General features: G+C 37.6%; 2 long non-coding RNA genes across 2 annotated transcripts; both read left to right on the top strand.

Moving 5' to 3' along the window:
* Positions 1-38,330: 38,330 nt before the first annotated feature.
* Positions 38,331-40,579, top strand: LOC149493207 (uncharacterized). The gene is made up of 3 exons (XR_016318551.1): positions 38,331-38,555; positions 38,626-38,692; positions 40,333-40,579. It is a non-coding gene; the product is annotated as an uncharacterized LOC149493207 (long non-coding RNA).
* Positions 40,580-41,796: 1,217 nt separating this feature from the next.
* LOC149493206 (uncharacterized) lies at positions 41,797-43,859 on the top strand. The gene is made up of 3 exons (XR_016318585.1): positions 41,797-41,997; positions 42,068-42,134; positions 43,777-43,859. It is a non-coding gene; the product is annotated as an uncharacterized LOC149493206 (long non-coding RNA).
* Positions 43,860-72,089: the final 28,230 nt, after the last annotated feature.

The following is a 72,089-nucleotide window of genomic DNA, read 5'->3' as shown; positions in this document are numbered from 1 at the left end:
TGGCGACTCCACTGGGGATTGAACCTAGAATCTTTGATTTTCGGTTTTGGGTTCGAATAAGTGAGTTGACTCCAAAGTTGTCCAATTATTCACAATCTTTAATAATGCCATTAACTTTAAATTGAGTTTACTTTTTGTACTTATAAATGTCATTCATGCATTTATCTCTTCTTAATCTCCTTTCTACCCTAAACCCTAAAGGTGGTATGGGGGTTGTGGTCCTTTCACTCTACTCGATTGTTTGGATCCGCCACTAATATACACAACCTATAAGTTAAGTACCATTTGGTATATCAAAAGAATTGGCACAATCTGTGAATACTCAAATTTTGAGGCTCGAAAAGCATGTTTTTCCAGACTGCAAACTGTCCGGCCGGACCGAAGGCCATTTTGGAAGTTCACCGAAAGTATGCCAATATGGTACTTAAAACGTCCGGAATGTCGCGAGGATCGCGAAACAGGTCCCGGAATATTTTTCTAAGGTCCGGAACTCCCGAAAATGCCTCCGGAGTGAAAGACCCGAGGGTCGCCGCCGTCCACGGCGGCACCGGCCGCCGGCCAGGGCGGCACCTGCCGCCGGCCTCCTGCGGTACCTGCCGTCAGTGAGGGCGGCACCTGCCGCCCGGCCTCCGGCGGCACCTGCCGCCGGCCTCCTGCGGCACTTGCCGCCGGCAGGGCGGCACCTGCCGCCAGGCCAGGGCGGCACCTGCCACCCGGCCTCCGGCGGCACCTGCCGCCCTAGGCCCGTTTTGGCCTATAAATTGGCCTCTCCCCCTTCATTTTGGGGACACCCGGTCTGTGTTGACGGACGATCTTTCTCCCCCCGCGCTCTTTGCGATTCTTTTACTGTTTTTCGCATTTTAATTTAATTTTTATTATATTTTGTTGTGATATTTGGACACTAAAATCAAATAAATTAAAATTAATTAATATTCCCCAAGCGAGAAGCTTAAATCTGGAATTAAGAAGTGGCCGCCGATTAAATCAGGTATGTAAACAAAACTCTGCCTATTTAATTTCAGCACTTCATGTGTAACATCCTCTTGAGTTGAGTCGGGTTGAACCAAACCTGGTTGGGGTAGAATGGATGATAAGTGGACTTATTTGCATGGAAAGTTTAGGACTTGTTTGCCTCCAAACATATAGCTTGGGTAGTAAGTTGTGTCTTTATACACTTGAGGTACCAAGTAGATATGTTACACAGCCAAGTCATTGCTTCTAGAGACTACCCGTTCTTATCAGCTCACTTTCCCATTTTCATATTCCCTTCTTACTTTCCCTCCCGTTTCCTTGCAAGTTTCATGCACGTTAAGCACTAAGTCACCTCCAAGTAAGTAGAATTCCTTGAAGTGTGATGTTATTTTCTATTTAATTGAGTTATATTGGAGATGAGTTATGAGAATTCTTGTGTATAGGAGAAGAAAGTTCAAAGGTAGCAGAAAAAAGAAGTTAAAACAGAGCCCCAGCTTTGTGGCAAGACAGGTTTGATATCTCTTGTTATTTCCCATGTTCTTTGCATGAAAAATTGTGTGGAGTGTTGCTCATGAGATGATATGTTGCTTGTTGTTGGGTGGAAGTACTGGAAATGATGTGAAAACAGGGGATGAATATATGAAACGGAAACAGAGTTTGCTGGAAATGTTACCAGCAACTTCATCTTGATTTTGAACCCATATAATGATGGAATTAGGAATTGTCATAGAAGAGTTATTTGTTCCTTTCTGTGTTAGCTTTACATGGGCTTTTGAATCATTCAATTTGAAGTTGTATATTGAGAGTTATGGCCAAAAGAACACAGACTGCACAGAATCACGTCGCGCGCTCGCGCATACTGGGAAGCAAGTCGCGCTCGCGATTTCCTATTGCGCGCTCGCGACTTGAGTCAGGTAGCTCTCTGACTCTCAATGGCACAACTCGCGCTCGCGACTTTCACATGCGCGGTCGCGACTTTGGCCAGAAGCTCTCTGACTCTCAGAGTGCGCATCTCGCGCTCGCGAATCACACAAGCGCGCTCGCGACTTCATCTCGCGCTCGCGACTTGTGCTGCGCGGTCGCGACTTCAGCCAGAAACACACTGACTCTCAGGATGCACAAGTCGCGCTCGCAACTTTCACATACGCGGTCGCGACTTGTGCTGTGACCCTCTTTTGCCTTTCATTTGCTATGTAATCACATTCCTTTGCTCAACATGCATGCATCCAATCATTTTACAACAAAAATATCACATAAGAACATGGATTAAAACAACATACAAGCATTCATATGATGTGAAATCAAATCAATATGATGAACGATGACGTTGTGAAACCATTTATGTGTTATGGTGTTATATTGTTGACATGCTAATCTTAAGCTCCATTGAGGTTAGGTAGAAACCATGTAGATAAGGCTATGTCGCGACATAGAATAGCAGATCTGCGCCCCATACAGTTTGGAACTCCGGCTACAGGCCGTTGAGTGGATATGATTAAACCGTGCGGTGCGAATCCGGTTAGGGGCACCAAAACGGACATTATTGGCATAGGCGAATCCGGTTCGGGGCCTATAGCATACAATTTCACCCAGTTTCATACAATTTATCTTATCACTTCGGTTTCACTATAACCTTATGGAGCCATTCAGATATCTTGACATAACATTTCATGAATTATACAGGATTATAAACAGTACAAAAGATAATCAAGATATCATGAAAGTATGATAATGTGTGAGCTTATATGTGCCATATATGTTTCCATGGTTCTTTCTATATATGTATGTGTTTAAATTGTTTCTTTATTGTTGAGATATCCACTGAGCATTATTTGCTCAGCGAGTTACCTGTTTAACTCGCAGGTTTGAGACTGGTCTATAGAGAGTCCGCATACAACTGCTGCAGTTCATCTGGAGAAGACTCGGTCTTCAGGGTAGAAACTCATTTTGTTTTTCTTTTTATGGCATGTACAGGGCACACAGTTGGGCCCATTTCATTTTGTAAACTTGTATCATGTTTTGTAAATTACATTATTTTTTTGGAAATAGTACCAGCATGTTATTATATTCAATATACAGTATGTTTTCAGCATGTCAGACCATACAGTCATCCAGTTTGTAGCATCTCGACTCGGTTCATTCGGGTTAACGGGTGGACCGGGAAGGGATGTTACATCATGCATATTTCTCTTCTACTCCTAACAATTCTATAAATTGCATAAATGCATTCATGTTATTATTTTAGCAAATAAACTGCTTTGAGAAAAAAAAACATGATTGAGCTTACCGCCCGATTAATTAATAATCGTGGCAGTTAAGCTTAACTCTGACAATATTGGCCAAAGAGCCTAGTTAATTAATAACTACGGTTCAATTGCCTTATTTCGAATAAATATGGTTTAAAGTCCAATTGATCAATAATTGTGGCTAAAAGCCTAAATCAACACTTTTCGGCCAAAGACCTTAAAATCAACCATTTTGGCGATAATCGCCTAAATCTCACTTTTTGGCAAACAAATTGCCTAAATCGATATATTTTGGCCAAAGGCCTTAAAATCAATCTTTTAAGCGACAAATCGCTTAAATCACACATTTTAGCAAACAAATCGCTTAAATGAACCATTTTGGCACAAATGCCTCAAAATCAACAATTTTGGCGACAAATCGCTTAAATGATCAATTTTGGCATAAATGCCTTAAAATCAACAATTTTGAGCGACAAATCGCTTAAATGAACCATTTTGGCACAAATGCCTCAAAATCGACAATTTTGGCGACAAATCGCTTAAATGAATCATTTTGGTACAAATGCCTTAAAACCAACACATTTGGCGACGAACGCCTAATCGAATCAATCGATTCTTTGGCAAAATGCCTAAACAAAAATGCACAAAGCATACACACACTCATGCATTAAGCATCCCATTCAAAGCCCTTTTAAAAAGGCCTATCGAACTACGTTGACTTTGATCTTCCATTCAAACGGAAGTACGTAGGCACGTTCGGGATTTCACCTCGGGCGGCAAGTCAAAATCATCAAAATCACATAAACATTTCATTTGGTCCAATTACATCATTCACCTTGCAAAGCATTCATTCATGGTTAGTTCATCAGCATGACATAGTCTCGGGATCCATCTCGGGTTTGCACACCATGCCTTAAACATTGGGTTAATTAATCTAGTAATTAGGTTAATTAAAATCGGAGTCACTTAGGGTTTTTTCCTAGTTTACCCTAAAATAATTAAACAAGGTGGCGACTCACACACACTCACATGCATTTCTGTCCTTAATCATATGCATTCACATGCCTATGATATTTTGGGGTAAAGGGATTCACAGTTTGGCGACTTCACTGGGGAAATATGTAATCATTTTGCATAAAAGTGGACTACAATTGTTGTGAAAACTAACCGGCCTTTCTTTAAGGTATTATTTTATTATGCTTTGTTTTGCAGGGTACTCTAATATGAATCAAGTGTTCTTTCCTTAAGAATACTTGATATGGAAATCCGGACTCAATTAATGTGATTAAGACATTAAAACTTATTGATTTATTTGCACTATTGAGAATCCTTTTCTCCATTGCATAAAAGAAATGAACTTCAAATGAATTTCTTCTCTTTCTGTTCAAACTTCTGAGTCTGGATAGCAAGTAGCGCTGATCGGCAGGTCTCTTTGATTATGTCGACGGACAGCCAAAGCGTCCTCCCTGTTACCGCAAACCATCCCTAATCCTTTTGGGGGTGGCACATGGGTATGCGTACCGTTGGACCCACGCGAAACTCCTTGTTTCACATGTGGTTAGGTATATCCATACTCAAGGTTCAAGGGTCCCTTAATAAGCCGATTCTCTATTTGTGTCATAGCCTATAGAACCTATCCTTTAGGACTGTATGCACCCCGTGATATGAAGCATCTCATTAAAACAGATTATGATGTGTTGTTATGCGCATTCACGACATATCATAAACATTGGGTAAACACATGGAGAACACAAAAAAATATATTTCCTTTGGTCATGCACAGTTGGACAAAGAGTCATTCTCTCTCATATCAGCTACCCTGATACTACTATACCCTTAATCCAGTTACCCTCATACTTACAGGTACCCCCTGTTCAAGTGTCAGCTACACCTACTGTGCTATCACCGACCTCATCAACTTCAACTACACCAATGGCATCATTGTCTGACATCCAAAACCTCATAGAACAAATGGAAGCCAGAATGGAAGCTAAAATGAATGAGGCATTGGCTGCCCAAAGAATTGCCCTATTAGCTGAACTAGGCGGTAGTAATGGAAATGGGGCTCCAGTTGGGGGAAATGATAATGCTGCCTCCAATCAAGGACCTGGTGCTGCATCTGCATCCTCAAACCCTATCCCTAACTTGGAGGACATGCCCTCCAAAACTGCTTCTGAGTTGGAAGCTCAGAAAATGAGAGAAAAACTTGAATTGTTGGAAAGGTCTGTTACTGCCCTTAAAACACACAAAGAAGTGGTGGACATGGACTCCTTGTCTCTGTTCCCCGAAGCAAGACTACCAACCAAGTTCAAAATGCCAAACATGGACAAATTTGATGGAACTACTTGTCCTAAAACTCACTTGAAAATGTATGTGGGTGCCCTTAACCCATTTGGATTGAGCAGCGAGCTCCTTGCTCAGTTGTTCCAACAATCTCTCACCGGTGCTGCATTAAGATGGTTTGTCAGTCTAGACCGGTCTAAGATGAAGACTTGGGAGGACATCTGTAATGCATTCAACTCACAGTATCACTACAATATGGAAGTGGATGTAACCCGAAGGGAGCTAGAAACCACTAAACAAAGGAACAATGAACCTTTCTCCTCGTTCCTTACGAGGTGGAGAGCCAAGGCCGCCCAAATGATTAACCGACCTTCTGAGCAAGAACAGGTGGACATAATAATAAAGAACCTACAGCCTGTCTACCAACACCAATTACAAACTCAATACCTACCATCGTTCCAGTCGCTCATTGCCACTGCTACGAAGGTAGAAGATTTACTTCAAATGGGACAATTGAAAGAAGACCCGGGGACCTCGAGATACAAAAAACCTAGCCAGCCCGGAAAAGTCCACGAAGTGGCAAGCATCACCCCCACGAATCCTTTACGTGCGGGAAACATGGGAAACATGCGAAATGGCAATCAGTCAAGAAGAACATATACTGATCTCGGGATGCCAATCCTTTCGGTATTCCGAGAAGCTGTCAAAGCAAACTACATCAAACCTTTGGAGGCAAGACCACCACCCAACCCCTTACCAAGGAATTTCAAAGCCAATGAATACTGTGAGTACCACCAAGCACATGGGCATAAGACTGAAGCATGCTGGACGCTTAAGAACTGCATCCAGGACTTGGTAGACAATGGTTCAATTATTCCGAGAAGTAAACCAAACATTAGCACTAATCCCTTACCAAATCACGGGGTGAATGCTATTATTTCTGACCAGGAATTGATCGATCCTTTCGACCTATTCCTGGGAATGAACGAAATCTGTGTCCTAGACCTGAATGACCTGACTGAGGAACTCGATGCCATAACCAGGAGCGGGAGACAATATGAACCATTAGTCTTGGACAAAATCCCAAATAACCCTTACCAAAGGACGGATGAACCAAAGGAAGACCCGGTACTCTCACAGCTAAAAAAGACGCAAGCTCGAGTATCGATTTGGGAACTTCTAGCATCATCCTTTCCTCATCGCCAAGCTCTTTGCAAGGCTTTGAGTCAACTTCAAACATCGGTGGAAGTCAGCCCTGAAGTGTTGGTATTCACCCTTACCCAATCATCAAAGGTGCAAAACATCAGGTTCTCCGACAATGACTTACCTAAGGAGGGAGATAGTCACAACGATGCCCTTTACATCACTGTTCAGACCAGAGACAAAACTGTGCCCATGGTTCTCATTGATAATGGGTCAGCACTAAACGTTTGCCCACTAAAGGTGGCCAGCTGTCTGGGATTGGAAGAAACAGATTTCATTCCTTCTGACCAGATAGTGAAAGCATATGACAGCACCCGGAGAGAAGTGTTGGGGGTTGTGACACTAAAATTAGTGATCGGGCCAGCCATAATGGAGGTACCGTTCCAAGTCATTGATGTGCCCACCAGTTTCAACCTGCTGTTAGGGCGGCCATGGATACACCACACCAAAGCATTACCTTCCTCTTTGCACCAAAAGGTCAAATTCCCCTACGAGGGTAAGATTATAACGGTTCAAGGAGATGATTACAGTCAACTCAAGAAACCCAAGGGCCAGCCTCTCTTTGAGGTCAACCCCGAAAATGCCAATTTTCCCCTCTCGGGATTTGAATATGACACTGTGCAGTTCATAGAAGGAAAGGCTGCGAACTCCCGAATTCTCTTTGATTTCGGGATGGTGCAAATAAACTGCATAGTTCCTTTGATGCTAAAGATGTCCTACCTGCCGGGAATGAATATGGCAAGGTCCGGGAAGACCTACCCTACGCTACAAGCATGGGAGTGTCCGGTGAATGAAGGGACTTTTGGGCTGGGTTATCAACCTACTGACGAAGACCGTGCTGAGAAGACCAGAAGAGGAAAGAAGAAAAACATCCAGATGCCATCACACTTTTTGACTTTAAACAGTTACTTCTGCAAATCGGGAGAGACAATTCCTTATCGTAGCTTCCAAGAACCGTTTTACTGCCCGGCTGCTAAGAAGATGCTACCTGGGTTAGAAATATTCTCTGATGTCTGGGGTAACGAGCCCAAAATAGTGACTGAAATGGAAGTGGAAGACTTCATGCAGCCTAGTCTCTTTGATGAGATTGCAGTCATTACGGGAAATGATGGGAACCAAGATTTACTGAGCCTGATCAAGCCAAATGAAGGACCTCTCACCAATTGGTACGCCGAGGAGGAGCGCACTGCTGATACACCCCCTCCCGAGTCCAACCTAGAATCAAAATATGTGATCAAGTCCTGTATTGAGTCCGAGTCTGACCCCGAGTATGAAACCGAGTCAGAGTCTAGTTCTAGTCTTGAGTCGTCTGTGTTGGATTTTGAAAATCCAGATTTCAAATTTGATGTAATTTTTGAAGACGATTCTGTCATTATCAATAAAGGCTTGCAAATTATTGACTACCCCGCATGTCTATCTTTCCAAGCATTTCCAAGCAAAAATAATGAAAAAGAAATAAATGAAATGAAAAATGATAAAGAAAAAATAATAATTGGCAAAAAAGAAAACGAACATACATACATTGCATCTGACTGTGTGAACAGGGAACAAGTCAGTGAATGCTTAAAGAAGTTTGCCGATTGCTTCATGTGGAAGGCAAGTGACATCACGGGAATTGACCCAGCAATAGTGGTGCATAAGATTCCAGTATACCCTGAGGCTAAGCCAGTGAAACAGAATCTAAGAAGGCTTAAAACAGAATGGTCCTTGAAAATCAAGGAGGAGGTAGCCAAGCAACTGGAGAATAAGTTCATAGAACCCATTGCTTACCCAACATGGTTAGCAAATATTGTGCTGGTGCCGAAGAAAGATGGCAAAGTCAGAATGTGTGTGGACTATCGGGATTTGAATAAGGCATGTCCGAAGGACGACTTCCCCCTGCCGCATATTGACTTGTTAGTGGACCGAATGGCGGGACACGAGATGGTCTCCTTGACCGATCTTGCTGTCGGATACAATCAAATAATGATGCATGTGCCAGACAAAGAGAAAACGGCATTCATCACGGAATGGGGAACCTACTGCTACAGAGTTATGCCTTTTGGGCTCAAAAATGCCGGGGCAACCTATCAAAGAATGGCGACAGCCATCTTCCATGACATGATTCATGAAGAAGTAGAAGTGTACGTGGACGATATGGTTGTTAAATCAAAAACAGCTAAAGAGCATACAATAGCACTTGAGAAGTTCTTCCTTAGACTTCGAAAGTATAATTTAAAGCTCAACCCGGCAAAGTGTCTGTTTGGAGCTACATCCTGAGTGTTTCTGGGGCATATGGTCAGCCGAAAGGGCATAGAAATTGACCCTTCAAAAGCCAAAGCCATTCTGGAAATGCCAGCACCGAGAACGGAAAAGGAAGTTCGAGGTTTCCTGGGAAGGCTACAGTACATCAGCCGGTTCATCAGTCAATTGGCCGATACTTGTGGTCCGATTTTCAAATTGCTCAGGAAAGGAGTAGCCATCAAATGGAATGAGGATTGTCAGAAAGCTTTTGACCAAGTCAAGCAATATCTGTTATCCCGCTAGTGTTACGGACACCAAGACTAGGAAGGCCTTTGCTACTGTACCTATCAGTGACAGAAGAAGCGATGGTGCAATGCTAGCTCAATAAGCAGAAGATACAAGGGTAGAAAATGCCGTGTATTACCTTAGCAAGAGGATGCTAGACTACGAGCTAAAATACAACAAGATAGAGAAGTTGTGTTTGGCTCTAGTATGGGCGTGTACAAAGCTGCAGCACTATCTCTCGTCCTACACCACCTTTGTTATTTCTGAATCGAACCCCTTGAAATTCCTTATGGAGAGGCCGGTTCTCGATAGCAAAATGGCTAAGTGGGTGTCAGTGCTCGCAGCCTATGATTTAAAATTTGTACAACGAAAGGCGGTGAAAGGCGGAGCCTTGGCTTATCAACTAGCAGAATTACCGGTCGAAGACCAAATGCCGGAGGTAGAATTTCCTGACGAAGACTTGGTGAACTTGGAAAGTGAAGTCTGGGAAATGTACTTTGATGGAGCTTCGAACTACCATGGAAATGGGGTTGGAGTCGTATTCAAAACTCCTTGCGGAGAATACATTCCAATCGCTGTCAAATTAGATTTCGACTGCACCAACAATGAAGTCGAGTATGAAGCTTGCATAAAGGGGTTAGAAGCAGCCCTAGAAAAAGAGATAAAAGTCCTCAAGGTTTTCGGAGATTCTAACTTAATAGTCTCCCAAGCTTTAAGGAAATGGAAAATTAAAGAAGAGCGTTTGGTTCCTTACCTACAACGCTTGGACGAATTGGCTCAGCAATTTGAGGATTTATCCTTCCACTACTTGCCGCGAGCCAAAAATCAGTTCGCAGATGCTCTAGCTACTTTAGCCTCTATGGTCAATGTGGAAGGAGACCGAGTCATTCGACCTTTGACAGTGCGGCTACAGAAACAGCCAGCACATATCATGAATTTGGTTGATGACAAGCCCTGGTACTGGGATATACAGAATTATCTTCAGAATGAAGCTTACCCGGAGGGATCCACCAAGACTGATCAACAGACATTGAGACAGTTAGCATCCGGATATTTCCTTACTGGGGGGGTTCTGTACAAGAGAAGTTGGAGCGGCCTGCACCTAAGATGCGTTGATGAGGAAGAAGCTCAAACCATCATGGATTCCCTACATAATGGGGAGTCTGGTCCACACATGCACGGGATAGCCTTGGCTCGGAAAATCGTGAACCTGGGTTATTACTGGTCAACCATGAATGCAAATTGCGTGAGGCACGCGCAGAAGTGTCACGAATGTCAAATTTTTGCTAAGCTGCAAAGACAGCCTTCGGTCAATTTGAACCCTATTGCTTCACCATGGCCTTTCGCAACTTGGGGCATAGACGTAATCGGAAAAATCCACCCGAAGGCCTCTAACGGCCATCAATTCATCCTGGTTACTGTAGATTATTTCACCAAGTGGATCGAGGCAGCCTCTTATTCAGTTTTAAATGCCAAGAAGGCAGCACAGTTTGTCCGCACTAACATCCTTTGTCGGTACGGAACACCATTCGAGATCATCACGGATAATGGGTCTCACTTTCAGAGTGAATTTTCTAATTTGTTGAAAGAAACAAGAATCCAACATCATAAGTCCTCACCCTATCGTCCACAAACAAACGGGGCTGTAGAAGCTGCAAATAAGGCTATAAAAGTCATTTTGTAGAAGACGGTTAAAAAGCACAAAGCTTGGCACGAACAGTTACCGAATGCCTTATGGGGATATAGGACTTCAATTAGAACGCCCACCAGAGCAACTCCGTATTCTTTGATATATGGCATGGAAGCAGTGTTGCCTATTGAGCTGGAAGTTCAATCGGCAAGAATTATCCAGGAAAGCCAGATCAGTGAAGCAGACTGGGCTAAGAATTATCACTTGCAACTCTTGGGTATGGATGAAAGGCGACTGCAAGCAATCCACCAAACTCAAGTCTACCAGAGAAGAATGGCACGACATTTTAATAAGAAGGTCAAAGACCGGAAACTGGAAGAAGGTTGTTTGGTCCTGAAGGAGATTAGACAGCCAATCATAGACCCACGTGGGAAGTTTCGTCCTCATTGGGCTGGACCCTATGTGTTGAAGAAAATATTGTCTGGCGGAGCCGTCATCTTGACTGATTTGGATGGTTTGGAATTCACAAATCCGTGTAATTTAGATCAGTTAAAGAGATATTTTGTGTAATAAGCATGGCATAATGTAAAATGAACTACACTAGACCTGATTCTCTTTGGAAAAAAGAAATTATGTATCGGAGATATGTAGGCAACCCTCATTGGGTACGGTCTAAACATTAATGAAAATCATTCCATAATTCTTTCTTCCTTGCCAACAATAAAAAAAAAGGATAAAAATAAAATAAAAAAAAAAGAGAAGAGAAAAACCCGCTAAGTCGAAAACCCGAAAAGGGCGGCTTGGGCAAAAATCGGGGCCCGCTAAGTTGAAAACCCGAAAAGGGCGGCTTAGGCAAAAATGGGTAGCTCGCTAAGTTGAAAACCCAAGAGGGCGGCTTAGGCAAAAATCAGAGCTTGAATAAATGAAGTTGGAAAATGCTTTGAAAGCTTAAAAGACAAATGGCGTGCCCAATTAAAAGCAATAAAGTCAAACAATTCAAAGTTAAGCAGAAAGCCAAAGAAACCAAGAAAAATAAATAATGAAGTCCAAGTCCAAAAGGACATACATCCAAAAATCCAAAGCCAAAGTCCCCAACAAAAAGTCAAAAAAGTTAAAACAAAGCCAAAACACCAAAAGTCCAAAAGCCTATCAGAGTCTAGGTACCCCGTCGCCTCCGTGGGGCAACGTCCTCCGAGTCATCCCCAGTTGCTGAACTCCCTCCAGCCTCGTCTGTCCGAGGAGCCAACATGATCTCCTCATCAGTCCTAATCCCATCACCAGCGTCAGCCTGAGTCCAACCCTCGAGTGCACTCAGCAATGCGTTCCTTCTTAGCTTTTCAACTGGCCAGACAACGGTCATGAACCGGACCCGATACTTAGGAGAAGTCTGAACACTAGCAGGATTAGGTAAAGGCCTAACCATCTGATGGTCTCTAACCCAAGCTCTAAGGACAGCACGGGTAACTCCCGGAGTAATGGTTGAATCAGATAATGAGTCATCCACGATCGGTACAGTCTGATCTATTCCCATCTGCCTCATAACGCGCGAAGCACAGTACCAAGTACAATGGGTAAGGCCTAGAAGGTAAACCTGAGTATGGCGAGAGCTAACCTGGATAAAGCGGGTAAGGCCATACCAGGGTACGAACCACAGCACTTCATTTGGACCCAATTCAATTAGCCATGAGGTCAATGCATCAGCGGACGGATGTGTGATCAAGATCCTCCACATGCGATACTGGACAGGGTTATAAGGCAGTAAAGTAGGAACAGCAATCACTTGGAGGTGATCCTTTAACCAAACCTGAGTAATGGATCCTTTCTGTTACAAAGAGATAGACCAAAAGAAGAAAAAATAAGGACAGGAGGAAAGAAAAGGGGAAATACCTGGAGAATAATAGGGGAAACCGTCCAATCCTCGAAGCCTAAAGCGGCTCTGTCGAGGCTCCTGATAGTTTCTACCAGCACAATGCCACCTATGCAACCCATATCCTCCATCTGCCGAACAATGGGACAAAGTCGCAATTCCCCAAAGCCTGGATCCTTGTTAAACAAGAACCCAGCCAATAAGCAAAAAACCAAGGCCCGCATTCTTAGTCTCATCCGGTCTGGGTCATCTGAACAGACCCCCGAGAACTCATCAATCAGGGGTAGCAGAACTGCTTTCTGATCACCAACGATCATAGCTCTAGCTTGAGATCGGCTGAACTGAAACAGACTTTCAAACGATCGAACATACCCGATCTTGACTTCATGTCTGACCAAAGGGGCATTGGGGTCACATCCTATGATAGCACAAAATTCCTCAAAAAGAGGACACATCTCCTCCATCATGGCTCCAAACCGGAAAACATGGGCCTCAGGGTCCCAAAGTTTGATGCAGGCCCATAAAAAGTTCCAGTCGATTACCACCCCCCTGAGGGTAACGATAGGAGAGAGACCGTACCTCCCCAGATTGATCTTTTCAACTTTGGAGAGACTCCTAAACCAGTTGTGCATGCTGTGAGAAAAAAAGGGATTCATTCTTTGAAATTGAGAAGAGGAAGAGAGAAAAGAAAGGATGAATGAAAAACTAAACAAAAAACTGGTTTTTATAGGCAAAAGCGCCAAATGACGGCGGCAGCAGCCGCCGAATTACCACCGAATGAGGGCGGCAGCAGCCGCCAACAGTGGGGGCCACACAAAAAAAATAATAATAATAATAAAAAAAAAAGAAAAGGAGGAGAGGTAGATAAAGGAACAAGCAAACAATAAAGTACAATGAAACCCCATTTTTATTTCAAATATGCATACATATTTTCAGTACTAACTACATTGCAGGTACAAACGACATTCAGTACAGAAGAACAGGCAGAATTCGGCACAGAACTACAAGAGTCTAGTACAGTAATAAAAAAGAGAGAAAATCCAGCAACCATGGCTTCAGTGACGGGGCCTCCTACTCCTCTGATCATCATAGGCCATTTGAGTCCAGGCCGTAGTCAGTTCTTGTTGCATCCCGAGAACCAATTCCATCATCTGATTGACCAATCCGTCAGGAACCTGAAAACCATACAAAAGAAAAATGTAAGTAATATCAAATCTCTTACGAATCCTTTTTGTAAGAGATATGTAAGATTTTACCTCATTGATGTCCTCAGAAGGAAGAGTCGCGCGATCTATACTCTCCAGAGAAACTTCTCGAAAAGAAGGAGGACTATTAGGAACATAGTAAGGAATACTGTAGGGAAGACGTAGATTGGCCAGGTCCGGATGAAGCGGCCTGGTAGTCTCCACAATAGCCCGGGGAGCCCTAGAAGGACCGGTCGATCGGCCAGGGCCAGCCGATCGGCTAGGGCCGGCCTGCGAGGGTCCCTCAACCGGAATAGAAAAAGTCGGATCGGTCATGGGCCTCCTCTTTGGAGTCCTAGTCGAAGGACCCGAAGCCCGAGAAGAGCGGGTGCCAAGTGGCTGAGAAGGTGTCAATCTTTGAAAACTATCAAGCCGGGATCCGATGGGTTGCATCAGGAAAGCTCTACAAAACTCATCATAATCTCCCTCCAGGGTGAACTCCACATGCGGAATGCCCTCAGTATGAACGTCGGTCAGCATCATCTGCTTGCCCACTCGCATGTCTTCGGGAGGGGAATAAGGAATAGAGCGGCAGCCTCTTATTTGAACGTTTACCCTCTCACCTAAGTAATATCGCCTCAGGACGGGGTGCGACAAGACCACCCTCCGCTGGGACAAGGCATCCGACCGCTGGAATTGGGGGTCAATTTGAATCCAGCTCTGTAGGCGGGTCATCATTGCCCTTGTCTCCACCTGTAAGAAAACGCAAATATGTTAATAAATCCTTTTTATTCAACATATTCGAGAATTATTAAACACATACCTGCTCCAGACTACAGGTATCAAAAAAGGCTCTTAGATCCTTTAACGACTTCTTGTGCCAAACAGTATGAAGGTTTGACCGATACCATCTCCAAGCCGAAGGTACCAGCCCCAATCCAAGATCAGCATGAACCTGCTCTGGGCGAGTGAAAGGAAAGTACTCATACGCCCAAGTCTATGAAAGGGAAGAAACAAAAATCAAGGGAAAAAGGAATATAAATAAAAAAATAATAATAAAAATAATAATAAAAAAAAAAAAAAAGAGAAAGGTAGAACGTCCTTACCTCCCAGAAGTAGTAAGTCCCGCTGAGTTTATAGTGGCTTCGACTCAGATCACACATGTCATCATACATACGACTCAGGATAGCACCGGCCCAGTCGTACTCCTTGAGGTGGGCCAGGTTTTCTAAGCTCTTCAAGATGGAAGGATTAAACTTCTCCTTCCTATTGGACCAGAAAGTCGAGGCAAACAGCAGCAACAGAGTGAACCTAGCTGTCTGAGTAGCCGTCAGCTCTCCTCGCCTGTATCTAGCATAAGTGTTAGGAGCCTGGAGATATAGCCAGCGTCTGGAAACGCTCAAAGCCGGGGTAGCAGAGTTTGGCCCGACAACCCGAGGTAGATCAATTCCGATCAGCTCCACCATCCGGTCCGGGGAAATCTCTGTCCTCCAGTCGTCGAATAATTCGATCGGTCGAGTGCCAAACGGGATCCCGGAGATCACTGAAAAATCTACCGGAGTCATTGTCAACTCGCCCCAAGAAAAATGGAAAGTGTTAGTGGTGTCCCTTCCATCTCTCGGCCAAAGCGCACAGTAACTCCTTGTGACTGATCCGGCCCATATCCTGGTGCCTCAGGTAGTCTAAATGGGACGGACTGATAATCGCCCCAATGGGGTGGCTAGGATCAAGTACCTCGAGCGGGATTTCGGACATAGAAGTCTCACCTACATCCACTTTGACAAAAGGGTCCTGAAAAGGGAAAGCAATCTAAAAGTTGTTCTTCGGTTCTTTACTAAGGACAATATCTTAGTTTCATCAAAAAAAAAAAAAAAAAAAAAAAAACCAAACCGGCCACGGAGGCCCACAACCATCACAATTCGGCCACTAAGGCCCGAAAGTTCACAATCCGGCCGCGGAGGCCCAAAAAATCACGATCCATCCTTGGAGGTCCGAAATTTCACTACCTGGCCATGGAGGCCCAAAGGACCATAATTCAGCCACAGAGGCCAAAAAAAAAAAAAAAAAAAAAATCCTAGTGCGGTCTAAGGCCCGAAAAGGTAATGATAATAATACATTTGCAAACAAATAGGAGCGAATGGTAGCTTACCTGGGCAAAGATGCCGGTTACGGAGGCGTGAGTATCGGCGTCCAGCGTAAGATTGACTTCCTCGACAGAAATCTCTATAGATCCCAGAGAATCCTCATCACTGAAATCCGAAGAAGCCATAGAGAGAGTTTTTGAAGCCTTGAAAGTTTAGAGAACTTGAAGGAAGTTCCTTGATCTAAAGAGTTGAGAATGAATGAAAATGAGAATTTCAAGCTATTTATAAGCAAATGGCTGAGGCGCGGGTCTTTAAGACGCGTCCGATTTTCGCCTCCAAAATTTGTGTTTCAGACAACCACCGACTCCCATAAATCATTTTTATGGTCGCCGGCGGGGGGCAATTGTGAATACTCAAATTTTGAGGCTCGAAAAGCATGTTTTTCCGGACTGCAAACTGTCCGGCCGGACCGAAGGCCATTTTGGAAGTTCACCGAAAGTATGCCAATATGGTACTTAAAACGTCCGAAATGTCGCGAGGATCGCGAAACAGGTCCCGGAATATTTTTCTGAGGTCCGAAACTCCCGAAAATGCCTCCGGAGTGAAAGACCCGAGGGTCGCCGCCGTCCACGGCGGCACCTGCCGCCGGCCAGGGCTGCACCTGCCGCCGGCCTCCTGCGGCACCTGCCGTCAGGCCAGGGCGGCACCTGCCGCCCGGCCTCCGGCGGCACCTGCCGCCGGCGAGGGCAGCACCTGCCGCCCTAGGCCCGTTTTGGCCTATAAATTGGCTCCCCCTTCATTTTGGGGACACCCGGTCTGTGTTGACGGACAATCTTTCTCCCCCCGCGCTCTTTGCGATTCTTTTACCGTTTTTCGCATTTTAATTTAATTTTTATTATATTTTGTTGTGATATTTGGACACTAAAGTGAAATAAATTAAAATTAATTAATATTCCCCAAGCAAGGAGCTTAAATCTGGAATTAAGAAGTGGCCGCCGATTAAATCAGGTATGTAAACAAAACTCTGCCTATTTAATTTCAGCACTTCATGCATATTTCTCTTCTACTCCTAACAATTCTATAAATTGCATAAATGCATTCATGTTATTATTTTAGCAAATAAACTGCTTTGAGAAAAAAAAACATGATTGAGCTTACCGCCCGATTAATTAATGATCGTGGCAGTTAAGCTTAACTCCGACAATATTGGCCAAAGAGCCTAGTTAATTAATAACTACGGTTCAATTGCCTTATTTCGAATAAATATGGTTTAAAGTCCAATTGATCAATAATTGTGGCTAAAAGCCTAAATCAACACTTTTCGGCCAAAGACCTTAAAATCAACCATTTTGGCGATAATCGCCTAAATCTCACTTTTTGGCAAACAAATTGCCTAAATCGATATATTTTGGCCAAAGGCCTTAAAATCAATCTTTTAAGCGACAAATTGCTTAAATCACACATTTTAGCAAACAAATCGCTTAAATGAACCATTTTGGCACAAATGCCTCAAAATCAACAATTTTGGCGACAAATCGCTTAAATGATCAATTTTGGCATAAATGCCTTAAAATCAACAATTTTGAGCGACAAATCGCTTAAATGAACCATTTTGGCACAAATGCCTCAAAATCGACAATTTTGGCGACAAATCGCTTAAATGAATCATTTTGGTACAAATGCCTTAAAACCAACACATTTGGCGACGAACGCCTAATCGAATCAATCGATTCTTTGGCAAAATGCCTAAACAAAAATGCACAAAGCATACACACACTCATGCATTAAGCATCCCATTCAAAGCCCTTTTAAAAAGGCCTATCGAACTACGTTGACTTTGATCTTCCATTCAAACGGAAGTACGTAGGCACGTTCGGGATTTCACCCCGGGCGGCAAGTCGAAATCATCAAAATCACATAAACATTTCATTTGGTCCAATTACATCATTCACCTTGCAAAGCATTCATTCATGGTTAGTTCATCAGCATGACATAGTCTCGGGATCCATCTCGGGTTTGCACACTATGCCTTAAACATTGGGTTAATTAATCTAGTAATTAGGTTAATTAAAATCGGAGTCACTTAGGGTTTTTTCCTAGTTTACCCTAAAATAATTAAACAAGGTGGCGACTCACACACACTCACGTGCATTTCTGTCCTTAATCATATGCATTCACATGCCTATGATATTTTGGGGTAAAGGGATTCACACAATCTGTTATCACCTTTTGTTTAGACCCAAAATAGAAGGGAGGAAACAACTAATTCTCGCTTATGGGGAACCCAAGACTTAATAAACCCGACCTAAGCTCATGTAGTTGACCCTATTCCTTCCTCTTAGGAACACCTTAATAATATTTGTTTGTAGCATTCATGTAATAAAATGCGAGATGCGTCGGTCAAAAACCCCATGATGGTTTATAGCCCAACCTATTGTGGGTCCCGCATATGTATGGCACAATCCAAGAGGGGGGGTGAATTGGGTTTTCTAAAAATAAAAATTTAACTTTTAAAGCAAGACTCAGAATTCTATTTGCAGCAGAAAATTAATGAACTTGTGAAAATAAGTTATAGATTAGAACTACCTCACAATGTTCTATTCAGAGAAAATAGAAAGACTTTGCGAACTGCAACTATCAATTTGAACTGCTTCATAGTGTCTTATTTAATATCAAAACTGCTTTATAATGGAAAGCTATTATGATTAGAACTTCCTCATAAAGTTTATAAAATCATAAGAGATTGTGTGAGAGACAGTTATTGAAATCTGAATTGCTTCACAAAATTGTGACCAAGTTTAGAAAAGCTGATTAGAAACCCAAACAGTGAAATATACTGAAAATAGAACAACAGTTTAGAACATGGTATATTCACTGAGCAGAAGTCCAGAGTTCTAATGTTCAGAAAATGTAAAGCTTATTTCAGCTTTAGAACATCAAAACTATCAACAACTTTAGCATTTCTAAAGTATAAACAGAAGTGTGAGTAAAATATTATCAAGCAGAACTTCAGAAAATAAAAAGATCAACATAGTGATTTTTAGTGGTTCTGCACTAACTCGCCTAAATCCACTCCCCAAGACTCATCTTGAGATTCTCAACTATGTTATCTCTTTTCAAGGGTATGAGACAAACCAACAGTACAAGGCAATAGATCAACACCTAGATCTACCCTTTGTCCCATTAGATTTTCCAAAGGTTCTAGTTAACCTCAACCCTTTCTGTTTTTGGCAGAGTACAGAAACTCAATTCAAGACATTAGAATCTCTTTCATAGAGAAGGTTGCTTGATAGCCTATTTCAGAGTAGCTTCTCACCTAAGCTATTACACAAATGTTTATCAAATAAACCTATCTACTAAAGATTACAGAATCTAAATAGACAGATAGAAATGCAAATATAACACAGGAAAAATAGTTTTTCAGATTAAAAAATCGTTTAGAAAACAGAACTCTTTTTCAAAAGAAGTTGTTATAAATTTCTTTTCTCTTTTAAATATAAAAACGTAAAGTATAAAGATAAAAAGAAATAAGGGGGTAGAGAGTAAGTTTTGAGAGATAAAAGACATGATCAATGGATGAATACTCTTAAAACAAAAACTCTTTCTTCCACATTTTTCAAGAACGAAAATGCCTTTTTATAGAGAGGTCTGTGACTCATTTTTAGACAGCGAAAATCTCCTTTTCAAATCAGAATGTTGACTTTCCTTATTTAGAAGATACAGAAATCTTTATTAACAAAAAATTTTAAGTCAACATTCTATCTTTTTGGTAAGTAAATTGATAGCCTCGCAAAGCGGGCAAATTTTTTAAGTTATAATCACATGATTTGCATGATTACATGTTTATTTTTATACATTTTACATTTTCTTTTGTTGTTTTTGGTTGAAAGATTGTTTTAGGAATGAATTTGAACAAAGGATTGGAAAAGGCTTGATTTTAAGAAGAAAAGGATAAAAAATTTGACTAAGTATGGGAAGGAGTTTTTTGCCAAGGAAATTCGCGAGTGCGATGATGTGAATACTCAAATTTTGAGGCTCAAAAAGCCTATTTTTTCGGACTGCAAACAGTCCGGCAGGACCGGAGGCCATTCAGAAAGTTCACTAAAAATATGCCAATATGGTACTTGAAACGTCCGAAAAATTACGAGGATCGCAGAACTGGTCCCAGAATATTTTTTGGAGGTACGAAACTCCCGAAAAAGCCTCCGGAATGAAAATTAGCAAGTGGACCGTCGGCCACGGCGGCAGCAGCCGCCGTCCACAGCGGCATCGGCCGCCGTACACGGTGGCAGCGCCCACCGGCCAAGGCGGCGGCGCCGGCCCTCCAGCCTGGTTGTTTCTATAAATACAGCCCCGAATCGACAATTTTACTCACTCAGTGTGTGTTGACGGACGCTCTCTTCTCTCCTACGCTCCTTGCGGTTCTTTTACTGCTTTTCTGCATTTAGTGTAGGCTTTTATTACTCTGCTGTTGTGATATTTGGTCACTTAATTAAATCAATTTTAATTAATATTCCCGAAACGAGGAGCTTAATCTGGAATTTTCAAGCTGAAGCTAAGAAGCGGCCGCCGATTAACTCAGGTAATAACGAAACTCTGCCCATTTAATTTCAGCATTTTGTGCATATTCTCTTCCACTCTAAACTCTAATTAAACAACTGCATTCACACCAGAATCATTTTGGCAGCAAACTGCCTTTAAGTAAATAAGTTTAGGCTAAAATGCCTGGTTAATCAATAATCGTGATATTAATGTTAAAACTCTGAACATATTGGCTAAAGTGCCTAGTTAATTAATAACTACAGTGTAATTGCCTTTATTTCGAACAGTCCGGCTAAAAGTCCAATTAATCAATAATTGTGGCTAAAAGCCTAATCAATCACGTTTTTGGCAACAAATTGCCTATAATTCAAATAACCACCTTTTTGGCGACAAATCGCCCAAATAATCACCTTTTCTTTGGCAATAAGTTGCCTAAATTACACGAATGCCTTAATCATTTCGACGACAAATCGCCTGACAAAACCATTTTGGCGACAAATCGCCCGACAAAACCATTTTGGCGATAAATAGCCCAAACATCAATTTTGGCAATAAATTGCCCAATCAAACACCTTTTGGCAACAAATGCCTAAAACAACAAATCAATCAATCTTTGGCAAAAATGCGTAAAAAATGCACGAAGCATACACACACTCATGCATGAAGCATACCCCTTCAAAATGCCTTTGAATAGGCTTTATCGAACTATGTTGGCTTTAATCTCTCATTCAAACGAGAGTACGTAGGCCCGTTCGGGATTTAACCCCGAGCGGCAAGTCGAAATCATCAAAACACTTTTTTTGATCCAATTGCATCAAATTACCTTGCAAAGCATTTACACTTAGGTTAGTTAATCAGCATGACATAGTCTCGGGATCCACCTCGGGTTCGTAGATTGTGCCTTAAACTTTGGGATAATTAACCTAGACTTAGGTTAATTAAAATTGGAGTCATTTAGGGTTCTTTCTTAGTTTTCCCTTATAAAAATAAACTAGGTGGCGACTTCATAAAACACACATGTGAGCATACCTCTGTGAACCCCTACCCCGAAAACATAAGCATATGATGCATATGATAAAGGATAGAAATGCACGTGAATGTATGAGTCGCCACCTTGTTTAATTATTTTAGGGTAAACTAGGAAAAAACCCTAAGTGACTCCAATTTTAATTAACCTAAATGCTAGATTAATTAACCCAATGTTTAAGGCATGGTCTACGAACCCGAAGTGGATCCCGAGACTATGTCATGCTGATGAACTAACCTATGAATGAATGCTTTGCAAGGAAGATGATGTAATTGTACCGATGAAAATGTTTATGTGATTTCGACTTGTCGCTCGGGGTTAAATCCCAAACGTGCCTACGTACTTCCGTTTGAATGGAAGATCAAAGTCAACGTAGTTCGATAGGCCTCTTTTAGATGGCTTTGAATGGGGATGCTCTATGCATGAGTGTGTGTATGCTTTGTGCATTTTGTTTAGGCATTTTGCCAAAGATTGATTTTTAGGCATTTGATGCCAAAATTGTTGATTTAAGGCTTTTAGCCAAAAAGAATGATTTAGGCAAATTGTTGCCAAAAGATTTATGTGATTTAGGCGATTGTCGCCAAAATGCTTGATTTTAAGGCTTTTAGCCAAAAGTTTGATTAATTTAAAGGCTTTTAGCCGAAGAAGGTCGGTTTAGGCAATCTGTTTGCCAAAAGATGATTATTTAGGCGATTGTCGCCAAAATGATTGATTTAAGGCTTTTAGCCAAAATAAGTTGATTAATTTAAGGCATTTTGCCAAAAGATTGATTTAAGCGATTTGTCGCTGAAAGTAGTTAATCTATTTTATGGGCAATGTGTTTGCCAAAAATTGACTAACTGGATTGTAATGTAGGCAATTTTATTGCCAATAAAAACGTGTTTGAATTAAAGCTTTTTAGCCACAATTATTGATTAATTGGACTTAAGCCAGATTTGTTCGAAATAAAGGCGATTATACCATAGCTATTAATTAACTAGGTATTTTAAGCCAATATTGTCGGATTTAGGCTTTAATACCACGATTCTTTATTAACCGGGCATTTAGCCTAAACTTATTTATTTGAGGCAGTTTATTTGCCTAAAGATGTCATGAATGCATTTATGCAGTTATAGAATTATTAGGAGTAGAAGAGAAGAATGTATGAAATGCTAAAATTAAATAGGCAGAGTTTTGATTTACATACTTGATTTAATCGACGACCACTTCTTAACTCCAGGTTAAGCTCCTCGTTAAGGGAATTAATTTTAATTTTAATTTTTAATTTTAAGTGACCAAGTATCACAACAATAAAATAAAACTAAAATTAAAAAATGCAAGAAAGCAGTAAAGAATCGCAAAGAGCGTAGGGAGAAGGAGCGTCCGTCAACACAGACTGAGTCCGGAAAACAGAAAGCTCGGGGCCACTATATATAGGCAAAAATGGACCGTTTCGGCGGCCTGGCCGCCTGTCTCAGAGGCCGGGCCGCCGGGGCTCAGCGGCTCGGGCCGCCGTGCCTGGTGGTTTTACTAAATCTCGCTCCGGAGGCTTTTTCGGGAGCTCTGGACCTCCGAAATAAATTTTGAGACCAGTTCCGTGATCCTCACGACGTCCCGGACGTTTCAAGTACCATATTGGCATACTTTCGGTGAACTTCCAAAATGGCCTTTGGTCCGGTCGGACTGTTTGCAGTCCGGGAAAATTGGCTCTTCGAGCCTCAAAATTTGGGTATTCACAAATGACCTTTAAGGGCGGCCGCCATCGCCGCGGCCGGGAAAATTGGCTTTTAGAGCCTCAAAATTTGAGTATTCACAGTTGCCCCCCACTGGCTATCATAAAAATGATTTATGAGAGCCAGTGGCTATCTGAAGGAGCAAATTTTGAGGATGGGCAGAGGAGGAAACCCCGCCGTGGTTTTTTTTTCTTTGAAATGAAATGATCAAATGCATGGATTTATGTTTGCAACTTAAAGATGTTTTTGCCTCTTAATGAGGGCTTGAAAAGAGATTTTGCCTCTTAATGAGGGCTCGAAAAGAGATTTTGCCTCTTAATGAGGGCTCGAAAAGAGATTTTGCCTCTTAATGAGGTCTTGAAAAGAGATTTTGCCTCTTAGAGGACTTGAAAAGATGTTTTGCCTCTTAATGAGGGCTTGAAAAGATGTTTTGCCTCTTAATGAGGGCTTGAAAAGAGATTTTGCCTCTTAGAGGACTTGAAAAGATGTTTTGCCTCTTAATGAGGGCTTGAAAAGAGATTTTGCCTCTTAAGGAGGGTTTGAAAAGAGATTTGTTTTATTTTTTTTTTTCCCTTTGAGAACCAAGGGTCCACCTAAAGTCGAAATGATCCAATGGCTTGGTTTTGGATGAAAAATGGTTGGTTATTGGTTAGGGTTCCACCCTAGGTTTTATGTAAAAAAAGTTAACCATTAACCGGGTTCTACCCTGGGTTTGTGTAAAAGAGATTGACGATGGTTGGGTTCTACCCTGGGTTGTGTATGTTTTTTTTATAACACTTGCCCCTGAATCTGACTTGGAGGATTTTGCCCCCTTCTTGAGAGAATTGATGCCCTTATTAGCCGAAATAGAATTTCTTCTTAATGAAAGACTAAAAATTCCGTGATTACTTCTGTGATGGGAGAATGGTGAAGGTTCTTATCACTTCTTGTCCCCAGAATGGTGCTGACCATGGAATACTTCAAAACATTGGTGTTGTACTTGTCCAATCAATTGAGGAATCAAAGAGAACAAGGCCACTTATATGACTCGAGGAAACGGACAATGTGGATGACATCGCTCGTCTGAAACGATTGAAGAAACGATGGTCCGAGTGGAGACGAGGTATTAAAGAATTACTTCTCAACGATTGTGTTTGACATTTTTTAGGGTTGTTTTGGAAACCCCGGGGATTGAATTGACATTTTCCTCTCTCTCTTTTTTTTTTCGAGGAATGACTCAAAGAGTGACGCTTTCAAAATGAACTTTTGAGAATGACTCGATTTTTGTGACTCGTTGTGGAATGACCACTGGTGATGGAGACTTGATTTTAGAGACTCATTGGAGACTCGATTTAGAGACTCAAATTTTTCTTGTAGCAAATTTTGACTCGAAGGAAGTCAGTGATTGCTGGAAAAAATGATTTATATACTCCCAAGGAGACCTTTGAAAGGGATTTTTTTTTTTGCCTTAACTTTTGCCCAGTAGCCGCCCTTTCGGGTTTTCGACTCTAGCAGGCTCTTTGCCCTAACTTTTGCCTAGACCGCCCTTTCGGGTTTTCAGCCTAGCGGGCTCAATTCTTGCCTGAAGCCGTCCTTTCGGGTTTTCAACTCCAGCTTTTATTTTTCTTTTCTTCTCTTTTTTTTTATTTTTTATATTGGCAAAGAGAAAATGCTATTTATGATGCAAACTTATGTTTGTGACCGCGCCTTTGCGGCTGCCTACGTGTCTCTAAGAACTGTTTGGGGGATGGGGAGAATCAGGTCTTTCGTAGTTCCTTCAGGGATGCGAACTTCGTGCTCGGCTAGTGCAGAATTCATCTTCGTGTTGATGTTAGTGCGGAATTCCTTTCCGTCTTGGTGCGAAATTTATTTTCGACTTGCTGTTGGGGCAAAATTCAATTCCGGCTTAATGCTGATTGTGGAATTCATTTCCGGTTTGATTTCTTCGGGATTCCTTCTCGACTTGATATTAATACAGAATTCATTTCTGACTTGATTTCTTCGCGGGATTTCTTCCCGGCTGGATGTCCTTGCGGGATTCCTTCCCGACTTGATGTTGATGCAGAATTCATTTCTGACTTGATTTCTTCGCGGGATTCCTTCCCGGCTGGATGTCTTTGCGGGATTCCTTCCCGACTGGATGTCTTTGCAGGATTCCTTCCCGACTGGATGTCTTTGCGGGATTCCTTCCCGACTGGATGTCTTTGTGGGATTCCTTCCCGACTTGATATTAATACAGAATTCATTTCTGACTTGATTTCTTCGTGGGATTTCTTCCCGGCTTGATGTCTTTACGGGATTCATTCCCGACTTTGATGATGTTGAATCAACTTATTGACTCGAGCTCGTATGATAGTGATGACCCTAGGCGAATCTGACTTTGTTGTTGTAGTGGTTTTACCACTGGTTGACTGAAATATGACTTGTATTCATCACAAAGAGTTTTGAATACCCACATTGTGGTGGTAACTTGAGTGGCTTGAGTGTTGAAGAAGCTTTTATGCTTTGAGTTTGTGGCTTCGCCATGTTTGAATTCTTTAGGTTAATTTGATTCTTTTCTTGAACTTTATCTTCTTCTGAATTTGAAACTTATTTCCTCAATGGTTCTCCTCTCCATAAGGAATTTTGAGGAGACTCTTCCTTTTCCTTGTTTTGACAAATGATCCTTGTTTATAAGGACACTTGTACTTGTGCCATGCTTGGCGCTTGATTTTCAAGGTGTTTGTTGTCATCCAATTTGTGGAAATGACTGCTTGTTTTTTCAAAATGTGAGCAGCCGCTTGGTCTTTGTCCTTATGGCTGAAATGATTTGTCATCTACCCTTGATGGGCTTGAATTTAACGGAGAGCTTGCAGTTGACCCGTTTTTGACAACTTGATTTCCTGTAGCTTTGTCCTTGATTTCTTTCTTTTATGCAGAAGTTCCTTTTGACCCATTTTTTTTTCTCTTGCTTTGTTTGCTTCCTTTTGACCAGGGGTTCCTTTTGTCCCATTTTTCCTTTTGCATGCTTAGAAGCGGCCTCTCCATAAAGAATTTCGAGGCAACTTGATTCTAAGATAACTTGAGTAGTGTATGGATAGCATTGCGACTTCGTGCAGACCCAACCCAATTCCAAACATAACTTCTTTATTCTGTCGCTTTTAAGCTCAAAATTCAGACACCTCTCTGTCAGAGCGTCTTCCATTCCTGGGTTTTCGGAGAAACCATTCTGGCCCTAACCCCTTCAATCAGCTTTACCTTGGTACTGTTTGAAGTCTTGCGTACCCTTTGCTGGATCCTTTCCATGATTATCCTTCAAAACTTCCCCTTTGATGGTGCTTCTTAGGATGCCCCCAATTTTGATTGATGCAGAGCAAATGAATGCATTTTTCTTTGCCAATTTTTATTATTTTTTTTTGATTTTTTTTATTATTTTTTTTTTCAATTTTTTTTTGTGCTTTCACAGGAAAAGATAGGGAAAGAGTATAAACATGATTGGAACGTAAACTGATCCCTTTTTATTGATAAGACAAAATTTGTGTACGAAGACACTTAGATTTACAAATTTGAATTGAATGGAAATGAAAATGAAAAGAAAAACGAGACCCTAAAAGATAGACTCTGGGTGGACTGTGATGGACTAGGATGGGATTGACTATAGTGACTTTGTTCTTCTCGATGCTTCAATCGATCAGACATGTTGTTGTTGGTTTTGAACAATTCCTTTGTTCTTTTGGAGGCTTGATCTCAACCTTCTCAGGCACAAACTTCATTTATTTCTAAGAAAAGTTCGAAAGGATCGAACGATTCTTGTTCAGCAATTTTTTTTTTGCATTAATCCCATGGTTAGGCAAGGGATTGGTTGATGTTCAGCTTGCTCTTGGGGATGACGGACCCATTGTCACCCAGGTCTTGTAGGCGGTTTTTCAAAGTCTAGCATGATTCTGCTTCTTGTATGAGTCTTCTTTGAGTTGACCCAACTGGATTAAGTCTTCCACCTTAGTTGCAGTCGCAATGAGCGATTGGAACGTAGGCAAGTACTGTGTTTGAAGCTGTGACTGGTAGACAGGCAGTAAATTCTTGATTATTATGTCAACTTGTTCCTATTCAGAGGGTCGGTTGATCATTTGAGCAGCTTTGGCTCTCCACCTCGGACGGAACGAGGAGAAGGGCTCATTGTTCTTTTGTTTAGTGGTTTCCAGTTCCCTCCGGGTAACATCCACTTCGATATTATAATGGTACTGCGTGTTGAAAGCATTGGATATGTCCTCCCAATTCTTCATTTTGGAACGGTCCAACCTTACAAACCATCTTAATGCAGCACCAGTCAAAGATTGCTGAAACAACTGAGCAAGGAGCTCGCTGTTCAGGCCAAACGGGTTGAGGGCACCCACATACATTTTCAGGTGCGTTTTGGGACAAGTGGTTTCGTCAAACTTGTCCATGTTAGGCATCTTGAATTTTGTAGGCAATCTTGCTTCGGGGAATAAGGACAAGGAGTCCATGTCCACCACTTCCTGGTGTGTCTTGAGAGCAATAATAGACCTTTCCAACGATTCCAGCTTCTCTCTCATTTTCTGAGCTTCCAGCTCAGAAGCAGTTCCAGAGGGCATGTCATCCAGGGCAGGGTTTGAGGACGTCGGTGCAGCGCCGGGTCCCTGATTGGAGGCAGCAGGTCCGCTTCCCCCGGCTGAAGCTCCATTTCCATTACCACCACCTAGTTCAGCTAATAGTGCAGTCCTCTGGGCAGCCAATGCCTCATTCATTCTAGCCTCCATTCTGGCTTCCATTTGTTCTATGAGGTTTTGGATGTCAGACAGTGATGCCATTAGTGCAATCGGGGTTGTTGGACTTGTGGGTGAGAGCTCAGTTGGTGTTTCGGGTACAGGTGGTCTTTGGATGGGTACCTGTAAAAGGACATAGTCAAAACGATTAGACTATCCTATATAAGGCGTTTTCATAGGGTATGTGAGATAGTGTGCAGTAGGGTAGTGTATGGGTAAGGTATTTGGACTTGACCCTGTGAGATGGGACGGTTTGACCTTATGTGGTAGGGTAATGTTGGTATGCTAAGACACCTAGGATAGAACCCAATGGGATGTGATATGTAAGGTAGAGTGCTTAGGGCTGGACACCTCGACTTTTCGAAAGGCCCTAAGTTCTCAAAGAATTTTTTTGGGCCTTAGGGGCCAAAATGTGAATTTTTGGGCCTTTGAGGCCAACATGTGAATTTTTGGGCCTTTGAGGCCAACATGTGAGTTTTTGAGCCTTTGGGGCCAAATTGGAAATTTTTGGGCCTTTGTGGCCAAATTGGGAACTTTTGGGCCTTTGGGGCCAAATTGGAAAATTTTTTGGGCCTTTGTGGCCAAGATGTGAACTTTTGGGCCTCTGGGGCCAAGATATGAATTTTTGGGGCCTTAGGGGCCAAAATGGGAATTTTAGGGCCTTAGGGGCCAAGATGTGAATTTTCGGGCCTTTGGGGCCACATTGGGAATTTTTGGGCCTTTGGGGCCAAATTGTAATTTTCCAGGTCTCAGGGACCAAAATGTAATTTTTCAGCTTTGAAAATGGAATGTTTTTTTTTTTTTTTTTTTTGTGAAGTATGGGATGAATGCGTGAATGCGCACAACATCACAACATAATTCATTTTAATGGAATGATTCAGCATCATTGGGTGCATACAGCCCTAAAGGATAGGTTCTATAGGCTATGACACAAATAGAGAATTGGCTTATTAAGGGACCCTTGAACCTTGAGTATGTATATACCTAATCACATGTGAAACAAGGAGTTTCGCGTGGGTCCGACAATACGCATACTCATGGGCCACCCCCAAAAGGATTAGGGATGGTTTGCGGTAACAGGGAGGACACTTTGGTTGTCCATCGACATAATCAATGAGACCTGCCGATCAGCGCTACTTGCTATCCAGACTCAGAAGTTTGAACATAGAGAGAAAAAATTCATTTGAAATTCATTTTTTATGAAATGGAGAAAATGATTCTCAATTCGTGCAAATAAATAAGCAAATTTAAATGATTTAGAATAAATATTCAATTTGGTCCAAATTCTCATTATTAAGCATTCTTAAAGAAAGAATGCTTAATTCTGTTGGGGTACCCTGCAAAACAAAGCATAATAAAATAATACCCTAAAGAAGAGCAGGTCAATTTACACAATAATTGTAGTCCACTTTATGCAAAATAATTACATAATTCCCCAGTGAAGTCGCCAAACTGTGAACCCCTATCCCGAAAACATAAGCATATGATGCATATGATAAAGGATAGAAATGCACGTGAATGTATGAGTCGCCACCTTGTTTAATTATTTTAGGGTAAACTAGGAAAAAACCCTAAGTGACTCCAATTTTAATTAACCTAAATGCTAGATTAATTAACCCAATGTTTAAGGCATGGTCTACGAACCCGAAGTGGATCCCGAGACTATGTCATGCTGATGAACTAACCTATGAATGAATGCTTTGCAAGGAAGATGATGTAATTGTACCGATGAAAATGTTTATGTGATTTCGACTTGCCGCTCGGGGTTAAATCCTAAACGTGCCTACGTACTTCCGTTTGAATGGAAGATCAAAGTCAACGTAGTTCGATAGGCCTCTTTTAGATGGCTTTGAATGGGGATGCTCTATGCATGAGTGTGTGTATGCTTTGTGCATTTTGTTTAGGCATTTTGCCAAAGATTGATTTTTAGGCATTTGATGCCAAAATTGTTGATTTAAGGCTTTTAGCCAAAAAGAATGATTTAGGCAAATTGTTGCCAAAAGATTTATGTGATTTAGGCGATTGTCGCCAAAATGCTTGATTTTAAGGCTTTTAGCCAAAAGTTTGATTAATTTAAAGGCTTTTAGCCGAAGAAGGTCGGTTTAGGCAATCTGTTTGCCAAAAGATGATTATTTAGGCGATTGTCGCCAAAATGATTGATTTAAGGCTTTTAGCCAAAATAAGTTGATTAATTTAAGGCATTTTGCCAAAAGATTGATTTAAGCGATTTGTCGCTGAAAGTAGTTAATCTATTTTATGGGCAATGTGTTTGCCAAAAATTGACTAACTGGATTGTAATGTAGGCAATTTTATTGCCAATAAAAACGTGTTTGAATTAAAGCTTTTTAGCCACAATTATTGATTAATTGGACTTAAGCCAGATTTATTCGAAATAAAGGCGATTATACCATAGCTATTAATTAACTAGGTATTTTAAGCCAATATTGTCGGATTTAGGCTTTAATACCACGATTCTTTATTAACCAGGCATTTAGCCTAAACTTATTTATTTGAGGCAGTTTATTTGCCTAAAGATGTCATGAATGCATTTATGCAGTTATAGAATTATTAGGAGTAGAAGAGAAGAATGTATGAAATGCTAAAATTAAATAGCAGAGTTTTGATTTACATACCTGATTTAATCGACGGCCACTTCTTAACTCCAGGTTAAGCTCCTCGTTAAGGGAATTAATTTTAATTTTAATTTTTAATTTTAAGTGACCAAGTATCACAACAATAAAATAAAACTAAAATTAAAAAATGTAAGAAAGCAGTAAAGAATCACAAAGAGCGTAGGGAGAAGGAGCGTCCGTCAACACAGACTGAGTCCGGAAAACAGAAAGCCCGGGGCCACTATTTATAGGCGAAAATGGACCGGTTCTCGGCGGCCGGGCCGTCGGGGCTCGGCGGCTCGGGCCGCCGGTTCTCGGTGGCTGGGCCACCGGAAGCCAGCGGCTGGGCCGCCGTGCCTGGTGGTTTTACTAAATCTCGCTCCGGAGGCTTTTTCGGGAGCTCCGGACCTCCAAAAAAAATTCTGAGACCAGTTCCGCGATCCTCACGACGTCTCGGACGTTTCAAGTACCATATTAGCATACTTTTGGTGAACTTCCAAAATGGCCTTTGGTCCGATCGGACTATTTGTAGTCCGGGAAAATTGGCTCTTCAAGCCTCAAAATTTGGGTATTCACAGGCGACTGCAGCCGCTACCGCCGCCTTTAAGGGCGGCCGCCATCGCCGCTGCCGGGAAAACTGGCTTTTAGAGCCTCAAAATTTGAGTATTCACAACCTCGTTCTAGCATAACTTTGCCTTCGGGGGAGGGTTAACAGATGAGCACTCCAGAAGAGGCAGAAATATCATAAGTAAAGATCGCGAGCGCGACATTAACTTTGCGAGGGCGAATCGCGTTTCCATGAGACATCAACTACTACCTTTTCACCAGAAAATCATGTCCTTCCATGAACAGGTCGAAACTTTTCCCAACAAAATTCATCTGAAGCACCTTTTGGCCAACCAATCACCATCATAACCAGCATCCTCTTCCTCTTCTATAAATTGTAATCCAAATTAAGAGGATGATAGGGAGAAAAAGAAAAAAAAAGAAGAAAAATGTAGAATTAGAATACAGTAGAAAATAATAAAGTAGTACTTAGAAATAAGATGATGAGAGTCACTTGTTATTGTATGTGCAAAGAACATCAAGAAGTTCCTCGAGGTGTGACGCCCTCCGAAGGCTTGAGTTTGATTACTTCTATCTTTCTCTTATTTTATTAAAGACTTTTTGTATGTTGTGCTTCATTATTTTTCTACGCAAAGCAACAATACTATTTGGTTTCATTTAATAAAAGTTTCTTTAAGTTGTCTTTTGGTCTTTGTTTAATCAAGTTTACTTAATTATATTCTCAGAAAGAAATAATTAAGTACAGATCAAAGAGATAGAATTCATTTAGTTGGATTTGCATATGAATTTTTAACTTGCTTTATCAAAGTTAAGTCTAACTTATTGAAATAATCACAGAATAAGAACTAGGATTAATATTTGATAAAGTAAGGCATTTGTTGTATGTAGAGATACATACAATAAAAAGAGTAATTCTATACCGAGAGGTTGAATTATACTTTACCATATGTGATAAAAGAATCGTTTATTGCATGTTACACGCTTTGCTATAGAAAAAGAAAATCTAATGCATGATCAATTCTTCTAAGTATTCTACTATATCTTTATCTATAGAATTAAGTAGTATATTTAGTTAAAAGTTAAATATAATTATAGTTTAATCATTCCATATTTTATTGCTGTAAACAGAAGTGTTAAGGATAAGTAGTAAAGTGGACATAACCCGTTCCTCGTGGGATCGATCTTTTTATTACTACGTTGCGATCCATATACTTGCGGGTAATCAAAGAGACGCAACAAGTTTTTGGCGCTATTGCCGGGGAACGGTGTTTTGTCATTTAACGAAAAATTCTTATGTGTGATTTACAACTTTTTTTTATTAGGTACTACATTAATGGTAAATGGACAAAGATGTAAGCTTTACTTGGGTGTTTAGATTGATGATCCACCCCAAGTAAAATTGTAATCCAAATTAAATTCACCAAGTTGGTATGAATAATTTATATCTATCTATATATATAATATGTTTTGTTTGTTTTGTTTTGTTTTATTTTCTTATTTATTTTAAGCAATTTTTACAAATCAAGATATGGTTTAACAAGGGACTCATTTTTAGTTCAAGTGTGCAGCAAATTCTGCCTTTGCAGGAAACATATTACGCGGGCGCGACTTATGGCGGCACGAGCACGTAAGGTTGAATTTTAAGCATAGAGGAGGGTGAACAGTTCAAACGCCTCACGAAATCCAGTTTCACCGGTCAGTCAACAGGTCAGTCACCAATGACATCTTCCATTCAAGCGGAAGAGGAGGCAGAAGAAATTGCTAGATGGAAGCAAGTTTTGGGTCGAGCTGATGCGTTACAACAATCCCAAGAGAATTCGCAAGTGACAGTTTATGAGATGGGTCAGAAGTTGCACATCATTCAGAAAGCGAACATGGAATTCACTCCATCACCTCCGGATTCTCCGGAGGCGTGAGGTTTTTTTCTGTGCACACTTATTTATATTTTCATTTCTATTTGTGTTATGTGTGTTTTATGCATGTGATATATGTGTTGTATGCATGTCTTCTCTCCCAGTGAGGACATTGTGTCTTTCAAGTGTGGGGGAAGAAGTTCGTAATATGTTTTTTTGTTTTGTTTCTCTCAGAGTTTGTATTTTTATATACATATAAAAAAAACAAACAAATCATTAGAAAAGAGAAAATTAAAAACAACGTGACAATTTAAAAAAAAATTCAAATTCTTTGCCTTGGTTCAATGTTTAGTCCCTACATGTTGATTTGCTTATATTTCACTTTTTGAAATGAAAGTCTTGAATAATATACCATGATTATGAAGAGATTTCAATGATTATATGTTTAGATTTGATTATGAACTTAGGTATTAGGGTTTAAAACATGATATATGAAGTTTCTTTAGCAAAATTGTAAATCTTCAATTAATTATCTAGACATAGTTTTGGCTTGAGAGAAGCATGAATACTAACTTGAATAAGAAGTAGGAAGAAAAGGGAAACTAAAGCCATAATACATGTATGTTTCAAGTCAATAAAGGATGACGGTATTGCGAGAGAAAAAGCAAGATTGAGGGAATAACGGAAATCCGTTCTAATGAAAAGTGGTACGGAGCATAAAATGTAACCACTTTTTGCTTATATTACCATTTATATAAAAAAAGAAAATAAAATAAAAATAAAAGAAGAAATACAAGTGGTATGGAGCATAAAATGCAACCACAAAAGAGATAAAAGGTGAGAAGTGGTATGAAGCATAAAATGCAACCACTTTGTGAGATAGAACTAGGTTACCTAAAAATTCCTTGAGATGAGAAACAATACATGTGTGCTAAACTTGTCCCAAGTACTTTCTATTTTGCATTCTAAGGAAGGAGAATTACCTATCTCATGTTTTAAGTTTGGCTAGATTTTTACACTCTAGATTTTGATTGCTAAATTGAAATTTAAGATGCAATGTTCACTTATAATACTTGGGCTCAAAATCAAATCAAATCTCTTATCTATTGGTAGATTACTTAAGACGTCTAAATCAACGAGTAAAATATAAACATGATCAACATGAGTTCAAAAGAAAAGATTAATGTTTTGCTTAGGGACAAGCAAAGAGCTAAGTCTGGGGGAATTGATAGCCTCGCAAAGTGGGCAAATTTGTTAAGTTATAATCGCATAATTTGCATGATTACATGTTTATTTTTTTACATTTTATGTTTTTTTTTTTTGTTTTTGGTTGAAAGATTGTTTTAGGAATGAATTTGAACAAAGGATTGGAAAAGGCTTGTTTTTAAGAAGAAAAGGATTAAAAATTTGACTAAGTATGGGAAAGGAGTTTTCTGCCAAGGAAATTCGCGAGCGCGACTTTAAATTCGCCAGCGCGACATTAAATTCACGAGCGCGAATTACACAACAAAAACGGTAGAAGAGTACCAGGTCAAATTCGCAAGCGCGACATTAAAACTCGTGAGCACGATGAGCACTCCAGAAGAGGTAGAAAGATCCTAAGTAAAGATCGCGAGCGCGAATCGCGTTTCCAAGAGACGTCAACTGCTACCTTTTCACCAGAAAATCATGTCCTTCCATGAACAGGTCAAAACTTTTCTCAACAGAAGTCATCTGAAGCACCTTTTGGCCATCCAATCACCATCGTAACCAACATCCGCTTCCTCTTCCATAAATTGTAATCCAAATTAAGAGGATGATAGGGAGAAAAAGAAAAAAAGAAGAAGAAAAATGTAGAATTAGAATACAGGAGAAAATAATAAAGTAGTACTTAGAAATAAGATGACGAGAGTCAATTATTATTGTTTGTGCAAAGAACATCAAGGAGTTCCTCGAGGTGTGACGCCCTCCGAAGGCTTGAGTTTGATTATTTCTATCTTTCTCTTGTTTTATTAAAGACTTTTTGTATGTCGTGCTTCATTATTTTTCTATGCAAAGCAACAATACTATTTGGTTTCATTCAATAAAAGTTTCTTTAAGTTATCTTTTGGTCTTTTTTTAATCAAGTTTACTTAATTATATCCTCAGAAAGAAATAATTAAGTAAAGATCAAAGAGATAGAATTCATTTAGTTGGATTTGCATATGAATCTTTAACTTGCTTTATCAAAGTTAAGTCTAACTTATTGAAATAATCAAAGAATAAGAACTAGGATTAATATTTGTGTGAATACTCAAATTTTGAGTCTCAAAAGGCCCATTTTCCCGGACTGCGAACAGTCCTGCCAGAGAAGCCTCCGGAACGAAAAAAACTAGAAAGTCTGTCGGCCGTAGCAGTGGCAGCCGCCCTTAACGGCGGCGATAGCCGCTATCGCCGGCGGCGGCAGCCACCGGCGACAGCGGCTGCGGTCACCTATGAACACCCAAATTTTGAGGCTCGAAGAGCCAGTTTTCCCGGACTGCGAACAGTCCGGCCAGACCGAAGGCCATTTTGGAAGTTCACCGAAAGTATGCCAATATGGTACTTGAAACGTCCGGGACGTCGCGAGGATCGCGGAACTAGTCCCGGAATTTTTTTTGGAGGTCCGGAGCTCCCGGAAAAGCCTCCAGAGCGAGAATTAGCAAAACCACTAGGCACGGCGACCCAGCTGCTGGCTTTCGGCGGCCTGAGCCACCGGCCACCGGCGGCCCAGCCGCCGAACCCTGCCGCCGGTGCCGAGCAACGGCGGCCCGGCCGCCGAGCCCAACCGCCGAGCCCGGCGGCCAGGCCGCCGAAACGGTCCGTTTTCGCCTATAAATAGTGGCCCCGGGCCTTCTGTTTTCCTCACTCAGTCTGTGTTGACGGACGCTCCTTCTCCCCTACGCTCCTTGCGATTCTTTACTGCTTTTCTGCATTTTAGTTTAGCTTTAATTGCTTTCTTGCTTTGTTAAGTGATCATGAAAATCAAATCAATTAATTTTCCCTTGACAAGGAGCTTAACCTAGAGTTAAGAAGCGGTCGACGATTAAATCAGGTACACGAACTAAACTCTGCCTATTTAATTTTAGCATTTCATACATTCTTCTCTTCTACTCCTAATAACTCTACAATTGCATAAACACATTCATGTCATCAATTAGCAAATAAACTGCCTCAATCAAATATGATTAAGCTTAAATACCCGGTTAATTAATAATCGTGGTATTAATGCTAAATCCGACAATATTGGCTAAAAAGCCTAGTTAATTAATAACTACGGTTTAATTGCCTCTATTTCGAACAGTCCGGCTTAAGTTCAATTAATTAATAATTGTGACTAAAAAGCCTTAATCAACCACATTTTGGCAACAAATTGGCCACGGTTCAATCAATTTTTGGCAAACAAATTGCCTATAAATTAGATTAACCACTTTTAAGCGACAAATCGCTTAAATCAGAAGCTTTGGCAAAATGCCTTAAATTAATCAACTTGTTTGGCTAAAAGCCTTCAAATAATTGCTTTTGGCAAATAAATTGCCTTAAGTCAATCAATTTTTGCGACAATCGCCTAATCATCAACTTTTGGCAATAAATTGCCTAAATCAACTCATTTCAGCTAAAAGCCTTCAAATTAATCAATCTTTTGGCTAAAAGCCTTCAAACAATCATTTTGGCGACAATCGCCTAAATCACATCAACTTTTGGCAAAAATTGCCTAAATCAATTCATTTTGGCTAAAAGCCTTAAAATCAAGCATTTTGGCGAAAATCGCCTAAATCACATCAACTTTGGGCAAAAATTGCCTAAATCAATTCATTTTGGCTAAAAGCCTTAAATCAGTCATTTTGGCGACAAACGCCCGAATAATCACTTTTGGCAAATAATTGCCTAAATCTTTTGGCTAAACGCCTTCCAATACCAACTTTTGGCACAAATGCCTTGATCACTTTGGCGACAAATCGCCTAACCAATTTTTGGCAATAAATTGCCTAAATCACATCAATTTTTGGCAACAATTGCCTGAATTAATCTTTTGGCTTAAAGCCATTAAAATCAACATTTTTGGCATCAAATGCCTAAAAAAAATCAATCAATCTTTGGCAAAAATGCCTAAACAAAATGCACAAAGCATACACACACTCATGCATGAAGCATCCCCATTCAAAGCCCTCTAAAAGAGGCCTATCGAACTACGTCGACTTTGATCTTCCATTCAAACGGAAGTACGTAGGCACGTTTGGGATTTAACCCCGAGCGGCAAGTCAAAATCACATAAACGCTTTCACTGGTCCAATTGCATCATTTACCCTGCAAAGCATTCATTATTTTGGTTAGTTCATCAGCATGACATAGTCTCGGGATCCACCTCGGGTTCGTAGACCATGCCTTAAACATTTGGGATAATTAATCTAGTAACTAGGTTAATTAAAATTGGAGTCACTTAGGGTTTTTTCCTAGTTTACCCTAAAATAATTAAACAAGGTGGCGACTCACACATTCACGTGCATTTCTGCCCTTAGTCACATGCATTCATATGCCATGATGTTTTGGGGAGGGGTTCACAATTTGATAAAGTAAGGCATTTGTTGTATGTAGAGATACATACAATAAAAAGAGTAATTCTATACCGAGAGGTTGAATTATACTTTACCATTTGTGATTAAAGAATCGTTTATTGCATGTTACATGCTTTGCTATAGAAAAAGAAAATCTAATGCATGATCAATTCTTCTAAGTATTCTACTATATCTTTATCTATAGAATTAAGTAGTATATTTAGTTAAAATTATAGTTTAATCATTTCATATTTTATTGCTGTAAACATAAGTGTTAAGGATAAGTAGTAAAGTGGACATAACCCGTTCTTCGTGGGATCGATCTTTTTATTACTACGTTGCAATCCGTATACTTGCGGGTAATCAAAGAGATGCAACAAGTTTTTGGCGCTGTTGCCGGGGAACGGTGTTTTGTCATTTAACGAAAAATTCTTATGTGTGATTGACATCATTTTTTATTAGGTACTACATTTATGGTAAATGGACAAAGATGTAAGCTTTACTTGGGTGTTAAGATTGATGATCCACTGTAACATCCTACTGAATCGAATCGTTGCATAGAGTCGAGTCGAGTTGAGCCGAACAAGAACCCGGTTCAAGCCATTTAAATCCAGAGTGGGGTAGAATGGGATGTAACTTAAATAAGTAAAAGAAGTGGACTTACTTGAATGAAAAAAGTATAAGGAGTAGGACTTACTTGCACTAAAATATAAAGTTTAGGTATTAAAATGTAACATATGGAAAATATAGGTACTATTTGGTAATTTTTAACACACAATCAAAGATAAATTTGGACTACACGAGACTTCCATTTCAGTTTGCCTTCTTCATTTTCTTCATCTTCATCTTCAACGTCTTCTTCATCTTCATCTTCCTCTTCATCTCCTTTCATCTTTCTCTTCATCTCCTTCCTTTCTCCATCCATTTTCATGTGATTTAAACACTACATTCAACCTAGAACTCTATCCAAGTAAGTAGCCCTTCTTGATTTTCATACTTTTGTGATATTTTAGATGATTTCTAAGAGTTATTATGTATAGGAGAGGGGAACTCAAAGTTGGAAGAAAAGGAAGCTAAGAAGAGGATTTAAAGCTCTTTTGGTTGAAGGTTTGATATCTCTGTTAGTTTTTCACATTTTCTTGCATGAAAACTTGTGTAGTGTGTTGATAATGAAAACATATATTGCTGAATGTTGAATTAGAGGTCTGTAAATGGTGATAAAGCATGGGATGAATTGAATGAATGAAGTAGATATTGATTTCATGCTGAACCCAGTTTGTTGGACCATTGACCAGTAACTTCACCCTGATTTTGACTCTGTTTAACGATGGAATTAGGAAGTGGTATAGAAGAGTTATTTATTCCTCTATGTTTTATCTGTCCATGAGTTTTTGAATCACCTAATTTGGAGTTATAAATTGAGAGATATGACCAAAATAGTACAGACTGTGCAGGTTGGAAATCAACAGTCTGGACGGACTGGAAGTTGCTCATTTCGGTAAATATTTGCCTACCTTACCAACGTAATTAAGAGATGTGGTAGAAGACAAATTTGTAGCCTAATGTGTTAGCTAACCATAGAAGGCAGAATCACCTAAATTGGAGTTATATATTGAGATCTGTGACCAAAATAGTATAACTTGTGCAGGCTGGAACCCAACAGCAGGGCAGACTGACAGTTGCTACTTGAGCTCAATGTTTGACTACCGTACCAACGTAATTAAGAGATGTGGTAGAAGACAAATTTGTAGCCTAATGTGTTAGCTAACCATAGAATGTAGAATCACCTAAATTGGAGTTATAAATTGAGCGATATGACCAAAATAGTATAAACTGGGCAGGCTGGAAACCAACAGCAGGGCAGACTGGCAGTTGCTACTTGAGCTCAATATGTGACTACCTTGCCAACGTAATTAAGAGATGTGATAGAAGAAAACTTTGTACCTTAAGATGTTAGCTAACCATAGAATTTAGAATAGCCTAAATTGGACGTATACAGAAAGAGTTATGATAGGATTTGTGAAACATGTACAGGCTGTCTGGCAGATTTCAAGAACACATTAGAAATAATGTTGGAATGCATATGTAGATTCATTCACCTGAAAATTATTACTGCATTTTACCTTCTAAGTGAACTTAATTCAAACTAAGAATTTCCTTAATCTGAATGGTAAAATTTAGTTACATAAATATTAGTAAGAATTGCATCGCGGGTGCAATAGCTAGAGTATTTCCATGCAAGTTACTTTATACATTATCAATGGTATGCATTATTCCTCATTAGATATTTTCTAAATAATTCTTGTATTATCACAATACACATAATATGCTCCATTAAGGTTAGGCAGAAACCACGTAGATAAGACTATGTCGCGACATAGGATAGCAGATCTGCGCCCCATACAGTTTGGTACTCCAGCTACAGGCTGTTGAGTGGATATGATTTATATACGGGCCATAACAGCCCAGCCATACAGTATTCATCCAGTTTCATACAGTTCATACAGTTTTTCTTATCACTTTGGTTTCACTATAACCTTATGGAGCCATGCAGTTATGTGATTTATTATTTATAAAGTATACGATGGTTAATAAAAGTTGCAAAATTTATACAACATCATGAACAGCAGGTAAAATCATGAAAGTATAATGATATGTGTGCTTATATGTTTATTGTTTTATTTCTTATTAAATTGAGATATCCACTGAGCATTATTTGCTCAGCGAGTTATTTATTTAACTCGTAGGTTTCGAGACTGGACCGTAGAGAATCAGCTTACAACTGCTGCAGTTCATCTGTGGAAGACTCAGTCTTCAGGGTAGCTACTCATTTGGATATTTTGATTCTGTCTATCCTTATCATGGCATGTACAGGGCACACAGTTGGGCCCATTTCATTTTGAAAATTAGTATCATGTCTTGTAAAAATATTAAGTACATATCTATATTTTCCTCATGTAAAAAGCAACAGCTTGACATCATAATCAGCATACAACATGATATTAGCATAAAAGGACATAGGTTCAACCAGATTGTAGCGTCTCAGCTCGGTTCATTTGAGTTAACGGGTGGACCGGGAAGGGATGTTACAAATTTTGGTATCAGAGCACTAGTTTAGTTCCTCGGGCTTAAATGCATATGTCATTATAGTGTACATGCCATGACTACCCTGATGAACTAAGCAGTTGTTATTTTTATAGGAGGATGTCACAGGAAGGTGAAAGCGAGTCACACGCCTCCAGAGCTGTGGAGGGTGAGGCTCCAGTAGCACCAGGTCAAGAGGTGCTGTTAAAGCAACTTGCAGATACGTTTAGACAGATTGCAGGGGTGGTACCTCAGGCATCAGTAGTAGTAGACAGAGAAAGAAAGTCCCCACTAGAAAAGCTTAGAAAATATGGTGCAAAAGAATTCAGAGCTAGCAAGGACGACAATCCCGAAACAGCTGAGTATTGGTTAGATGGTACTTTAAGAGTCCTGGAGCAATTACAGTGTACACTAGAGGACAAGTTGATTTGTGCCACGTCATTACTGATAGAGGAGGCATACACATGGTGGACTACTGTTCAACAGAGAGTACCAGCAGAGCAGCGTACCTGGCAATTCTTTTTGGATGAATTCAAGAAAAAGTTCATCACAGAGGCTTATCTTGATGCTAGAAGGAAGGAAGAATTCTTATACCTGAGACAGAACAGAATGTCAGTTGCAGAATACGAAAGAGAATTCACCAGACTCAGCAGGTATGGTGACGGATAGTGGCTACAGAGGCAGAGAGGTGTAAAAAGTTTCAGGAGGGCTGAACGATGAGATTCAGATGGGAGTGGTAGCTTCCAGATTCAGAGAGAATCATCAAAACAGAAGAAGCAACTTGGGAATCTGAAGAAATCATGCGACAACAGTATCCGCATTTGTTCACAACAGGTAAACTTCGGGACGAAGTTTTTTATTTAGAAGGGTAGAACTGTAACATCCTACTGAATCGAATCGTTGCATAGAGTCGAGTCGAGTTGGGCCGAACAAGAACCCGGTTCGAGCCATTTAAATCCAGAGTGGGGTAGAATGGGATGTAACTTAAATAAGTAAAAGAAGTGGACTTACTTGAATGAAACAAAAAGATCAAAGTATAAGGAGTAGGACTTACTTGCACTAAAATATAAAGTTTAGGTATTAAAATGTAACATATGGAAAAATATAGGTACTATTTGGTAATTTTTAACACACAATCAAAGATAAATTTGGACTACACGAGACTTCCATTTCAGTTTGCCTTCTTCATTTTCTTCATCTTCATCTTCAACGTCTTCTTCATCTTCATCTTCCTCTTCATCTCCTTTCATCTTTCTCTTCATCTCCTTCCTTTCTCCATCCATTTTCATGTGATTTAAACACTACATTCAACCTAGAACTCTATCCAAGTAAGTAGCCCTTCTTGATTTTCATACTTTTGTGATATTTTAGATGATTTCTAAGAGTTATTATGTATAGGAGAGGGGAACTCAAAGTTGGAAGAAAAGGAAGCTAAGAAGAGGATTTAAAGCTCTTTTGGTTGAAGGTTTGATATCTCTTGTTAGTTTTTCACATTTTCTTGCATGAAAACTTGTGTAGTGTGTTGATAATGAAAACATATATTGCTGAATGTTGAATTAGAGGTCTGTAAATGGTGATAAAGCATGGGATGAATTGAATGAATGAAGTAGATATTGATTTCATGCTGAACCCAGTTTGTTGGACCATTGACCAGTAACTTCACCCTGATTTTGACTCTATTTAACGATGGAATTAGGAAGTGGTATAGAAGAGTTATTTGTTCCTCTATGTTTTCATCTGTCCATGAGTTTTTGAATCACCTAATTTGGAGTTATAAATTGAGAGATATGACCAAAATAGTACAGACTGTACAGGCTTGGAAATCAACAGTCTGGACGGACTGGAAGTTGCTCATTTCGGTAAATATTTGCCTACCTTACCAACGTAATTAAGAGATGTGGTAGAAGACAAATTTGTAGCCTAATGTGTTAGCTAACCATAGAAGGCAGAATCACCTAAATTGGAGTTATATATTGAGATCTGTGACCAAAATAGTATAACTTGTGCAGGCTGGAACCCAACAGCAGGGCAGACTGACAGTTGCTACTTGAGCTCAATGTTTGACTACCGTACCAACGTAATTAAGAGATGTGGTAGAAGACAAATTTGTAGCCTAATGTGTTAGCTAACCATAGAATGTAGAATCACCTAAATTGGAGTTATAAATTGAGAGATATGACCAAAAGAGTATAAACTGGGCAGGCTGGAAACCAACAGCAGGGCAGACTGGCAGTTGCTACTTGAGCTCAATATGTGACTACCTTGCCAACGTAATTAAGAGATGTGATAGAAGAAAACTTTGTACCTTAAGATGTTAGCTAACCATAGAATTTAGAATAGCCTAAATTGGACGTATACAGAAAGAGTTATGATAGGATTTGTGAAACATGTACAGGCTGTCTAGCAGATTTCAAGAACACATTAGAAATGATGTTGGAATGCATATGTAGATTCATTCACCCTGAAAATTATTACTGCATTTTACCTTCTAAGTGAACTTAATTCAAACTAAGAATTTCCTTAATCTGAATGGTAAAATTTAGTTACATAAATATTAGTAAGAATTGCATCGGGGGTGCAATAGCTAGAGTATTTCCATGCAAGTTACTTTATACATTATCAATGGTATGCATTATTCCTCATTAGATATTTTCTAAATAATTCTTGTATTATCACAATACACATAATATGCTCCATTAAGGTTAGGCAGAAACCACGTAGATAGACTATGTCGCGACATAGGATAGCAGATCTGCGCCCATACAGTTTGGTACTCCAGCTACAGGCTGTTGAGTGGATATGATTTATATACGGGCCATAACAGCCCAGCCATACAGTATTCATCCAGTTTCATACAGTTCATACAGTTTTTCTTATCACTTTGGTTTCACTATAACCTTATGGAGCCATGCAGTTATGTGATTTATTATTTATAAAGTATACGATGGTTAATAAAAGTTGCAAAATTTATACAACATCATGAACAGCAGGTAAAATCATGAAAGTATAATGATATGTGTGCTTATATGTTTATTGTTTTATTTCTTATTAAATTGAGATATCCACTGAGCATTATTTGCTCAGCGAGTTATTTATTTAACTCGTAGGTTTCGAGACTGGACCGTAGAGAATCAGCTTACAACTGCTGCAGTTCATCTGTGGAAGACTCAGTCTTCAGGGTAGCTACTCATTGGATATTTTGATTCTGTCTATCCTTATCATGGCATGTACAGGGCACACAGTTGGGCCCATTTCATTTTGAAAATTAGTATCATGTCTTGTAAAAATATTAAGTACATATCTATATTTTCCTCATGTAAAAAGCAACAGCTTGACATCATAATCAGCATACAACATGATATTAGCATGCAAAGGACATAGGTTCAACCAGATTGTAGCGTCTCAGCTCGGTTCATTTGAGTTAACGGGTGGACCGGGAAGGGATGTTACAATATAAGAGCCTAAAACATATATTTCTTTCATTAATTCCCAATATTTCTCATGAAACTTATTCTTCGTTTATTATAATCAAAGTAATCATAAATTCTTATTTAAAATTCAAATAAATCATGAAACTCATACTTTGTCATAAGTAACTTAACATAGAGATTTTATGTCATAAAAGTCAAATTTTCATATGTAATACACATGCTCATCAACCAACTCCATGATATCATTTCTTAAACATATATAAGCATACTATTATGCTAAGCATACATATTTCAAGGCAATTTCTCCAATATCCTCATAATTCAAGTCATAGGAACTAAAAGCAACACATATATGATTTTATAATAAAAACATTCTTTTCTCATTCAAAATTATCCAAAATACTCATACAAGAAATGTGACCTAATCACACATGGTTCATACATGCATTGCTCTTTTCCCAAAAATTAAGTCATAGAAAATTCCACCTTTTTCAATAGATAACAAGTGTAGTTATACTAGACTTTACACACATGCTAATTATCATGAAACAAGGGCATACCATCATTTAAAGGTATTTTAATACTCAAAAGATTACCTTTCTTATGTTATGGCATAAGTATCAAAAAGTAATAAAAAGCTCCTATCATGCATTCTCAAGCCTGTAACCACTCTAGCATTTTCAATTATGTCTCAATACCACCTAATGAAGGTCTAGCTCATCAGTTACACACTATGCATGCAAAATCCCCAATTTTTGCCATACTTCTGTCATAGAAAACTCATGAAAACTTTAGCAATCTTTACCACATGCCAAATACTCATCTAGCATCATTGTAAGAGTATTACTAAGCAAAGAAAGCAAGAAAAACTTAAGGTTACTTCCCCTAGTATGTTCGGCCACTCATGGAAATAATAGGGAAAATTGATTTCTTCCTCAAATAAACATACAACTACTCTTAAAACTTACCCAAGATCACAATTTCTCATCCAATTTAAGACAATTTAGACTTTGAACACAAAATCCTAAATTTTCCATAAACTTAGGTCATGGGAAAAATATCAACTCAATATATTTATGTAAGGCAAGTTTATCATCACTCAAAACATGTACTTAGCATAATATAGGGAACCTAAGCATTTAATTAAAAAGAAAGAAAAGCAAGTCTTACCAGCCCAGGGTGGTTTAGCCTCTATGAGAAGAAAGGGGGGGAGTGATTTTCTCTTCAATTAATCATACAATAACATTTAGAATTCACCCAAGAACACATTTAATCCAACACAACACATCATTAAAGCCAACAATTGAGATTTTTTCAAATATTTCTCATAAACTGTAAAAATTGAAATTTGCAAAAATTGGAAAGAATGGAAGATTCATGAGTATTAAACTTAATAAAAGCTTTAGAAAGCTTCAAGAACTCCCCTAAACTTTGCTTTTCCCTTTATCTTTGGCAGAGGGTTCTCCCACCTCTAACAAAGAAATTTCCCAAATTACAAAAATAAATAAGAAGGAGAAGAAGTTGGAGCATGTAATGCATGCAAATGTGATAGGAAAATCAAAACCCCAATAACTAAAAAAAAAAAAATCCTAAAATTACTTACTTGAAATGTAGAGAAATCCCTCAAATTCTTTAATCCCACAAGCTTAAATCCACCAAATAAGTCTTAATCTTCAAGGAGAAACACTAGGAATGGGTTTAACTTAGAGCATTTAAGGAGGTTTTGGTGTGGAAAGCAAAAGAAAATGGAAAGGGAGATTGGGGGGGGGGAGAATTTGGCCAAGAGATGGGGAAAGAAGAGGAAAAGAAATATTATCACAAAAGGAGGGAATTTGCCTTTTATGGTCATTAAGGGCATTTTGGTAATTTATGACTACTTTCTTAGGAAGTTTTGATTGGGTGGCTCAGATCAAGTCAAGGGTAATTAAATCTAATGATTAGAAATATTCTCCAATAAACTCCTTTATAATTATTTATCTCTACAATAATCATTAAATTACTCCATAAAAATAGTTCTCCAAATTTTTAATAAAAACACCCTAATTCACTATTCACTAATAACTTAAATTCTCTAAATAAATTCATAACTAAACTTTGACCCACCAAAATAATGCACCTACACTCCAAAAATAATATAAAACATAAATAGTAATTTTTTCGGACCGAAATAATATTGGTTCTCAGACAGGAGGTACTATTCATAGACCGGTAAACTACTAGTTCAGACATTGAAAAATAGGCGTTACAATAGCCACAACTAGTGTGGTTCAAACTGGTAACAAGCCGAGAATAAAGCTAATTCGAAAAGTTAATAATGACTTTTATCTAATCTTTTATTCATAACTCAAGCTACATGCAATATTTTGAATAATTCAAGAGGTATTGAAAATAAACATCTTGAGTTTTCCAATGGTATACTGCATACTAAAATCTAGCTTAAAACATGCCTGAACTGAGAGAGAGAAATCGTGACAAAAGATTGAAAATAAGCTAGATTAGACTAAGCCAAAAGCATTAACCGCCCAAAGCCTTGAAAACTGTAAGCTTGGTGCGGCAGCTGCCAAGGCTAGCAACTCTCGCACACAAGTGCATAACCACTATCCCTTTAACGCATGGTTGGTGTGTCCTCAAAGGCCTACAATCTAATTTTCCTATTTTTGCACTTTTCTGACCTTTTCATTATAAACAGAGGCTTTCTACTACAAATAGAGGCTTTCTACTTCATTCTATAACATTTCAGAAATTCTTACTTGAGCTACTATAAGAATTTCTCTCTTTTCTCTTTATTTGCTTCTTAAACATTCTAAACAAGCGAGGTTGAAGTCCTATCGAACTTATTTTCTCAACATATCTTTTACTTCTCTTTCTTCCTAAAATAATTCTCTTTGATATAATTTGAGTTTCTAAATAAATTCTTTTTATATAATTTGGTCAACAAAGGTGGAAGTAAAAATCTGATTGAGTTGTTCAAGCAATCTCAAAGGCTAAGAAAGTTAACAAAGTTAACAATATACCATGACTTGATAACTTTTGACTTGATTACTTCTTCTTCTCTTTTACAATTTAGGTAAACAATATCCAAAAATATGATAAGGTAAACTAAAACGAACAGTAGACCTGCATTGTTTTGATTCTCGATCTAATTATTGGTCTAATGGATTTATAGGCAGATTTTGAAATTGATATCTAAATTGAGAATTAAATCAATCCACCTTAACTTTTCAAATATTTAGATAGTCATGACATGTTACTAGACAGTGTACTTGACCTTCAAATATTAATTAATCAATTTAATTTATATTTTTTTGCCAATATATTTGGAACCTAGAAGGCCACACACATAAGAATAGATATGAGAAAGTGAAAATGAGAAATCGAATCAAGTATAACTTGATTACAAATTAGTTTTAGAACATTAAGGGAAAAATTGTAATTTATATTTAATTATAATTTTACTTAAATTATTAAGTATTGACGTAATTGATTTATATCTAAAATTTATTAAGATAAATTTTAAATTAAATAAATCTAATATTTTAATTATGATTTGTTTATTTAAATAGTTAAATAAATAAATATAATAGATTAAATTGAAAATCCTATTGCTATTTGTATTATGATTTATTTATTTAAATTGTTTAAATAAATAAATAGGCTCATATATATTTTATTTATAGTTTATTTATTTAAAAGGTAAATAAATAATTATAATTAATTTATTTATGATCTAAGGATTTCATATATAGGTTTAAGAGACAATAGAAAGACTATAGTTGCTGGTCATAGCTACAAAACAAAACATAAAACCTACGATAGCTAGCACCATCATATGCTCTAACCTCTCAACCCTCTAAAATAGTTTTTGTGTTTTTTATTTTCCATCCGTGTGGATACTACTAGAGGGTGGATATTGAGACGACTCGTGATTTGCGACAATCTAGCCACGTAGATCGAAATTTCGAAGAATCTATAAAAGATGTATTCTTCTAAATAATTTTTTACTGTAATCATTTAAATGGATTCCTGTTAGTATAATTAATTTGTTTTAATATATTATTTCGTTGCGTGTTATTGATATTGAAACCCAACAGTGGTACAACAGACATCGTTTAAATGTTTATGGTGCAAAATAATATATTGATTGTGGGGATTAATTTCGAATTAATTCATGTGCTGAGTTTTGGTGCTTTAACAAAAAATAGTTCTGATGTTCATTAAATTTTTCACAGATTAATTTTCCATCAAATTTGATTTAATAAATTTAATAAAATTTTTTTTTGAAAAGTTCATTTTTCCCGCGATCCAGTCACTGATCTGTTAAAGGATGAGAAGTCGGTGGTCTTCTGACCATTTTACAACAGTCCTTGAGGCTTGGCACGGCCGGCAGCGACGCTGGCCATGGTCGTTCTCATCTGCAGTAGCAGTGCAAGGTTTTGTCAATTAAAACCTATTTTGGAGAAGATGAAGTGAAATTTCATTTTGGTCCCTGATTGTTTTTAATGTTTTCGTTTTGCTTATGATACATTAGCAAATTCATCTTCCAATTAATTGACACATGCAGGCCAATGTTCAAATTACTTAAGAAGGGAGCTTTCAAGCAGTGGAATGACGAATGCAATAAGCTTTTGAAATGATTAAGTACTTACTTAAACCTCCTAGACTGAGAAAACCACTGGTGCATACTTACCAATAATTAAGGAAGCCATGGAGCGCAATACTATTGCAAAATGTTGAGAGTTCAAACAAAGAAAATGATATATACTACTTGAACAAATGCATGCTATTGCACAAGCTTAAGTATAATCAACTTGAAAAGTTATGAAGTTACGTCTTGCGCTAATCTGGATTTGCCATTCATATACAATATTCTTGCTAAAAAGCCCCTAAAAATTCTTTATCGAAAGACTCATTCTTGACAGTAATATGGAAAAATGGAAGGCAGTTTTGGTAGCATTTGGTTTGTTTAATATTTCTAGAAATCAATCAACGGTGGTGTTTTATCCGATCAATTAGCAACAACTCTTATAAATGGTGAATTGGTGAAACTTGAATTTCTCGTTGAGGACATCTTACAAGTTTAATGTACTTTGATGATGCTTTAGACAATAAAGGTTATAGTGTCGAGGTAGTCTTTATAATATCTTAAGGGGAACAAATGTCCTCTAGCTTTCAAACTTTCATTCGAGTTTATAAATAATGAAGCTGAATATGAAGCTACACAAAATTCAATGTCACCATTTTTTTCCTTGTAGGTCACAGACTAAGGGACAGTTAAAGCAGTCAACAAAACCATTAAGATCATATTGTATTGTAGAAAATTATTGAAAATCACAAGAATTGGCATGAAACATTGCCTTTTGCTTTGTGGGGATATCAAATTTCCATTCGAACGCCAACAGGGATAACACCATACTCATTGGTGTACGAAATGGAAGCTGTCTTGCCAATTGACATAAAAGTCCATTCAATAAGAATCTTATAAGAAACTCAACTCAATGAAACAAATTTGATAAAAGGGTACCATGACCAGTTGAACCTTATTGATGAAAAGAGAATGAGCACTCAGTATCAGATTAAGGATTATCAATAGAGAATAGCAAGATACTTCAATAAAAGAGTCAAGAGTAGAAGATTACAAGAAGGGGATATCGTGTTTAAGGAAATCGAAAAATCATGTGCATGATCTAAAAGGAAAGTTAAAAAAAAAATTGGGTTGGTCCTTATATAATCAAAAAGCTTCCATTAGACGGAACTGTGATCTTAATGGATGTGGATAAAGTAGAGTTTTCTAATCCTTGTAATTTAGACTAGCTCAAGAATTTATTTTGTATGAATATAAACTATACATAAACTGAAGTATTGTATTTATAAGAACTACATTATTATGATTATCTCAAAACTATAATTTTTGTAATCATATAGACTTTTTACAAAATTGAAATATGTAAAGAGCCCAACTTGGGTCTGGTCCAATTCATAATAAAATTGTTCTCTTTCCTAAGATCATATACATGTATTGCTTCGCTTATCTTTTAAAAAAAATGAAAAACTGTTTCATTTAGATCATATTTAAAAGAAAAGGATAAACCAAAGATATAAGAACATAACAAGATAATAACAAACTTTTTATTCAGTCTTCATTTATTCCAAAAGTTTATTTCCTTACAACTTACTCATTCCTACAAAGTATTCCTAAGCAAAAGTTCCTAATTTGCTTTCTAAAGAGTTTAAGTAGCCTTTCTCCTCTTAGAATTCATATCTTCCTCACCATCATTTGAATCGTATTCAGTTTTGAGTTTAGCCAATACCTCTATAACCTCCATATCCCCAACAGTCTCCACGATAGTAGTCTTCATAATAAGATCCTCTCCCATAATAGAAACAGTCCCCTCACCATCTTCTAGCTCAATCAATAAGACAGCTCTCTTAACCTTTTCAGTGGGCCAAACCATATCAAAAATCATCATATCCCTCCAAAGTAACAAAATTACCTATGGGTCTCAAAAAATGACAAGATCAAGCCCAACTGCTCATTATAGCTTTAGCAATAGAAGTAGAAATCTCAGAAGAAGGATACTTGGTCAAACATCCCAATTGTCTTAAAAGCCTTATCCCTTGATAAAAAGTTAGTAATAAAGAAATCTGGCAAATAAACCATTTTATATTTAAAGCTCATGGTCACGAATGAGTTAATATTATACCAATCACAATACCATAGAAAATCCTCATAATCTAATTCATAAAGTTAACGAGCCCATCTCTTAATAAAAGCAAAAGAAACTTAAATAGGACGCATGTTGTCATGCCCGACTCTAACCACGACAGGAATTGTCGACTTTGGATCAAGCCAATTTCATCCCATACTAGATTGGCAGGACCCCTATGATTTTGTCCTGGAGGTGAAATGGAAAACTTTCGGAGAGGTCGAACATCCTAGGATTTCCATTAAGCGAGCATGCTTAACCCTAGAGTTCTTCTAACTCTCCAAGCCATTTCACCAAAAGGCGCCTCTGATGATTAGTTTCCCCCTTTTCGATTCATTCCTGTGTCCCGCATTCCATTACCCATAGCTAACCTACCATCCTAGAAGCTAGCCAGAAGCTTTACTCTACTCGCTCTATTACGATCACTTTGTCGGGTTGGGATGTCACACATGCGATACTACGTGTATGGTAACCTCATAGGAGGGGCCACCACCTTAAGGTGATCTTCAAGAAGGAGGAGAAGAAAGAAGAGGAGCGGTGAAGAGATTAGGGATTAGGGATTTTTTTTGGAAGTGAAACGATGAGTTTTGTAAAAAACGGTGTGTTTTGATATGTTGGGTTAAGTAACTTAACCCAACATAGTTTTATGGGACTCAATTTATTAATTTTTTATTTAAAACCCTAACTGAAATTGAATTTAGGGTACTAATAATACAAAACTTTTAATTGGGGGTGTCAAGGAGACGAAGGTTAGTTTAAGGTGTTTTTGCAACAAGTTGCATAGGTGAGGGTTTTTTTATAGGTTAAGCCAATTTGAACTTACTAACACTCAAAGTACAGATGTCGACTCTTATTTTGCTTATTATTGCTTGCTCTCTTTTTTTTACTTTGTGAAAATACTCATCTTAATGGAAAGAAGAGGCATTTAAGCTTTTTTGTGTCTTATTGCAACAAGTTGTTACTCAAGATACAATTTTGTGTCAATGTTTAGTTTTAGAAAAAAAATGATAGAGTGAGTTTCGGTAGCAATTTTTTTATAGTCAATGGGATCATAAAAACTAGAAAGGGAAGGACAAGAATAGGAGGAAGAAGATAAGTGCTTTTAGAGCACTAGGCCTTTCTTGGCTACTTAACTGATTATACTGCAAAAATGACCTTTTAGATCCTTTTATTTCTCTATTCCTTTTTTCATTTTTCTCTTTTTTCTGCTGCAATTGATTTTATGATTTTAGATGTATATTTAATCATGAACTTGAATTCATCAATTGGATTACTTATTCAAGATTAACTTTTCTCTGTTCCTTATTGTCAGAAAGCAAGGAAATAGGAGGAAAATGTGGGATCAAATTTTCTCATCATTTCCCAATTAGTGCACATAATGAGGGAATAATTATAGGAGGAGAATAATTCCTCTCTTTATTGTTTATTTCTTTCCTTGTATAAACCTATGCCTTAGCTATATTAAGATATTGTACAGCAGTAGAATAAATATATTAACACAATTCTTCCAGATTATGTCTCAAATAATACCATTTAACATGGTACCAGAGTAGGTTCAATGATTCTAGGACAAAACTGCTCATCATTTACCAACTTACCAATAGAAATCCGGCTACCATGTCCAAAGACGGCAACTCCTCATCAGCCACCAGTTTACCAACCCAGAAGACTCCGGCTACCATGTCCGAAGACAGCAACTCGGGGAAACAGTCTAGCATCAGCAACGATGACTTGACAATTCAATTAGCAAATCTCATAAAAAATGGCCTTAGTAACCAAAACCAAAAACAAACCCTTACAAATAATTTAATCATCAGCATCAAATTAAACAGCCAAAATTATGCGCTATGGGCACGCATGATTAAGGTTGCAATTGGAGGAAAATCAAAGGCCCTGTTGAGCCACCTCACTGGAATTCCAGCGCCACCACAGATCGGTGATGAAAAGTACGAGCAATGGGAACAAGACGATCCCATTATGTTCTCATCGTTAATTCAAAATATTGAACCCCAATTGGCAAGCAATCTGACTGAATTTCCCACAGCAAAAGCATTGTGGAATGCTCTTGTTACAACATACAGCAGTGGTAGGGACCAAATCCGATGACCTCAGAAGCAGACATAGCCACATACAACAGAATCCGTCAAGAACAAAAGCTGTTCTAGTTCCTGAATGTAATTGATCAGGGATATAATCAAATTAAAAGGAGATCTTAAGACAAGATCCGCTACCCTCACCGGAAGCCGCCTACGCCACTGTTCGGAAAGAGGCAACCCGCCTTAATATTTTGGGACTGACTTCTCGAATCCCGTCACAAAAGGGCATAGGCGGCGGATTGATTGCAATCAGGATTGAAGCCATGGGAATGGCAGCACAGGGCCAGTGACGGTCAGGCTCTGCCGGCAAGCCAGGCGGATCATCATCCCGTTCAGACATGGCAAAACTCAAGTGTACTCACTGTGGGATAAGTAAACACACGAAAAAGACTGTTTTCGAATTATGGGATATCCAGAATAGTGGAATGATGGACATAAAAGGGACGGACAAGCCACAGGAGGTAAAGCCGCCACTACCGTGAGCAACCCTGAGGCCACCAGCAACAGCAGTGGTGGCCAAGGAGGCGTCGGAGATGGAGGCAGTATTGGAGGAGCAATGGTGGCTAGGGCTGAAGAAAGGGGTAATACAGGATATAAGGTAAAGGGTTTGGGAATTTCCTAAACCCTTCCAATTTGGATAGTTTATTATCAGGCTCCTCTTTTTTGGACCTATTACAAATTGACCCAATAAAAATTTGTCTATTGCTAATATGGTCTTAAATTTTGATAACAGTAAGAATGCCTCATGGATTTTTGATTGTGGTGCCACTGACACCATGACATTTAATGCACACGATATTAAAATACAGTCAAAACCCACAAAGACACATGTTGGAGTAGCCAATGGGGGAATAGTCTCTTTAGAGGAAGCTGGGTCTATTAAAATATCACCCACACTAAAATTATTGAACTATCTTTATGTCCCTTCACTTTCACATAAATTGTTGTCTATTAGTCATGTAACAAAGGAACTTAATTGTATCGTGCTAATGACCCCCACTTTCTGTATACTGCAGGACATCAGGACGGGAACGATTATTAGACTTGGCACTGAGCGCTAAGGACCGTACTACGTGGATTGAATTTGCCCAACACGGTACTGTGATGCTAGCACATGGAACTGCGGATCGAGAAGTTTGGCTTTGGCATCGGAGATTAGGACATCCATCCACTGGTTATTTACATCTTTTATTTCCTAAACTCTTTAAATCCAATAATGTATTACATTGTGAGACTTGTTTTTTGGGTGAAAAGCCATAGACACACTTTCAGGCCAAAATCATACTAAGGTTTTCATTAGTCCATTCTGATGTGTGGGGTCCAACACCTGTCATGGGAGGGCAAGGTTTTCGCTATTTCTTGATATCTTGTGGATGACTGTACTCGCATGACGTGGGTATATTTTTTGAAAAACAAGTCGAGGTTGTTGATAAACTTATCCTATTTATACCATGATCCAAACCCAATTTAATAAGTCAATTCAAATTTAAGATCCGACAACGGGGAGAATTTGTCAACACAGCCATGAAACAATTTTTTCAACAAAAAGGGTTAGTACACCAAACGACTTGTCCTCATACTCCCCGAACAAAATGATGTTGCCGAACAAAAAAACAGGATCCTCCTTGAAATGACCCGAGCTCTTTTTATTGAGTCTCAGGTCCCCAAAAGTTTTTGGCCCTGAAGCTCTGGCTACTTGCCACCTACCTTCTAAATAGACTCCCAACCAAAATCCTTGACCTTCAAACTCCAATCCAAACCCTAGCTAAATTTACCAAAATACCCCCGACCTTAACTCTTTAACCATGAATTTCGGTTACTCTGCATTTGTCCATATTTCGAAAACGGAAAGAACCAAATTTGAACCATATGCAGAAAAATGTGCATTTGTTGGGTACGGGGTTAATCAAAAGGGGTACCGATGCTATAATCCTAAAACCTGTCATATGTTCACCACAATGAACTGTGATTTCCTTGAAACCAAATACTTTTATACTACCCAACCCAGTGGTCAAGGGGGAAGGAATAAGGAATATATGGACACACTGAGTTGGCTTCCAGAACCAGTGTCCCCACAGGTGAAATTGGGTCTTCAGGAAGAGAACCCACAAATGAAAGTAGCAGAACAGAAGAGAACAGTACTATTGGGCCAACTTCTGATGCTTCCATACAGTCTACGGAGCCTAGTGTCTTAGAAAATACTATTCCTAACCTAGTGTCCAAGGTAAGAGAGACTGAAGTTCCTGAATCTCCTGTTATTTCCACTAATCCCGGTGACTATGAGACTGTAGTAGAACAGGTGGCAGAGTAGGAAGAACGATATGTGTTACCACCCAAGGTAATAGGGGAGTCCCAACTACAGATACTCTCCAGAAAAAGAGGCTTGGAGGTCCAGATATCCAGTAGCAAACATAACCAGGGGGAGTCTATCTAGAGAAGCCAAGGCATTCAATCTCAACCCTGTGTGAAGAAAAGATCCCGACCACAGTCGAACATGCCTTGGGCATTAGAAAGATGGACCAATGCAATAAAGGATGAAATGAATGCTTTAATCCAGAACCACACATGGGAGAAATGTGCCTTACCGATAGGAAAGAAACCAGTTGGGTGTCGCTGGGTCTTCACGGTGAAACATAAGCCAAATGGTTCCATTGAAAGGTACAGGCATGGTTAGTGGCAAAAGGATACACCCAGACTTATGGCATTGATTACTCGGAGACTTTTTCACCGATAGCAAAAATTGATACTATCAGGATATTGTTCTCAGTAGCAGCAAACAAGGGGTGGCCACTTCACCAGTTTGATGTGAAGAATGCTTTCCTACATGGGGATCTGAAAGAGGAAGTTTATATGGAGGCTCCACCAGGTTTCACAGAGGGATTCCATAAAGGAGAAGTGTGTCGGTTGAAGAAGTCACTTCAATGGACTCAAGTAGTCACCCAGAGCCTGGTTTGATAAGTTTACACTAGCAATGAAGGGATATGGGTTCAAATAGAGCAATTCCGATCATACTCTGTTCCTGAAGCGGAGAGGCAGACTTGTAACCTATTTGATCATTTATGTTGATGACATGATCATTACAGGAGATGAAATGGAAGAAATGACCAAGCTAAGGGAGAACCTGTTCACAGAATTGAAATGAAAGATCTCGGAAGGTTAAAGTATTTTCTCGAAATTGAGGTACTAAGATCGACACAAGGGATTTTTATATGTCAGAAGAAGTACATTTTGGATCTTTTGGTAGAGACGGGAATGATCGATTGTAAACCGGAAGACACACCAATGGTGGTGAATCATGGACTGAAGATAGTGGAAGGAGAAGAACTCGCAGATAAAGAAAGGTATCAAAGGTTGGTTGGAAAACTGATATATCTCTCATATACTCGGCCAATATAGCCTATGTATCGGAGTAGTGAGCCAGTTCATGCATCAGCCTCAGACAGACCATATGGAAGCTGTGTGCAGGATCGTAAGGTAATCTAAAGGGGACATTTGGACATGGTGTTCTATTCAAATTACATGACACTTAGAAATACAGGGGTATACTGATGCCGACTGGGCCAGGCAATCCAGTGGACTGCAGATCTACATCAGGCTATTTTACTCTTGTGGGGGGGTAACTTAGTCACATGGAGAAGCAAGAAGCAAAGGTTGTAGCATTGTCCAGTGCAGAGGCTGAATTTCGAGGTGTTGCAGGAGGCTTGGCAGAAATACTATGGTTATGAAAGTTGCTAACTGAAATTGTGTTTCCACCATCTGAGACTTGCAAGATAATGTGTGGATAACCAGGCAGCAATTAGTATCTCAGAAAATCCAGTACACCATGATCGGACAAAACACAAAGAAAGTTGATAGACACTTCATCAAAAAGAAGTTAGAAGCAGGCATTGTAGAAATACCTTTCATACCTCTGAAGATCACTAGCATATAATTAACAAAGGCAGTGAACGAAAGGACCTTCAGTGAAGTTTTGGGCAAGTTGAGCATTGGCAACCCCACTACTCAACTTGAGGGGGAGTTCAGAAAGCAAGAAAATAGGAGGAAAATGTAGATCAGATTTTTCTCATCATTTCCCAATTAGTGTACATAATTAGGGAATAATTATAGGAGGAGAATAATTCCTCTCTTTACTGTTATTTTCTTGCCTTGTATAAACCTGTACCTTAGCTACTATTACGAATTGTAAAGCAGCAGAATAAATATATTAAACACATTCTTCCAGATTATGTCTCAAATAATACCATTTATACACTTATATCTTTGGCTATAGTTTTACTTTAATTAAATTAGCGATGGCAACTTAATTATATAATACTAAATTAAATAATAACATCATGTCTCTGTCTCTCTCCTTTTTTTTAATCTCACATGTATTTGATTTGAAGGTCCACTTCTAAGCTTGTCCTCTTGTTTTATTCTTTCATCAATAAAGAAAAGTCTTAAAGTATGTACAGGATGCTTGAATTCTTGCCTATTTATGCCTATTTTAAATAATATTTATGGTGGTTGTTCGTGTAACATCCCTTCTCGGTTCACCCGTAAACCCGAATGAACCGAACTGAGACGTTACAAGCTGATTGAACCTAAGTCCTATCAGGCTGATATCCTTATGTATGCTGAATATTATATCATGATGTTGCTTATATATATATATATATATATTATATATATATATATATATATATATATATATATATATATATAATATATATATATATGTACTTAATATTTACCAGGGACCTTATACTAGTGTCCAAAATGAAATGGGCCTAACTAGGTGCCCTGTACATGCCATGATAGTAGAGACAGAACCAAAATACAAAATGAGTAACTACCCTGAAGACTGGGTCTTCCAAAGATGACTGCAGCAGTTGTAAGATGACTCTCTATGGTCCAGTCCCAAAACCTACGAGTTAAACAAGTAACTCGCTGAGCAAATAAAACTCAGTGGATATCTCAACGTATAAAAAAACATGTAAGCACACATATATGTATCAATAAACATGTAGCACACATATCATGATACGTCCATTATCGTATTTGTTGTTCATTATGCTGTATGACTATGCAAATTTTTAGTCAATAAAACTGTATGGCCCATAAGGTTCTAGTGAAACCAAAGTGATAAGAAGAACTGTATGAACTGGATGAATACTGTATGACTGGGTTGCTATGACCCATATATAATCATATCCACTCAACGGCCTGTAGCCTGAGTAACAAACTGTATGGGGCACAGATCTGCTATCCTATGTCGCGACATAGCCTTATCTACGTGGTTTCTACCTAACCTCAATGGAGCATATTATCGGTATGTCAATAGTATAACACAAAGCATATTAACTGCTTCATAAATTCCTAAACCATACTGTTTACCTGTATGCTGATAGCCTCGCAAAGTGGGCAACTTTGGTTATGTTAGTTTCAACATCATTGCAATGATGGCATTTTGTTTTTATACATTGGCTCGTGTTTGTCTTTTTGTTTTAAATGATTGTACGAATACAATTTGAGCAAAAGAATACAATTGCATAGAAAAAGAGGTCCAAAAGGCATCAGAACACAAGTCGCGAGCACGACATGAAAATTCGCAAACGCAAGAAGCACACAAGAGAGTCAGAGAGTTACAGGCACAATTCGCGAGCGTGACCATGAAATTTGCGAGCGCGAGTTGTGTTTTCCGGCTTACGCAGTGTGTACTATTTTGGTCATATCTCTCAACTTATAACTCCAATATAGGTGATTCAAAAACCCAAGGACAGCTAAAATATAAAGGAACAAATAACTCTTTTATACCACTTCCTAATTCCATTATTAAATAGGGTCAAAATCAAGGTGAAGTTACTGGTCAATTCTCTAGCAAACCTGTTTCAGTATGAACTCAATATCTACTTCATTTATTCATTTCATCCCATGCTTTCTCACCATTTCCAGTCCTCTTACTCAACATTAAGCAACATATCTTCTCATTATCAACACACCACACAAGTTCTCATGCAAGGAAGTGTTAAATTAAAAGAGATATCAAACCTTCACTTCAAAAGCTTGAAATCTTCTTCTTAGCTTTCTTTTTCTTCTACCTTTGAGCTCACCTCTCCTATACATAAGAATTCTTATGAATAATCTAAAATATTACTAAATTAGAGGTTGAATAAAATAGAGCTTCAAGAAATTCTACTTACTTGGATAGAATAGAGGTACCATTACAATGGATGGAGAAAGGAAGGTGGAAGAGTAAAGTAGATGAAGGAGATAAAGATAAGATGAAGAAGGGAAAGTGAAATGGAAATCTCGGTCAGGCTCCAAAATATTATGATTGTATGTGTAAATTACCAAATGGTAACCTCAATTGTCAATAGGTTACAACTTAATACCTAAGCTTTATATTTAGTGCAAGTAAGTCCTAATCCTATATACTTTGATCTTTTTGTTTCATTCAAGTAAGTCCACTTCTTTTCATTATTATTGTACATCCCATACTACCCCACCTAGACTCTAATGGCTCGAACCGGATTTTGATTCAGCCCGACTCAACTCGACTCTATGCAACAACTTAATTCAGTAGGATGTCACAGTTCGTCTTTTTTAATAGTTATTTACTACTATATTTTTCTTTCTTTCTCCTTTATGTTTAATATATGATAGGATTTTTCTTATATATGCTTAGGAAAATAAAACATGAGTATTAGACAGAAGTTTATAAAATTCCTTATCATAAAGAATAAGATAGCATGGCAGTTGCCAGTTAGAAAATTGTAATATATTCTTTTAGGTGAATTTTTTTTTTCATATCAATTAATTCATGTCATACTTTGAACAAATCAATATTTGATAATCAAAATATTATTTTTGAGTTTAAGAACTTGATTTATTTAAAATTTTATAGGAGAAATGAAAGTGGAATTTATAATTGGAGGCAATGATAAAGCACGTATGGAACAGGCACGTAACACACATTTATTCTGATTTTGTTTTTCAATTAAAGAGGAAAACATAAAATCATATGCTAAAGATGAAGTTTAAAAAAGTGGACTAAATACTGGAAGACCCTGAGGCCATTAAGAAATTAGAGGTATTTTGTAAGAATCATTCATTCGATGAGGGTGGAGAAGGATATTATCTCTCTCCACACTATAGGATTTATTTACATTAGAACACCAAAAAGTGTGGTAAGCTCTATATTATATGTCCATATATTTTTGCATATCCTTAAGCATTTGAAGTTAAATATTTTCTCCAAAAAATAGGCTGATGATAGTTAGGAGCCTATATGGGGGAAGCCACCTCCACACCAAAAAACGAGATGGCAATAATTGGATGGACAACCGCTCTAAGTGAATGTTTATAAGTTAATATTACATTACCTATAATGAAATATACACTTTATTGTATGATTTTATGCTCTAAATATTATTGCAAATACTTATTTTAATGTTTAATTCATTAATATCTTGCAGAAGATATACAAAAGATGGTCGAGAGAGTGCTTTTGCCCTACAGAAGGATTAGCACAAAACGTTGTTGATGAGAGAGAGAAATTAAGGTTACACTTGCTGGAAGAAGAAAACATGATTGTAAATGCAATAATTTCAAATTAGCAAAAGCTGATGTAACAATTTTTAAATAGTCAAAACAACAAATTTTTGATAGCCACAAGCAATTAAACTAAACATATATATAGTGGTATGATAGAACAAATTTCTAATTAGAATGGAATCAAATTTATAATATTAATATAATAAAAATAATAAATTGATATCATAATTAGAATAGGAATAATAATGATATTTTTGTCAATTTATAAACTTAGTAAGGGCATTTAAGGAACCTAATTGTCACGACCCGTTTCCATGGCTGGACCGGCACTAGGGCCAGGTAAGCTTAAGGCCCCCGAGGCCCGTAGTAAGCCTGAATCACTAAAATCGATTATCTCAATATAAATTTCAAACATTCAGCCTATATTAACATGAACAATATACCTCAAAATTTTATTATACCTCGGCCCAAATTTATCATCTTCATCTGTATTACTACACTACTAGATGTATGTAAATTCTACAACTGCAGAGTTACTAACTGTTTGTTATACATACTTCTTATACATACAGTTACATAGCAAATAATTATAATAACTAGGAGAACTTCTTCATAGCCCTGCGGCGAAGAAACATAGCTTAAACCGAATTAAGAGAACTTACTTCCTGAAAAATTTAAACAACACATGTGAGTTTTCTAAGGAGTAATAATTATGCACAACACACGCAGTCACACAATGTGTAAACATATCAATCTAGTTATCCGACTAGTTATATGCTCACCGCAGCCAGTCCACACAAATGGCATATCACCAGCACTCACAATCATAACATCTTCATATAATCACATCACGTGGAAATTGGTCAGTGGAGTCACCGAACCCGATGAGCCTTCCTCCCACATGGCTCATCCTCTCACATGTGCACCAGGGAGCCGATCCCCCATACTGGTCGACCGGTCTAATCTTCACTTGACCAGCCCTCCTCATTGTTTTCCATTCTCTCTTTTCTTTCCATACCAACAGAGGCACCCGGTGGTCTCCATCCAATCTAGATCATCAAGCGCTCACAACAGGAGGCCACCTGCGGGCTGCAATCAAATCTAGATTTTCAGGTGCGCAACAACAAGCGGCCATCTGTGGGTTTCAGAATAAATAGAATTATCAGGTGCACACGAGGGCGCCGATCTCCCATTTACCCGGCTAACAGAAACAGAATCAGGATCCATATAACAGAATCAGAATATAACAGAAATCAAAATCAGGATCCGTATAACAGAAACAGTCTCACAAACCCATGATGACCCACTTCATCCCAATCCCACACAAACATGGCAAGCATTGTCACATCACAACTAATCAAGCATTGCAATTAAATGCAGACATATTGAACAGTTAAACATCGGAATGCAACGCACAATTTAAACATTCATACTCAAATGCAATTAAATAAGTAATATTAACAATAAACAACAATGATAGAACAAATAACAATATAAAACAATAATAATGAAAATAAATAAGTAATTGAATAATTAAATAAATAATGAAGATAGTAAATAATTAGAGCACTTTATTTACTATGTATTAAGTTATAGAATTAATCTAAATAGACTAATTAATTATATTATTAATTAAAACTAGTCTAAGTTCTATCGAAATTTCGGCAGCACCTCCCCTAAAAATTGGACTATCTACCTGCTCACATATCACAATATTATTATATCTTTATCAATCAATGCACACAGCCCATCCGTCGGGCAATCAATCAATTTAAAATCCCATCCTCCTTCCAAAACAACAAATCAATAATTAACGATTATCATTTGTTACTGTTTGCTCAACCAACTCACTTTCAAAAACTTAAACTCATTATTTGCCAAATCTATACCTAAGAAAAGTTTAAGCTCATAATTTAATATATTATCAAAATCTTTAGCTAGACATCATATCTTTGTTCCCATCAAATTAAACATCAACTTACAATCTTAAACAGTCTCTAATCATATTACAATTTAGAGAGCTGAATAATTTGGTAACCATTTAGACGATTCTAGAATTCTACTATTTATTGCAGAAAAGTTAGCTAACTATTAATTTAGACAAACTATTTAATCTTGGCCTACTTAAACTCAAATAGTAACAAATTTGCCACACAGCTGCTGCCACCATGAGAACTTTTCAAGTTTTCCACTTACACTTATGATTTATACACTACTTAACTCCATTCCTTATTATAGAATTAATATACAACTTTATTTTCATCAAATCGTTACAAAAACTTATAGGAACACTCAATATTGGGCTATCCTAAAAAAATCAGGTTCTGATTCAACCCTTCAATTTCTATAAACTAATTCCTTCATTTATATATTCGTCAAGAAACTTGCGTATTAACCAATATCCAACTTTATTGCTGCAAGAAATAACATTCAATTAAATTTATTGTCATCCCAAACTATAGTTCACATTTCTTTGTCAATCACAACCTTACTCCTTAGCAACAACAATGTCAAATACGAATCATAAATATATAGAGCATTAATATAAACTCATTTAGCAAAAGTCATAAAATTTTTACCAGCTAGCCACTGCCAAGCTAAAGAAATCAGATTTCTGAATATAGCCTGTACATTACGGCCAATGAACTCCTCTCTCAACAAAAACTTAATTGATAATATCCTATATCTGATATCAAGGCAATAACTTAAACAAATGGTTAGATTAGCTACTGCCATATCAAATTTGTTCTAACACCTCAATGAAAAATTATAATAACCAAACATACTTACCCATTTCATATCAATTTCAGCTTGTGCTTAAGATTAACAATTAATTCATCTTATTCATGCTAATATTTCAGTAGATTGATCTATAACTTAAATTATATTGAAGAATTAAATTCTCCTTAGTGAAATTGCATGAACAGTAGTAACTAGGGATTTAGTTCCAACGCTAACTTACTTCATGAATCAAATCCTTCATCATTCAGCAAAAACTCATAAATTCTACTGAAGAAGGTCGAAAATTGGCTTACCTTGTCGGCGATAGTCGCTGGAATAGCTCGGAGAGAAGGATGAAGACGCGACTGTCTCGATCGGGCTGAAGTCGCGGCTTCGTTGTGACTTTTGCGCTCACCAGAAACGGAAACGGAGACAAGGGAAAGGAAGGCCGGACTGTTCCGGCGAGAAGGAGACGGCATGGAGGCGCGGCGTGGGTCTCTGGCCGTCGGAAAACGAGAGGAGGAGAGGGCGAGAGAGTGAGATCGACGCTACTGGAAGAAGAAGAAAAGAAAAAAAAAGAAAAGAAAGGAGAATTCTAAAGCTTCTAGACCATTCCGGTTCGATTCGAATCGGTTTGGTCTAATTCTATGATTTGGCTCAATTTGCTTGGTTTTCGAGTTTTTCGCTTGGTTTTCGAAAAATCGAATTGGTTTACGGGTCCAGTTTAGCAATAATAAAATACTAGCTGGTATAATCTCATTGGTTGAAATAAAAAATTTAGTTTTTAAATGAAAATTCTACGAAATAAAATTTTCGGGTCGTTTCACTAATGTTCCCTCCTCCTTCGCACTTATATATATATATATATATATATATTAAAAAAAAATTTAAAAAAGATAAAACTTTAATTTTTAATATTAATTATTTATACGTATTTATTTAAAAATAATTTTTATAAATTATCCAAGCAACTAACAAATTGCAATATATATATATATATATATATATTATATATATTAATATATAAATATATTATATAATATTATATTTCACACAAATATACTCAAGAGAAGATTAAAGAAATATCAAACTTTACATAAATTATTAGATCAATTAAATATTTACTAATCTTATTATTGTATAATTTTTTTACTTTTATTGCCATAATCCGATTATTTTTAGAGTATTATAAAAGAAAAATATCACATATTCTTTTCTAAATAAAAAAAAGAAAACTATTAGATAACTATTTTTATTTTACAAAATCGTCTATAAAAAAAGAAAGTGAAGAAAAAACTAATTAAAATTTACATATACACCACATTATCACAAAATTATATTATTTTTTCCATAGAAAACTAAAAAAATATGCAATATACTTTAAAAAATTTATTTTAAAAATTTATTCTATTTGAAGATTTATTTTTAAAAAATATATCAATTAAATCATATAAACATAAAGAAAAAAGAGTATTTAAATAAAAAATATTTTTTCTAGTTTTATCTCCCTCCTAAATAAAATACTTTAAATTATAATCAAAATAAAATCAAATAAATAGTAAATTTAAAAAATAAATATAAAAATTTTCAAATGTCTCATTGTCATTTATATTTATTAAAAAATAAATTGAAAAAAAAAGATAAAATTTAAAATTTTGAAATGCTTAGGGACTGTTTTTTTTTTCAATTAAGTTTCTTATTTTTTGTTTTTTCTTTGAAAAATAAACAAAGCTTGCTTGTTTAGGCTTTTTTAATTTTTTTTTGTTTGCTTTTGATAAAATTATTTTAAAATAAAAAATAAATTTTATGATACCACAAATAGTGGTTTACGAAATTATGTTTTCTGTTTTTAATTCTACATTGCTCATTTTTTCATTTTTTATAAGATCTATCCTCATAAAATTACTGCTACTGTTGTTGTTATTATTATTATTATTTTCCCTATTTATATAAATCTATTGTCATTTATTTATCCAAAATATACAAGCATATATTTTTATCTCAATTCAAAGTCTCATCTTTTTTTTTTCTATCTATTATCTGTTTAGTATTATTTTATATTTACTATTATTTTCCCTATCTATATAAATCTAATGTCATTTAGAATTATTTATTATTATAATATTTGAATATTATGTTTTTATTCAATAATAATCAATAGTTACTGTAACTTTGAAATTTTAAAATTAAATTGTAAAATATTTTTAATTATTTTGTCTGAAACTTTGAATTTTTAAAATTTTCATTATTAAATAAAAATCTTTAATGACTTAATAAGGGAGAGATTTGATAATTGGAAGAATTTTTCACACATGAACCAAAAAAATGAAAAAAAAATATTTTCAAAAAATAATAATCAAAAACTAAAAACTGCTTTATGTTTCTAATAAATAAAAAACTAAAAACAAACAACTATAACAAACGGGGCCTTAGTTATCTATATGTATTTATTTTAAAATAATTTTTATAAATTTTATCCAATCAATTAATAAACTGTAATTTTTTAATTGCCCATCATTAAGGGTATTTCAGGACATTTTTAATTCCATTAAGGGTGATATCGAAAATTCCATTATTTCCCTCCTCTTTTCCCACATTTATTTATTTATTTAGTGTAGATTATAGATAGATGGTCTAACCCACAAAAATTTTCCAAGCTTTGCAATTTGTTGCAATGACATTCTAAATTAATATTCGTCCCCTTTGCACCTTAACTTAGAAATTTAGAAATATTGTCACCCGAGAGTTTAGAATATATATAACAATATTAAAAACATGCTGGCTGGTTTGCCACCAATAAGAATATAAAGGATTTCAAGCTATCTAAAAAAGCATAATTAAAAAATAATAACAATATGCCAAAAGAAGAAAAAAGTGAAACTCAATTAAAGACGGATTATATTTAAAATAAAAAGAACCTATGTGAATTTACACCATGAAGAATACCTAAACCATAAAGCAATGAAAACTCAGTTAATAAATCTAACCAAATGGTGGAATTGTCAACGTATTAGCTCTACCAGGTGTTGGTAAACTGAAATTTAATGTTGATTTGTGTAATTTCCCACTAATGGTTTGTAATAGTTTCAAGTCTTTAAGATATGCTTGTGCAGGCTATATTTCTCGCAATATATGGAAGTGCCCAAGTGTTTGTAAACTGAAATTTAATGCTGATGGGGCATCTAAAGGTAAACCGGGAGCTACAGGTATTAGAGGGGTACTTAGAAACGAGATAAGACAGGTTGTTTTTTTACAAGTCAGTTGGTGCATTAGATTCAATGAAGTGAAGCTTCTTGCTTGTTTGTATTGAGTCCAACTCTAAAAATGCAATTTGTTGGGTGATTCATAAGCAAAAGCGTTCTTGGCGATAGTGAGAATATTTTAATAAGTTTGATATGATAGTATTTTATTTGGCGCAGGTGGAATTTCATCACATAAATAAAGATGGAAAGCAAAACTATATGTTTAAGAAATGAGTTGAGGCTACTGCACTATTTTTAGCTTGGATATAAATTGAATTGAGCTGATTTTTAAGAATCTCTTATTGTGATCGATGCTTGCTAACTCTCTCTTATTATTTTTCATCTCAAGAAATGGTTTTGGATGGTTGGTATAGCTACAGATTATTGCACCTGTTGTTTTGGCTTTATAATTTTATGGGATATTAGTTAATAGCATTGGATTTTTGTTGTATTTAGTTTATGTGAGTATTGATGTTTTGATTAGGCTTTTTTATTTAAGTTATCCAAATTAGGTTGGGTATTTGTAAGAGACTATTGGCTCGAATTAGTACTTAGATAAAACAAGTTTTTCCTGAACATTATAAGCTAATAAAATTTAATCTTTTTGCTGATAAAAAAACAAAGTATTAGCTCTGCCATCAATATCCCAATATCTAGGTTTATATATGTGGGCTTAATTACTTATGTATAGAACGGAATTAGGGTTAGCAATTATTGCACAATTAAGTTTTTATAAGTCCTTTACAAATTTCTTAAAAGTAATAATTTATTTATTTATTAGCCAATCAAAATGCATGATAATTGTCATTATCCAATTTAGTAAAATACACAAGTCATATAAAATTGTAGAATTTTTTTTTTTTTTTTGCTAAAATGCCCTTAATCACTTACCTTTACTATCATCTCTCTCTCTCTCACTAACATTCTCCCTCTTCATCTTCCTCAAACTTTTTCCCTTCTTCTTCACCAACGTTCTAGAATTTCTTAAATTTTTGCAAGCTCTAATTTTCAATCATCAACAAGAAAAGCAGATAATAGATCCTTCAATTTACTTCTCTGCATCTCTCCATGTCATACAAAGCGGCGACATTCCTGCATTGGCCACAAATGTCGCTCTCTCTGCAATTTCAAAAATTTTCAAACTCCAAATCTTTGTTGGTTAGAGAACAAAGGGCACCAACAAAGATGCATATGAGAATTTTACAGGTTTTGACATGTCTAATCAAGCACAAGGCTTCAACTTTGCTTACGGATCATGATGTTTGTACAATTGCGAATACCTGTTTTCAAGTCTTCCAAAAATCGACAAGCAGAGCCGATTTGCTTCAACACGGTGTGAGATATTCGATGAGAGAAATAATAGAGATAATATTTAAGGTCAAGCTTGAGGAGGACTCGAAGTCTGATAATGAAGATATCATATTCATTTTCTGATTTCAAGAGTACTCTTCTCCAACAATTTATCCAAGCAATTGTTATTATTATTGTTTACTGCAATTTTATTTGTTTTATTTTAATTTTGGATCTAATATTTTGATTTTGAATCTGCATTCTAATTTATAGATAAAACTGATAACTTGCAAAAATTTGAAAAAAAGAAATTAAAAGAGAGAAGAAGATGCTCAAGGTACATTTTTATTAAGAAACTAGACAGCCTTTATATAGGCTTACAAAGACCAATAAAAAATCTTAACAAACTAAGAAATATCAGCCGCTGACGTGACCATGTTCTGCTGAACATTATCAACTAATTCCTAAACAATTGGACTGAAATATTGACTGAGAAAATAAACACTAAAACAAATTAAGTACGGTAACATAAAAAAATTAAGTAGAATTATTCAACAATCCCTCCCTTAAATTGAAAACTTTATAGCCAGTTTATAGCTCTGCACCTTCTCTGCAGCAAAAACCCATTAAACTTCTCAAATTTAGGAAGGAATGTGACTTGAGAGACTTAGTAAATATGTCAACAAGTTGATCTTCACTTGGGCAACACTTCAATTTAATTTTTCCTTCATTACACAAATCTCTCAAAAAATAATACTTCACATCGATATATTGCTTCTTCCATGAAATACTGAATTCTTGGAGAGTTTAATTGATGAACTTTTGTCACAGAAAATTATAGTAGCTCCTTCTTGTTTGAGCTACAACTCTTCAAGAATTCTCCTTATCCAAATGGCTTGACAAGCACAAGATGTAGCAGCAACAAATTCTACTTCTGTACTTGACGAAGTGACAATGGGCTGCTTCTTGGAAGACCATGAAACAGGTCCTGGTCCAAACATAACAACGTATCTTAAGTGCTCCTTCTTCCATCTTGATCTCCTACATAATCACTGTCAGTAAATCCAATTAAATTTGACTTTTCGTTGGCTTTATAAAACAAACCAAAATCCTTCGTTCCTTGCAAGTAACGAAGAATTCTCTTGCGGCAAGCAAGTGCATTTCAGTTGGATTCTCCATAAATCTGCTTATAAGACTGACTGCATACATGATATCTGGTCTTGTTCCGGTTAAGTACATGAGGCTACCGACAATTTGCCTATAAAGCGTGTTGTCCACCTTCTTTCCTTCAGGGTCTTTATGAAGCTTTAAACCAAATTCAGATGGAGTAGATACAGGATTACAATCCTTCATTTGGAATTTATCTGAAATTTCTCGCACATATTTCTTTTGAGAAACAAAAATCCCCATCTTAGATTGTACTGTCTCTAAGCCTAAAAAGTAATGCATCTTTCCAAGGTCACATCTCAAATTCAGCCATGATAGATGTCTTGAATTTTTCAAACATCCCAATGTCGTTTCTAGTAAATATAAGATCATCTACATATAAGCAAACAATAAGCATTTGGCCCTCATTCCCAATTTTAACAAAAGAGAATGCTCATATGGACATTTTTGAAAACCATTTTCCAAAAAATAAGTCTCAATGCGACTGTACCAAGCCCGGGGAGCCTGTTTTAATTCATAGAGAGCTTTTTTTAATTTATAGACCTTATGCTTATTTCCAATCTTAATATAACTAGGGAGTTGATCAATAAATACCTACTCTTCCAAGTTACCGTGCAAAAAAGCGGATTTAACATCTAATTGGAAAATTGGCCAAGAATTTTATGCTGCCAGTGTTATCACCAATCTAATTGTATCATGTCGTGCAACCGAAGCAAAAATTTCAATGTAATCAATGCCATATTTCTTCAATTTTGTTTTGAAAACCCACTTTACACCAATGGTTTTGTGCCCTTTTGGAAGATCACAAAGCTGCCAAGTATTGTATCTTTCGATGGCTTCAATTTCATAATCCATTGCCTTCCTCCATTTTGATTCTTTGACAGCACTTTCAAAGGTTGTAGGATCACAATCTGTAAACAAAGCAAAATGAGTGATCGATTCTTCATTGTAATTAACTCTCGTTACCTCATAATCTTTCATCCAAGCAGGTCTTTTTCAAGTACGAAAGGAAGTTTGAGCTAAACATCAGCTGCTACTATGCTTATTGGTGAATGAATTTCAGAAGTTACTGAACTTTCTACAGCTGCAGGAACATTGTTTGTTGAATTTTCAGTTGGCTGCACTTTTTTTTTCAACTTCATCATCAAGAATAATTGGAGTAGGCTGTTGCCCATTCCAATCTCAAATGCTTTCTTCATCAAAGACCATATCTCTGCTTGTTACAATTTGTCCTGTTAATGGATTGAACAATTTAAATGCTTTGGATGTCTCACTAACACCCAAAAAAATACACTTCTCACTCTTGTCATCAAGCTTTTTTCTTCTTTCATTTGGGAGATGAGCATATGCTATACAACCAAAAATTTTGAAATAATCCACAGTTGGTTTTCTACCGCTCCAAGCTTCTTCCAGCGTCATGTTTTGAATAGCAAAAGTGGGACTTCTGTTCAATAAATGAACACTCCAAAGTACAACTTCAGGCCAAAAAGTCTTTGGAATTCCTCCCCTAGCAAGCAAGCATCTCACCATATTAAGGATGGTTCTATTTTTTCTATCCGGTACACCATTTTGTTGTGGTGTATAAGCAGTTGTAAGCTCCCGGCGAATTCCTTGAGCTTCACAAAAACTCTCAAATTCATTTGAGCAGTATTCACCATCACGATCCGTGTGAAAAGTTTTTATTACTTTGCCAATTTCTTTCTCAACACGTGCCTTGAAACTTCCAAAAATTCCAAAAGCTTCAAATTTTGCCTGTAAAAAATAAACCTACATTTTCTAGCTTTAATCATCAATGAAAGTAATTAGATATCTTTTATCTCCATTTGAAAATGGTTTTATCAGTCCGCAAATGTCAAAATAAATCAGCTCCAAAACATCCTTCGCTCTCCATGACTTTCCTTGAGGGAATTGAGAACGAGGTTGTTTACGAACAACACATTCTTCACAAACTTTTGATGAAGCATTGATTTGAGGGAGTCCACTTACCATATTTTTTCTGATGAAGAGTTTTTAATCCATTAAAACTCAAATGGCCATACCGGAAATACCACAACCAGGAAATATCTTTTGCTTCAGCAATATACACATGATTGAATGCTTTCAACTTTCAAAGGGAACAATCTTTTTGAATTCATTAGAATAATAGCAATTGCTCCTCTAGAAGGATCATATATTTCACAAGCTCCATTTTGAATAGTGATTATATAGCCCTTTTCTTGCAATTGCCCAGCATTTAGTAAATTGCTTTTCAAACTAGGAACATAAAGCATGTTAGCAATTTTTTCTATAAAACCATTCTTGGTTCTAATTTTAATGCCACCCTTCCCTTTCACATCTACAGAAGATAAATCACCAAAACTTACTATAGATTGAAATTTTTCATTTAGATAAGCAAAAGAAGACTTACTTCCACACATATGATTACTGCAACCGGTATCAACATACCAAATATCGGAGTCGGGTTTATCATTTGTTTGAACAGCCATCAAAAGAGTTTCTCCTTCATCATTTTCAGCATAATTTGACTACTCTCCTTTGTCAGCATCATTTGGCAACATGGTGCAACATTCAGAGTGATAGTGCCAAATTTATGACACCTGAAACACTCTATTTTGGATTTATCATAATGTTGATCACGTCCTCTTCCTTTGTTCTGATCATCACCTTTAGAATTCATGCTACTATTTCCATTGCCTCGACATCCTCTTCCTTTTACTCTACCCTTGTCTCTTGCATTTGAGGAAGGAATAAAAGTAGAAGCCTTCAAAGCTTGCTCTTCCAAGTTTGAACTTTGGTTCATTTTCTGCTCATGCACCAATAAGGAGCTTTGCAATTCGTCAAGGGACAGTAGATCTATGTCTTTTGACTCCTCAATGGAGCACACAACATAATCATACTTTGGCATTAGAGAGCGTAATATCTTCTCCACAATGGTTACGTCTACCATCTTCTCACCAGGAAATCGCATCTTGTTGCATATCTCTATGGTTCTAGCGAAACAGCTAGTAACGGATTCGTCGTCCTTCATCTGCAGAGTTTCAAAGTCTCTTCTTAAAACTTGAAGTTGTGCATGTTCACTCTAGCTGAGCCTTGATACTTCTTCTTCATAGAATCCCATATATCCTTCGAAGTTTCTTTGCAAAGAATGGTTTCCAAGATGGTATGATCAATAGCTTGAAAGAGATAATTCTTCGCCTTTAAATCTTTTAGCTTTCTTGCTTCGAACTCTGCCT

This window comes from Jatropha curcas, chromosome 10, assembly GCF_041381405.1.
Source record: "Jatropha curcas cultivar XTBG-Jc1 chromosome 10, XTBG_Jcur_1.0, whole genome shotgun sequence".
In the NCBI taxonomy this organism is placed as follows: domain Eukaryota; kingdom Viridiplantae; phylum Streptophyta; class Magnoliopsida; order Malpighiales; family Euphorbiaceae; genus Jatropha; species Jatropha curcas.
The sequence above is the reverse complement of the archived record's forward strand: the minus strand, read 5'-3'. Positions and strand labels throughout refer to the sequence as shown.